The sequence below is a fragment of the Cervus canadensis genome, chromosome 33 (genome assembly GCF_019320065.1).
Source record: "Cervus canadensis isolate Bull #8, Minnesota chromosome 33, ASM1932006v1, whole genome shotgun sequence".
NCBI classification, from domain to species: Eukaryota; Metazoa; Chordata; class Mammalia; order Artiodactyla; family Cervidae; genus Cervus; species Cervus canadensis.
In genome coordinates this window covers 22640244-22712332 of record NC_057418.1, presented here as the reverse complement: position 1 = coordinate 22712332, position 72089 = coordinate 22640244, and the positions used below count along the sequence as shown (strand labels likewise).

The 72089-nt window shown below is 42.9% G+C and overlaps 1 protein-coding gene across 3 annotated transcripts; it reads right to left on the bottom strand.

Moving 5' to 3' along the window:
- Window positions 1-27124: 27124 nt before the first annotated feature.
- Window positions 27125-55590, bottom strand: IYD (iodotyrosine deiodinase). 3 transcript variants are annotated; one of them, XM_043457424.1, is made up of 5 exons: window positions 55330-55589; window positions 40158-40271; window positions 36939-37098; window positions 31478-31634; window positions 27125-29042 (listed from the first exon to the last, which is right to left on the bottom strand). In XM_043457424.1, the coding sequence occupies exons 1-5, from the start codon at window positions 55499-55501 to the stop codon at window positions 28860-28862; spliced, it is 786 nt and encodes a 261-aa protein (XP_043313359.1). In that variant the 5' UTR covers window positions 55502-55589; the 3' UTR covers window positions 27125-28859. The 3 variants fall into 3 exon arrangements, with proteins under 3 accessions (XP_043313359.1, XP_043313358.1, XP_043313360.1); XM_043457423.1 differs by having other exon boundaries at window positions 40080-40271; window positions 55330-55586; XM_043457425.1 differs by lacking the exon at window positions 40158-40271 and having other exon boundaries at window positions 55330-55590.
- Window positions 55591-72089: the final 16499 nt, after the last annotated feature.

Sequence of the window (72089 nt, the reverse complement as noted above, 5' to 3'; positions counted from 1 at the left end):
CTTCCCCTGCGGCTTTGGGCGTGGCCACGTGAACGACTTCAACCAATGAAATGTGAGGAGGCACCACCCACTCAGGCAACTCCCTTCGATGTTCTCGCGAGCTTTGGCTCATCCTCTCGTCGTAGGTCCGCCTTACTCCATCCTGAGGCCGGTTTTTGCCTGGCGCTTATCAATGTGGTCATTGCCGGCCGCCTATCTGTGTTCTCATTACCTGGCTCGGGCGTAGAGATAGATGTGGGAACCTGGAGAGTGAGGAGGAGTGATCAGCCTCTTTGCCCACCTACTACGTCCGCTTAACCCGTGTTCGGGTGCTCCAGGACCCTCCTGCTCTGGCCTTTACTACGGCCTCCTTGGTTTTTCTGTCTCTTGTGAAAGATGTCTCTGCAGGTTCCTCTACTACGTCTAGGGCTGCTACATCCTTTAATCTGATCCCACTTTCGCTTTGGCTCTCAAAACTTGAACGATTTGTGTCAACTGACCCTTTGCCTCATAGCTCAAATCACTAATTGCTTCTCCTACTAACTTGTCAAATAACATCAGTGAGACAGTTTTCCAATAAAGCACTTAAAGAGACCACACTTTTGAGTATAATAGCAGAGGGCAGCGAGCACATTTCTATTAAAGGAGAAAGCAACAAAGGAAATGGGATTTCTAAATTTAAGTGTAGTTTCAAAACTCATTATATCAAAGATTTTTAATTTTTTTTAAATACGAAAGTGACACAGTTCCAAAGTGTGTTAAATCCTGCCAGCCTGGGGACATTTGCAGACACGTGTGTGGTACTCAGGCAGGCCTGGACAGCTCTTCCCCAGCATAAACATCTCACAGGCAAAAGTCCACGTGTGCCAATTCAATATATATGTCAGAGGAAAATTCATTCCTTTGCAGGATTATAGAAAAATTATTCCAGGACGGTTTAATCTTGCTCTATAAGACAAATTATTAGTGAGTGAATTAACTCTCTCGGAGTAAATTAAGACACATTTTGAAAACCGCCTTAAACCCTCACAGGCATGCCGCCTGTTCGGTTACCCTGGGCCTGCACTCCGAAAGAGCCTGCTCCTGCGCTAGGAGTCTTGGAATTCTTAATAATCATCGAACAGAGGCCTGCATTTTTCAGTCTGTACTGGGCCCCACAAATCATGTAACTGACCCTACTTTCAGGTCCCTGTGACAAAGAGAGAGGTTCCAAATAGTCCTTTGGTATTTTTTGTTCCCTTATTGTTTGTTAATCCACGTGTATTCTTGGCATCTACTTTGGTGACTGAAACCCTCTTCCACAGTAGACCGAACTTCTAGAAACCATCTTTCACCTCTTTTAATCGTGGCTGAAAGGGTCATGGGAGTGGGTCTGATGTCACTGGTTTAATGGCCAGTGGAAATATCACATTCCCTCATCAATTCAAAACACACCATTTGCTTTATGTTCACTGTCCCCAAGCCTGCTTTTCTGATGCCTGCCTTCTTCCCAGAAATAAACGGTGAGAATTTGCTCTTTAGGGAAAAGTGGCCAGTTCAGTCATCATAAGTTTGTTTGTGCTTGTGGCAATGGTTTAAAAAGGAAACCGCCCCCCAAAAAGAACATGGTAGGCAGTGCAGCGATTCAAAGGACTGTCAACTTGCAATGTGGGTATGGAGGGAGGACGGGAGGTGGCCACCAGCAGGCGGCTCTGAGGGAGATGAATGTCCCTTAAAGAAGAGGCAGGCAGCCCACCTCCTCCTGGAAGAGTGCCTGCTAAGGATGTGGGATTGTGCATATGAATATTTAATTTGTGCCTTTTAATGGGTTTGTTTTTAGCATCTTTCTTATTTAAAAATAATTCTGACTTCATTTCCCCCCTCCCCCAAAGGTAAATAAAGGCAAAATAACGCTGAGAAAGCATCTCCAATGGTTTCCGAGTCATTTTGCTTGTTTAATGCCCGAGACTCAATGCTCCTCTGGTGTCCTTGAGGTTAAAAAGATTCTCTGAAGCACACCATCTTTTCTTGCCCTCCTCACACAGTTCTTGTCCTTCACCTTTTACAGGAAGATCATCTAAATGACAAATTACCAAAGAGAGATTAGACTAGTCCTGGATCTTTAACCTCCCCCACCCCAAATATTCGGTATAATTATCAAGACAGTTCATCTTGTGGATGATGGTTATGCTGGTTCTTCTCCAATAGAGACAAATGGCAAGAGGTGATTAACCTGTTTGCCAAACTGCTAACTGGTAGACTCGACTACCTCCTGAGGGTCACTCAAAGAGCAACATAAGATGAATGGAGAATAAGCACCTTTAGGCTAAACTGCCAGTTGTGAGAAATATTGAAGGAAAGACAATATTTAACCATCTGAACTGTTCCTCTGTGACCTGGCTCTAATCTAGGCTCAACTGATCAATAGCAGCTGACATTGATGTAGGTTCCTACTGATTATAAAATGCCTTTGGGTATATTATCATATCTTCAAGTCCCTGATCTGAGAATATGCAAAAGGGTAACTTCCCACTGGAGAAACTCATTACAGACTTGGAAAATAAATAATGAAGACAAGCCCTTTATTCATTTCAACTAAGCATCTGACGGCCTTCCCTGGTAGCTCAGCTGGTAAAGAATCCTCCTGCAATGTGGGAGACCCTGGTTTGATTCCTGGGTCAGGAAGATCCCCTGGAGAAGGGATAGCCTACCCACTCCAGTATTCTTGGGCTTCCCTGGTGGCTCAGATGGTAAAGAATCTGCCTGCAATGAGGGAGACTTGGGTTTGATCCCTGGATTGGGAAGATCCCCTGGAGAAGGGAATGGCTGCCCACTCCAGTATTCTGGCCTAGAGAATTCCATGGACTGTATAGTGTGTGGGGTCACAAAGAGACGCTTCTGCTTTCACTTACAAGCATCTGAAGGGGCAGTGATGACTTGACAGTAATGCCTGGGTTATTGAGGTTGCTGTTCTGCAAAACTGCTTAATGGGTGGGTTTCCTTCATCCTTCTTGGCTCCTTTCCCCTGCTTTCTGTACTCTTCTTCCACCTTTAGGCGCCAATCTCAGTCTGTTCCATGACTGACTTGCACCCGTCCCCACCTGGACCTTGGTTCCCATTGCCACATCTTCCTGGTTCCAAAGCTTCCTCCCCATTCCATGCAGGGCACTGTCCAAGTGAAAGCCTTGACCACTCCATGATGTGGCCCTGGCCTCATTTCCTCCTCTCTCTTCCTCACCTCCACGCCCAGATCACACTATCCACAGCGGGCAGCTCTCCATGTACACCATGGATTTTCTCACCTGGAGCCTCTCCCACAGTGTCCCTTCTATCTGGGAAGGAAGTCAGCACTTTCTGCTCAGAAGAAGGTCACTCTCAAGGGCTTGAGAGTAAACATTTGAGGATTTACCTGCCACAGGGTCTCTGTGGGGGCAACACAACATGGAAACAGTCATACACAATACATAATTAAGCATTCTGGGTTCCACCAAAACTTGATTTTGAGACATGAAGATCTGGAATTTCATATCATGTTCACATGTTGTAAGACAGTTTTCTTCTCTTGATTTTTTCCCCCAATCATTTAAAAATGTAAAAATTGCTCTCAGGTCATGGGTTGTATGAAAACCAGGAGCTGTCTGAATTTGGCTCACGGTATGTAGTTTGACAATTCCTTGATCTAAACTAGTATTAGCTCTTCACAGCCATGTCAGGTGGAGTCTTCAGGAAACTTCTCTGAATGTTGGGCACGTTTGGCAAAAAAAAAAAAAAAAAAATTCTTTGTCTGTGCTCCTGTGGGACCAGTTCACATTTTTTCATCTCTTCCCATAGGATTTTCCAGTCAAGTGCCCTGCCATTGAGATGCAGCTCCATGCCCAAAGCATTTGGCAATGACCTGCTTTTGTGCCTGACTTCCTGCTAACAGCTCAGTCTCCCAAAGCAGAGCTGGAGCCTGCCTGCTCCTGAGCTCCAGGCCTGGCCTTGTACTCCCAGCTGGGTCAGGGCCTAGGCTCTGAGTGGCCTAGGTGGAGCTGGGCATTCTGGGGTGGTATCTGAGCCATCTCCCCTGGTTTGCCTGGGCCTTGAAGGGCAATGGGCTACCCAGGTGGCACTAGTGGGGTAAAGAACTCACTGGCCAATGCAGGAGACCTGAGAGATGGGTTTGATTCCTGGGTCGAGAAGACCCCCTGGAGGAGGGCATGGCAACCCACTCCAGTAACCATGCCTGGAGAATCCTGTGGACAGAGGAGCCCGGTAGGCTACAGTCCATGCAGTTGCAAAGAGTTGGACATGACTGAAGTGACTTAGAACACACACATGCAGGGAGACAGACCACTGTAAATAAGAAAGCAGTGTATAGCCTACACTGTGAACCAGACAGTTACTTGATCCAGACAGAAGGAAGCAGTGATTATGGGAAAAAAAGAAGCGCCATGTACTTGGAACATATGAGAGCTCTGGAAAGGAGAGGGACTCTCAAAACATGGGGCCTGTGAAAGGGAGGGCATTTCCCTGCCACTGAACTCTCCTGAGAGCCAACGTTGCCCTTCTGCCTCAGAATCACCAGCCTTATCTCAAGTCTACAGCTCAGAATGGCCAGGGGAGCTTGGGGATCTGCATTTTAGTTAGCTATTGCTACAGAACAAATTGCTCCTAAATTTTAGTGGTTCAAAATAAAAATAACCATTTATCATCTCACTCCATTGCTATAGATCAAGAACTGGAGAGTGGCTTAGCTCATAGTTCAGCTGGTAAAGAATCTGTCTGCAGTGCAAGAGACCCCAATTCAATTCCTAGATTGGGAAGATCCACTGGGGAAGGGATAGGCTACCCATTCCAGTATTCTTGGGCTTCCCTGGTGGCTCAGCTGGTAAAGAATTCACCTTCAATGCGGGAGACCTGGATTCGATCCCTGGGTTGGGAAGATCTCCTGGAGAAGGGAATGGCTACTCACTCCAGTATTCTGGCCTGGAAAATTCTATGGACAGAGGAGCCTGGTAGGCTACAGTCCATGGGGTCATAAAGAGTCAGACACAACTGAGTGACTTTCGCTTTCGCTTCACTTAGCTGAATGGTTCTGTTTGTGGCTCTCGGAAGATGATTGCCAAGAGGTCAACCAAGGCTGTGATCACCTGAAGTCCCAACTGGAGTTGGAGGATTTGATTCAAAACGGTACACCCAGTGGTTCACAAGTTGGTGCTGGTGGTTAGCAGACAACCTCCTTTCCTCCTCAGGTGGATCTCTCCATGTTTTTTTTTTCTTTTCTTTTTACTGCTTCATTTTACCAGTGTTTGTAATATGGTGGGATAGATCTGATTTTGAAGATGTTAGGATTGGTGGCCTCTTTTCATGAGCATCTGAATCCATCATGTTGCTTAGGATCTTTCTTCTTCACAAGGGATTTTTTTTCACCCATTGACCACAAGCACTCAGCTCCATGCCTGGTAGCTTCCTCCACCAGGGCTTCTTGGATGTCCTTAACAACATGGCAGCTGGATTGCTCCAAGAGATAACAAGATGGAAGCTGCAATGGACCTCAGAGTCACATTCTTTCATTTTCACAATGTCTGTGGTTACCCAAGTCAGCCCCATCCCAGCATGGCAGGAAATGGTACCAGGGTGTAACTCGTCAGGAGGCAGGAATCACTGGTGCCATCTTGTAGACAGGATATGGTAACAAAGGACTTAGAGCCTGTTTTCTTAAGGGCTAGATTAAAACAACTTAAAAAAAATTATGTATGATGTTTTATAGAAAAACTTCCTTGATCCAAACTTCATCAAGATTCTTTAATCTAGGCAAATGCTAAAAACAGGAAGCTATTTCCCAAGGCTAGAGTTTGCTTGTGGCTGACTGGGTCTGGTATGAGTGGACTGGGTTTGGGGGAGTGGAACATGACATTTCTCACCCTGAAACAAATAGTTTTAACAATAGTTTTATATCTTATGAAAATCTGTATTGCTGGTGTGTATGTGTAGTAAATGGGCTTCCCTGGTGACTCAGGTGGTAAAGAATCCTCCTGCAATGTGGGAGACCTGAGTTCAACCCTTGGATTGGGAAGATTCCCTGATAAGGGAACAGCTACCCACTTCAGTACTCTTGCCTGGAGAATCCCCTGGACAGAGGAGCCTGATGGGCTACAGTCCATGGGGTCGCAAAGAGTTGGACATGACTGACACAACTTGGCACACACACACGCTTGTGTAGTAAACACTGGACTATTTTACATCCATATCCAAGTTCTCTTCTTCCTGGCAGGATTCCTGAAACTAGTTCTTATTGATGGAAGGTAAGCAGAAGTGGTGTACGTTACGTCCATACTGAGGCAGTTAAATGAAATAGGATTTACTCATCCTCCTCCTCTCCTGGCTGCTGATCAAATGCAAAGCACTGATAGAGGAAACCAAAGCACTAAAAAATGGCAGCCCACCAATTGGAAAAGGCCTGGATCCCTGAATGCCTGGAGCCGGGCTCCCTCCCTTTCTCCTGAGAGACCCATGTTAAGCTGTGAAGAAAGTGAGAAATAAACCTCTGCTTTGTTAAACCACTGAAATTTTCAGGTCTTTGTTAGTGGAGCCAGCACTGCTTGTTATGACTCATGCAAAGTATAAATCTTATGTAAATCTTTGCCATCCTAGAATTGAATTGAATTTTTACAAAACTGAGTCTCTGCCTCCTTTCTTTCATGTTTGTGCTTTCTCATAATATATTTCGTTTTTAAACTAATAACAGCACCAAAGCCCCAGACTGTTCTGGATCTTTATGATGGGTTTGTAACAGCTGTTGAAGGCCTTTAGGGGGAAAAAGTGTTGCCTTCTGGGTTATAGCTTATGAAGTACAAATGTATTCTATAATGTCACAACATATGACATGACATCTGGATCAAAAAAAAGAAAGTAGGGATTAAAAATAAAAGTAAATAGGGGTTATTAAAAATGATATCCTGTATACAAATTGATCCAGTATATTCAAAAATTAAAATAACTCTACTTCTTCATAAATGTCAGAGGACCACAAAGTTCTTTTTATATCCCAAGGACCGAACCAATAAAAGCAAAACAAAACTTTAACCATATACTTCTAGAATTAAAGGTCAGCTCTGAAAACGTTTATAACAGACTTATAAATACTAACAGTTCCTAAAATGTTGTCTGCATAATCACGGACTATTTCTCAATCCTGCCCTATAAAAAACTAGATCACACCCTTGTTTTGAGATTTAGACTATGATTTTCTGTCTTCTCCTCGTGGAAACCGAGCTCCACAAGGGAATTGAGGAAAGCATGGTCAGTGTGTCCCCTGTATTCCATCCATCGTTCACCCTCTTGAGTCTACTGTCCCTTCACACCACCTACTCCAGGGGCCACCAACACCTCAAGGGGCCTCTCCTTCCATTTCTTGGCTCAGCAGCAGGGCCCCAGCTAAGAGGTGGGCCTGCCAGCCCCCAGGCTGTCCAGCTTTCCACTTCAACACAGGTAGCCTCTCTGTGGCCACATTTGTGGCTTCGTGATGTCAGACTAGCTAACTCTCATTTCTCTCTTCCGGCCTCTAAGTCTCTCTGTTAGTTCCCTTTATTGGCTCTGGACTTATTCCACATGATGTCCTACCAAACTTTTCCTCTGGGGGCCTGTGTCTTGCTTTAGAGGGAGTGCTGGCTGGCGCAGGGGTTAGACTAGGAGATGGCAAATCGCAGTGACCACAGGACAGGCTCGTAACATAGCTGGTCTTGCTGGTTCAGCTTCAGACTGAATATTTCCTCTTCTCCCCACTTCCTCTTTTTTCAAAAGGCAAAGGCAAATAAACCTGAATAAAGAGAACAATCATTTGTTTTGTATCTTGGGACATTTCTCTAACATCTTTCCAAAAGCTGAGCCCCTTACATGCAAAATAAAATGAGTGGCATCTTTAAGAGGGTTGGGGAATTGATGTACTATACAAGAAAATTTCCAGAATGTTCAAGAGCATAGTTTTCCTCTCAATCAGTGAGTGTGTGTAAGAAAAGAGACCCAGACCACTGATGTAAGTGGATGAAAAGTAAAATAATGTGTGACAAAGGAATAGTCAGAATACTTGAACTGAAAACAAAGGAGAGTGATCATTTTTACAGCCTCGCCTTAGACATTGAACAGTTGATTTGGGTGACTAACTCTAGCACATCTGTATTTACATGATCTGGAAACGTAAATTACGAACACACAGGAAAATTCAGGGGTTGCCCGGAGAGAGAGAAAAGAGAGTATCTGATTCCATTGGTGAATCTTTGGTCTTATCTTTATGAAATCCTGATCTAGCATGCGTGCGCCATCTGGTGGAGTCACAATATCTACCTTCACTTGGAAATGGATTCAGTTCAGCAAGATGCTTTGAATTTCCCATCAACTGCAATGAAAGGGGATTGAAAAAGTATTTCTGTGGCAACCACATGTAGGGTATTTCCAAATTATGTAAGCCAATGGTAAGTGAAAACTTAGGAACTTCACACAAATGCCTGATTTCATCATCTAAAGGAATCCATTCAATGTCAAAGTGTGTTTTGAGTCTGGACATCAAAGACACCCACCAGCTCTGCAGATGGTTCCTGCCTTCCAAAGCAGACTTCTCCCTTCTGTTTTCAAGGTGCTAAGAGGGAGTGATAGTACTAGAGGCAGCTAATAAAGATAGAAAGAAGAATCCCTAAACTCAGTAGCCATCCTTCAAATAACCCAAGGCTGATGTTTGCCATAAAGCAATAAGCTTGACCTACCGAATCTCTTGCTCTGAAATTGTGATTTTTTTTTTTGCAAATATTTGTTCTTAATGTGAAGCCTTCCCACACCAACTCTGACTCTCTCTTTCTTTAAACCATTTTTTAAATTAAATTTTTATTGGCATATGGTTGCTTTACAATGCTGTGTTACAAAACGATGTTAGTTTCTACTGAACAGCAAAGTGAAACAGCTATATGTGTATATATATCTCTTTTCTGGATTGCCTTCCAATTTAGGTCACCCCAGAGCACTGGATAGCGTTCCCTATGCTGTATGGGAGGTTCTCATTACTTATCTATTTTATACTTTTATACATACTAGCACATACATGTCAATCCCAGTCTCCCAATTCATCCCACCCCCTACATTCTCCCTTGGTGTCCGTATTTTTTTCCTCTATGTCTGTATCTCTACTTCTGCTTTGCAAATAGGATTTCTAGATTCTGCATGTATGTATTAATATGTGGTATGTGTTTTTCTCTTTCTGACTTACTTCATTCTATATCTGATTCGCTGTTTACTTGGGGTCTCCTGCTCTCTCTGACTTGTGTTCTGAATGTCATCAATATCCACCTAAAGTTGTCCCCAGCCCTCAAACTTCCCTACTTCTGCGCAATTCTCTGATCAGCCACTTAAACTCTCTCAACTGTACCACCCACAAGGAAACAGTCAGAAGGAACTCAGGGAAGAAAGAATAGAAAATATCCAGAGTTTTTTTTTGCAAGTTGCTTTGAAATGATTGCACATTTTATATGGAATCTACAAAAGCATAGAAATGTACAGAAAGGTAAAATAGCCGACATGAGAAAGAAGCAAGACTGGGGAAAACATCTCAGCAACTTTTGGAAATATTGGAAAAGTGGAGACGTGCCAAATTTTTAAAACATGGATTTTTAAAACATGAAACTAGAATATTTTAAATAGTTGATGATGTTTGTTGGTTTATTTACTGTTTTGTTGTCGTTGAGACATAATTCATGTAACATAAAATTTACCATTTTAAAGTATATAGTTCAAAGTTTTATTTTTCATTCACAAACTTGTGCAACCATCATATCAAACCAACCTTAGAACATTTCCATTACTCCCCAGAAAAACCCCACACCCCATACCTTACTTCCTGTTCCCTCTTCTCATACCAGCCTCTGGCAACCAGTAATCAATCTACTTTTTATCTCTACAGATTTGCCTATTCTACATACTCTGTGTAAATGGTAGCATATAGTAAGAGGTCTTTGGTATTTAGCTTCTTGGCTTAGCACATTCAAAGTTCATCCATTTTATAGCATTATAGTCCATTGTATGAGTATATAACACATCATTTTTCATACATTCAGTAGTTAATGGACATCTGGGTTATTTCTACTGTTGGCTTTATTGTGAATAATGCTGCTATGAACATTCATATACAAATTTTTATATAAATATACATTTTCAATGCCCTTGAGTGTATATTTATATATATGAGTGGAATTGATGGGTCACATGATAATTGTATGTTTAACTCTTTGAAGAACTACCAAGCTGCTTTTCACTGTGGCTGTACCATTTTACAGTCCCAACAAAAATGTATGAGTGTTCTAATTTCTCTGTATCCTCACTAAGACTAGTAATTTTCTGTTTTAAAATTACCATTATTATTATTGCCATCCTACTGGGTGTGAAGTGATCATTGATTTTTAAGAGTGAGTATTTCAGGTGGTGCAATGGTAAGGAATCTGCCTGCCAATGCAGGAGGTGCAAGAGACACAGTTTCGATCCCCGGATCAGGAAGCTCCCCTAGAAAAGGAAATATATTCTCCAGTATTCTTGCCTGGAGAACTCCAAGGACAGAGGAGCCTGGCAGGCTACAGTCCGTGGGGTTGCAAAGAGTCAGACAAGACTAAGTGACTGAGCGCACACTCAACACACGTTAATGCAAATACAGACTAGAAAACAAAGGAGATGATCTTGGGCATAGAAAAGAACTTTATGTTTCTATATTAAGGTCAACTACATACTTGGCCCTCATCTAACCCAGACGAGAATAATTACCCAGCTTGTTTACCTAAGTATTCTGCTACCAGGGTGTTTATAGAATCACAGAGTCTTGGAGTGAAAACTGCCATAGAGAAGATTCCTCAACTGATGCTACAGTTTCTAAATTGCAGAAATTTCTCTACAATTTACCTGACAGTTAATCATTTCATTTCACTCATGCAATGACAGGGAACTCTTTTCTTCACAAGGCTTCCCATTTTATTTATAATTTCTAGACTAGCTTGCCTTCTTGTAACATCATGTAGATTTTGAGACCATATGAAAAATCTTGAACTACGTTAAACCACCTGTCATATCCTTGTGGGAGAAGGAAATGGCAACCCACTCCAGTATTCTTGCTTGGAGAATTCTGTGGACAGAGGAGTCTGGAGGGCTGCAGTCCATAGGGTCTCACAGAGTCGGACATGACTGAAGTGACTTAGCATGCATGCATGCATTGGAGAAGGAAATGGCAACCCACTCCAGTATTCTTGCCTGGAGAATCCCAGGGACAGAAGAGCCTTGTGGGCTGCCGTCTATGGGGTCCCACAGAGTTGGACACGACTAAAGTGACTTAACAGCAATAGCATGTCCTTGTCCTCAATATTTCTCTGCATCAAGCTAACTATCTTCAGATTGTTACCCGTCCTATAAAGTCATGGATTCCACTCCTTCACCATCTCCAATGTCTTCCTCTAGATATTAAAATGGGTCTATATCCCGCTAAACATGCATCACTGAGGCATGAGCCCAGCACGCTCTGGACAGTGGGGAATATGGTGAGAGCATTATTTGGCTGTGATGCTGTGCTTCCTCTAATGACGTAGTCTGAGACTGCATGCCTTTCTGCAACTGTGTCATATGTTTGCTCAAATTGTGTTTGAACCAATCAGCTAAAACCCCTCAAACTTTTTAGAATGACCTGCTCTCACTGCCCTATTCTTGGGCAGTTGGTTTCCAAAGCATGTAGGACTCTATCCTTTTTAAATCTCATCTTTCAAATTTTAGTCTCTAATTCCAAAGATTGTGACAATCTTTTGGACTCCTGAGTCTGTTTCTACTTCACTACCTCTCTCAGGTTTTGTGCCCATCACAAATTAGAAAGACATTTTTGTTGGTCTTTGATCAATTCATGGTTATGAACCATACATCCAGCCTGCTCTCCTGGATGGCATCTGTTCTCACAGGCAGCACCACTATGCAGTTCAAACACCTGTTCACGTGTCTCCCTATTAGATTGGACTCTCATTGTTCTTTTAAGTACTCATCACTCAGTAAGTTTTGTTGAATCGAGTTGGACTGAATCTCCTTTTCAAATGCCAGCTTAGAGTTTTTTTGATAGGACCACTTGCCAAACACATGAGAACATCTCCTGTCTTGCTAAAATCTCACTAATTAGTTATGTTAAACTATGGTCAAGGGGGAGGAAAAAGCTGTTCATTTATACCTTCTGCTTAGTTAATAACTCATTTTCTAATACATCATCCTTCATCTGCTAAGTTCTTGTAATGATATGTGCTAGGATCTGTGTTTTTCTATGTGCTAGGATCTGTACTAAGTATTTTACATAGGTGAGATGAAATAAATCTCATCCTTAAAGCAAACCTATCAGGTACAATTATCTCCCATCTCCTAGAGATGAGGAAGCTGTGGCACAGGCGTAATTTAAGTAAATCATTCAGGGTCACGTGTCTAATAACTAGCCAAGCAAGCATCGAAACTCAAGTCAAGTCTACTATGGAGCCAGAAAGCCAATCGCTATGCACCTTGTCACCTTTTATGAAGTCATGACTTTCACCCAGAAAAGAGATGAAATGTTATTATAATGTGTTACTGAGAACATCCATTTCCTTATCGGCATCCACAGATTCCTGCTGGTGATTAATACCTTCCATTCAAAGTGACCCACAGAGAATGGTTGCCTCGGAAAAAGGAAGGAAAAACTTGAGACCTTGAGACCATAGAGGGTCTAATGAGATCTTAACATGCATTTCTAATGCTTTGTTTCTTGTATTTTAAAATAAAGAATACAAAATTACACAATGCAAATACTCACTAATATAAAGTGCTGGATTCATGTGTGTTTTTATGTTCTCAATACTTGCCTGCATTTTCCAAATTACCAAAATAACATTTCAAAACAAAAATCTATAGATACATGGAAATTCTGATACATGTGAAACTGCTGATGCCACAGTTCCTTTTGACGTGGCTAAATGAGGTGGGTCACAGATTTTCCTGTTTCATCACAACAAGTTTAATGTACATCAGTGAAAACATAATTTAAAAATCACTTCAGGCTGTTTAGCTGAATGTATATAATTTCTTCTAGAAGAGCAATTCACCTCCCAGCACTAGAGGAGAGAGGGAATACCCAGAATCCTCTTGGCTCTGTGGACTCCTTGCTGGAGTCCCAACAGTTAAGCTTCTGTTTGAAGAGCTAGGCTAGGCCTTTAGAAAATGAACTAATATGCATTCTTAGTGCTGCAAATTTATTGCACGTATTGGCAACTAGGAAGAAATAAAAGGTTCCCAAAGATTATTTCTAAGTCATAAGATCAATGGAAGATTTTTTTTCATATTCTTTATACATGTGCCAATTTTCCACAGGAAAAAATAAAACTTTAATGTTTTGTCCTTCAATGTTTTAATATTCATCTAGAGGTTTATACGCTCTGAAACAGTGATACTGTTAAACACTACTGAAGTTGTAAGCACTTTAGATAATTAACCGTCCCCAGATTGCTAGCAGCTAAGTGCATTGAGGCTTCTGTCTGTCTGTTGCCTCACTGGTAAACGGTCACATCTTTCTTAATGTTGCTTCTTCCATTTTTTGTCACCTTCCAAGTTCCTATTTCGTTCACTGTATCCTAGGGAATTAAACAAATATGCTTTTTAGACCTGTTTGTAGAGTAAATAGACCTGAGTAAAGGTCTGAAGACCTTTGTTGTGGAGGACTGCTCTGGATCTTTAGGGTGGGTTTTTGACAGCTGGTGAAGGCCTTTAGAGGTGGGGAATGTTGCCCTCTGGATTTCAACTTGTGAACCAGAGGGTTGAGATTTTTAATAAATCCAAACATCTGTCAAGTGAGTCATTTCCATACTTGATATAAACTCTATTTTTTTGTTGTTGTTTAGTCGCTAAGTCGTGTCTGACTCTTAGAGACCCATGGACTGTAACCCTCGGGGCTCCTCTGTCAGTTGGATTCTCCAGGCAAGAATACTGGAGTGGGTTGCCATTTCCTTCTCCAGGGGAGCTTCCAACCCAGGGATTGAACCAGAGTCTCTTCCATCAGCAGGCGGATTCTTTACCGCTGAGCCACCAGGAAAGGTGCATAAACTCTATACACATCTCCTTTTTACCTTTAGAGGGTGTGTGGAAGAAGTTATCTGCTTGCTGCTGAAAACAGGGTTTTGAAATCAAAGCAAAGACACATGAGCTTTGTGAAGACATTACAAACTTTTTTCTATTTTAATTTTTTATTAGATGAAGAGTGCCAACCCTCTGATTTTTTTAAAAATCTAGTACACTTTATTTGGAGCAAGTCTACTTAACAATTTATGCCCTGGGATTAAGCTATGAGATTAGACATTATAGACTGATTTTTGAAAAGTACCATTTTAGTATATTATCATTGTAGTTGTTGAGTGTTTAAAATACATTTTATACATTTGTTTATATTTCCCCCAAGAAGCCCATGATTGGATCTATTGTGTTTTGAGACTTCAGATCATTGGGAAAAGTTTTGATTTTCAGAGGTTAGGGAACTGTTTTGACTCCACTGTAAGGTGTTTATTTGACTTGCTGTCTGTCCAAATAGAGACCAATGATAAATGGATCCATTTCAGAGGGATATACTTTGGGTTATTCTTTAGGAGTAAGAATAGTTTGCAATGAATCTCCATCATTTCTGTCTTCACTGTGACTATCGCATCTCGTATGTAGACGATACTTTATAACCTCAAAATATAAATCATCTCAGTTGATTCTAACACCAAACAGTAGGAGTGATTACCCACTCCCCAAAGAGGAAGAGCCCAGAGGTTGTCTCCTGATTCTTGGCATAGGCGGCTTCTGACCGCTCAGGGTAGCAGAGAGTGTCTGCTCCTGAGACGGCTGGTTTTCTGCAGCCTAACTATCCTGGCCGGCCTGTGTTGGCTCAACAGTTTTATCTGTATTTGCTTCTTAATTGTCAGCTATGACAAAAAATCCTCACTGTTAAGTCTTCATCCTATAAATTAATAATTCCAAATGAGAAAGAGTGAATCTCACCCATACGTTTTAGAAGAATGTCAGTGAGCTTCTCAGAATTTCTCCTTCTAACCTTGACTTTGAGAAGGACAGATCTTCTGGTAATTGGCTGGCATGTATTCGAGTTTACTTTTTATGATCAATCATAGAAATATGGCTTAGAAAAAGGAAAATGGCATTTTAAATCATACCTATTTGTTTGTAAGGCTTGGAGTTGGTTTAATACTTCAATGTAATTCATCATTTTGAAGTGAGCCATTTTTCTCAATGACTGTGGTATGTAGCTTCTTCTATGACTAATATGCCATATATCATATTAAAATTGTCAAAGACTTCAGTTTTCTGTGATGAAGAGCAAACACTGAAATATTCTTTAGAAAAGCCTTTCCATACCCAGACTATTGTCAAAAGGTCTTATGTTTAGATAACAATGTAATGTGGTCATTTGACCCTAAGAATGGTGGGAAAAGCAAAATATCGCAGAAATCGCCTTTATTATTGCCTCTATCGCTCCCATTTTCTGTTTGCTTTTTTATTTTTTATTTTTTCATTTATTTTTATTAGTTGGAGGCTAATTACTTTACAATATTGTAGTGGGTTTTGTCATACATTGACATGAATCAGCCATGGATTTACAAGTATTCCCCATCCCGATCCCCCACCTCCCTCTCTACCCGATCCCTCTGGGTCTTCCCAGTGCACCAGGCCCGAGCACTTGTCTCATGCATCCAACCTGGGCTGGTGATCTGTTTCACCATAGATAATATACATGTTTCGATGCTGTTCTCTCGAAACATCCCACCCTCGCCTTCTCCCACAGAGTCCAAAAGTCTGTTCTGTACATCTGTGTCTCTTTTTCTGTTTTGCATATAGGGTTATCATTACCATCTTTCTAAATTCCATATATATGTGTTAGTATGCTGTAATGTTCTTCATCTTTCTGGCTTACTTCACTCTGTATAATAGGCTCCAGTTTCATCCATCTCATTAGAACTGATTCAAATGAATTCTTTTTAATGGCTGAGTAATATTCCATGGTGTATATGTACCACAGCTTCCTTATCCATTCGTCTGCTGATGGGCATCTAGGTTGCTTCCATGTCCTGGCTATTATAAACAGTGCTGCGATGAACACTGGGGTGCACGTGTCTCTTTCAGATTGTTTGCTTTTTTAAAAAAGAAGTCTCAGTAGTGTCAGCTGCCTTCAATCTTTATTGAAAGTAGATATATTAAAAAACAAGGAAGAGAGATTCATGCATTTAACAAATACCCGTGTGTGCATGCCTGCTCAGTTGCTCAGTCATGTCTGACTCTCTGTGAGCTCATGGACTGTAGCCCACCAGGCTCCTCTGCCCATGGAACTTTACAGGCAAGAATACTGGAGTGGGTTGCCATCTCCTACTCCAGGGGATCTCCCTGACCCAGGGGTCAAACCAGTGTCTCCTGCATCTCCCGCAGTGGCAGGTGGATTCTTTAACCACTGAGCCACCTGGGAAGCAATAAGTAAGAGATTCATGCACTTAACAAATAACCACCTGCCTCAAATATGGATGTAGCCTTGAAAACTAGGGTTTGGATACAAAGTCATAAAGAATTAAAGCTACCCTCCATTAGCTTTGATATTCATGCCCGTATTAGTTTTAATTAGTGGACATCTGCCTCTTTTAAGCTTTATTTTCCCCCCAGCTTCTCCCCCCAATTTTTACCTTTATAGGTCACGACTAGAGTTCACGCTGTCTCTGGTTTAGTTTTTGCTTCTAAGCTAGGAAACTCTGAGTTTGACCTTCAACATTAAAAAAAAAATATTCACGCAGTGGATAAAAACTGGCATAAGTTAAATCACTTCACTCCCTTAGACCTTAATTAAGGAAATTGCAGAAGTGTTTATTTAATTACGTTTAAATACCTAATTGAAGATCAGAAGTCCACTAGCTTCTAGGTACACGAGTTTCTGATGAAAGTTTCTCCATTTCAATGTTATGAACTGAATCATTGACGCTCACATGCTTGATATGGTCCTTTTTTGTTTCAATAGTTAATAGGCTGAGCCTAAGACCATAGAGCCTCCTGGGATCACTAGCTCAATATTTATTCTTTCAGAAATGAATACTATAGAGGTAAAGAAAGAAGACCATATATCAATAGTTTTTTATTTTAATTTTAAATATGCTCTTTTCTTTTCTAGATATATTAGTAAGCACCAGAAAAAAAGGGTTCCCTGTTCTAAAAAAAATTAAAAAAAAAAAAAAACAGGGAAGAAAGGAAGAAGGAGGAAGGGAGAAAAGAAGGAAGTCTCAGTCAATGAGAAGCACTGGTGGGAGTTTGGAGCATCAGGGGAAGGGTGGAGTCAGGGTACTTCTCTGTGTGTGTCTCAGACTGTATCCTGAGCTGCATAGCTCTGGGGTCTCTACCTGGCAGGCCATCTATGTTCCCAGCTTCCTCCAGGTGGCCCCTCGGGGGAGACCTTCACCATCACCCCTGTCAACATCTACTTTGGTTTGGCAGTGCTTCCATCAACTTTGCAACCAATTTCTTTTTCTAAATCCTCTTATGTAAATAAATGATCTCCATTTAGGCCGGACCTGACTGATACACTCCATAAGACCTTTCTTGGAAGGCAGCTACATGGGTGGCATCCACCCTCTCCAAGGGCAGAAAATGGGCTTTCACTTCCTTTTTCAGACCAAAACTCTTTATTAAACATGGTGTTTAGTAAGTCCAATGCTCCAGTTTATGACCAGAAATTAAATTATAAACTCAGAGTGCCAAAGAGTGAAGAGACAGCACTTAGTTTAATCCCATCCCACCACCCCCCTCTCCAAATACCTACCTCTACTCTGCCCATAATTACGTGGGGTTTGTGGTAACTGGTTTATCTCACTAGCAAATCTGACAGACCCAGGCCTTCCTTTTTTTACCCCCAAGAATTTCCCACTGAAAATGCAGAAAAGGTTTTGGTGAGGTCTCCCAATCATCGAGTGATAACATCAAATTGCAGGGCTTCCCCACAATGTGAATCAAATCATACAATAATCACCAAGCACCTACCATGGGCCAGGCCACGTGCCAGGTGCCCAGGGGACACCAAGCTTGGTTCCTGCTCGCTAAGAGCTGAAGGTCTAGTAGAGAGCTTGGGTCTAGAAGGAGGGTGGCAAGTGCCCTGGGAAGGGACACCACCGATGCTCGAAGGAGAGGGTCTGACCTTGGTCTTTGCCTCTGGAAGTCTCATTGGAGAATCTGGGGGACTTCTTCAGCAAAGTGGCAGCAAGTTGGGCCTTAAAGGATGGGAGATAAAGCTGTGAGAAGTATACAGAAAGGTTACCTGGGTCTGATCAGGAAGGCCAACCATGGGGAGTTGGGGGGCACAGAAAATGGTCCAATAGGACTAAGCAGGAATCTGAGTGACAGTGGGACGCTGCGAGGCTGGATTCTTGGGCTGGTTCTCTTTCATGTATTCTGGCCAAAGGCTCAGTCTAGTTCACTCTCTCTCTCTCCAGGTATCCCAGTCTGGTGGAGCTGTTCTCAAGGACGAGAAGACCCTGTTACTGCCTCTGTGACTCACATCCCCATCCCCCTCTGCCTGCAGCCCATGATCACTCCCTCTCTCCAATTGCTCCCCTTCACCCCCACTTTGGGGGTTTTACTTTCCATCCCTTTGGTAGCCCTGCTGTCGGCTCATTTGCTAAGTGATGTATACATTCCAGCTTGGATCCAAGACAGTGTGGGATGAAAACCAAATGCAAATCCAAGTAGGAAGAAAGGCCAGAATAAACACAAACTTTAAGACCTCAAATGAACAGCTCCCAAGGCTGAGCCTGGGTCTGAGCCATCCCCCAGGGCTCTGCGGCTCAGCCCAAAGCAGCCCCCATGGCTGCCTTGCGAGGACTTGCAGGGAGCTGAAGGGAAGAACTCTAGGCGTTCCTTCTTCATCTTTTAAAGATTGATGTGATCTCAGGGCTTCCAAAGGCAGCCTCCACTGGGTCAGCATTCCCTCTGCCAGTGTAGTGGCCTGTCCCCCTCCCTTCTCTGTCCCCTTGGCCAAGATCCCCCACATCACCATAGCCCTCATGGTCCCTGGCAGCTCTGTTCCTATACTCTTGGATCAGAGGCTCACCTTCTGAAGAATCTTCAGACCTGTACCTCCCACCTCCAATGGCACGTGTCTTTGGCTTGTACCAGCTCAGCCACGCAGGAGAGCCCTTGAGCTGTCAGTGTGAACTCACTCCAGACTTTTTTTTTTTCTTTTTTTTCCCCCATTTATTTTTATTAGTTGGAGGCTAATTACTTTACAATATTGTAGTGGGTTTTGTCATACATTGACATGAATCAGCCATGGATTTACATGTATTCCCCATCCCGATCCCCCACCTCCCTCTCTACCCGATCCCTCTGGGTCTTCCCAGTGCACCAGGCCCGAGCACTTGTCTCATGCATCCAACCTGGGCTGGTGATCTGTTTCACTATAGATAATATACATGTTTCAATGCTGTTCTCTCGAAACCTCCCACCCTTGCCTTCTCCCACAGAGTCCAAAAGTCTGTTCTGTACATCTGTGTCTCTTTTTCTGTTTTGCATATAGGGTTATCATTACCATCTTTCTAAATCCCATATATATGTGTTAGTATACTGTATTGGTCTTTATCTTTCTGGCTTACTTCACTCTGTATAATGGGCTCCAGTTTCATCCATCTCATTAGAACTGATTCAAATGAATTCTTTTTAATGGCTGAGTAATATTCCATGGTGTATATGTACCACAGCTTCCTTATCCATTCGTCTGCTGATGGGCATCTAGGTTGCTTCCATGTCCTGGCTATTATAAACAGTGCTGCGATGAACATTGGGCTGCACGTGTCTCTTTCAGATCTGGTTTCCTCAGTGTGTATGCCCAGAAGTGGGATTGCTGGGTCATATGGCAGTTCTATTTCCACACTGTTTTCCATAGCGGCTGTACTAGTTTGCATTCCCACCAACAGTGTGAGAGGGTTCCCTTTTCTCCACACCCTCTCCAGCATTTATTGCTTGTAGACTTTTGGATAGCAGCCATCCTGACTGGCGTGTAATGGTACCTCACTGTGGTTTTGATTTGCATTTCTCTGATAAAGTCACTCTAGACTTTCTTCCTGGGGACAGAACTTTGGACCCATAGCCCAAGGGACTGTGTTTACAATAACTGCTTCCTCTCATGTTTCAAGGAGTCAGCAGCCTGGGCTTGAATCCCAGCGCTGTCCTCAAGACAGTCCGTAACCCTGGACAAGTCACTGTACCCCCTTGGGCCATCATATCTTCAGCCATTCAACAAATATTCATGTCACAGCCACTGCTCTGCAGAGACAGGGTGGGGCATGCATGGGGGATCAGATGTCTTAGAAGTCAAGTCTTGTCATGGGAGATGCTCAATAAGTGAGTTTTCAAAATCTGGGGCCGGGGAACCTTGGGAGAACAATTTAGTTGAAATATCTAATTGAAATATGAATGCTCTTTGACCCAGCAATTTTCTGCTGATGTATATACCCTAAAGAAATTCACATTTACACAAGGAGAAAGAATGAACAGAAAAGAATTTAAATGCCGGCTCACAAGAGATTCAGTTCATGGTCTGGTTTAATTCCTGGGTGGGGAAGATCCCCTGGAGATGGGATAGGCTACCCACTCCAGTATTCTTGGGCTTCCCTTGTGGCTCAGCTGGTAAAGAATCCGCCTGCAATGCGGGAGACCTGGATTCAAGTCCTCGGTTGGGAAGATATCTGGAGAAGGGAAAGGCAACCCACTCCAGTATTCTGGCCTGGAGAATTCCACAGTCCATGAGGTCGCAAAGAGTAGGACACAACTGAACAACTTTTACTTTCACAAGATTGAAAATTGTGGGATGTAGTCCTGAATGATTTTGTCATGGATTTCATTGAACCCTGGACCTGTATCCAAACTTATCATTATGAGGAACAGATACACCTCTACTTATTTAAGCCACTGTGGTTGGTTTTGTTTGTTTGTTTGTTACACATAACAAACATAACAGGGGATGGGGAAGGTCCTCTGGAGGAGGGAGAGGCTGCCCACCCCAGGATTCTTGGGCTTCCCTGGTGGCTCAGATGGTAAAGAATCCACCCACAATGCGGGAGACCTGGGTTCGATACTTGGGTTGGGAAGATTCCCTGGAGGAGAGCATGGCAATCTGCTCCAATATTCTTGCCTGGAGAATCCCCACGGACAGAGGCGCCTGACAGACACAGTCCATTGGGGTTGCAAAGAATCAGACACAACTAAGTGACTAAGCACAGCACAGTGCATTTAAATAATTTAAAACTAATTACTTTTGGGAAGAAGGGCTTTGATTAATGCTTGATTAAAACTCAAGTTGAATAAATAAAACTCCCTTAAAGCATCTGTCTCATTTACCAGAATCATTTACTATAATCTCTTAAACATTTTAAACTCCTTCTATAGACTTAATCATAGTTGATTTTCTGTTTTAGCACTTCATGTAATTGACCTGGCAAGTTTATTACCAATTAAGCCAAAATGTTCTCATACACTTAAACAGCTCTTCTAAACCTGATAAGTTAAATTGATAAATATAATGAATCTATTTTAATACTGTTAATGAGCTACACTGTAAACTTTCTTACACCTTTCAACATAAAATTATAAGCCTAAATCAACTTCACATTTTAAATTGGAATCATAAGTTTAAAAAAAATGTAATTGCTTAATAAGAAACATAAGCAAGTTTGGGAATATCAGTATTATGGGATTGATTTATTTCATCATCTCTGTATTGATTCTAAACATTATCAGACTTGGGAAGTCACTTATTCAACAAAGGAACAGATTTTTGACCTCAAGGGAGTCAAAGTTACTTCATCAAGGACTCATGACCACAATATGGTGGAATCTCAGATAATTCAAGGGTGCTGAGGAGCCAAAATCAGAAGGAGAGCCAGCCCCCTGACCCTTTCTGTGGTTACCATGACAACAGGGGACACCTTCAGAGGGGTTTGATTTTAGAAGCTTCATTCCAGTTACCTCTTAGTTATTATTCTTTATTCTTAGAGTAGAAAAAAGTTGTCAACTCCACCTCCACCCGAGTTAGCTGACTTCCTCTATTACATCATTGGCTTCTATGCAGACACTGCTGAGATATTTCCAGATTGCTCTAAGGACATTTTAATGGTCTTGAATTGAATCCTGAACTTTTGGTTCTGCACCATGATTCTAAAGTCATAAGAATAACATGAACCATTCCTCTTCCTTGTGACTTTTCAGGAATTCCCCACATGGGATTATAGCATCTCACTTTTCATCAGAACTACCAGTTAACCCACAGGGTGTCTGACCGGGGGCACTGTTATCCCTGCAGACTGTGCATCCTGGGTGTTATCTGAGTCACCTGAAGAGGGCGCTGATCAGGTCCACCCTCAGATGCATCAGTCCTTCAGTCCACTCCAGCCCAGGGGGTCTGATCTCCTTACCATCCCCACCTCCTGTTCTCTTCATTCATTTATCTCTAAAAGTTAGAGAAGTTCCTCCTTTTTTGAATGTCTGGCCTTTTGTGTGTGTGTGTGTGTGTGTGTGTGTGAAAGTGAGGCCACCACAGCAGAGCTGGGGCCACATTTGTTTTAGACTTATCATTATTTATTGATCCGTGTGGTTTGAAACATTACAATTGTTCCCATTTCATGAAATTCATACTTTGGCCACCTAATGGGAAGAGCTGACTCATTGGGAAAGACCCTGATGCTGGGAAAGATTGGGGGCAGGAGAAGGCGGCAACAGAGGATGAGATGGTTGGATGGTATCACCAACTCAATGGACATGAGTTTGAGCAAACTCCGGGAGACAGTGAAGGACAGAGAAAACTGATGTACTGGAATCCATGGGGTTGCAAAGAGTTGGACACAACTTAGTGACTGAACAGCAACAACATGAAATTCTAAGGTGAGCACTCTGTTGATATCTGGCAAAATAACAGTTATATTCCTCATATCCCTCTAGCAAAATATTCATTGATAAATGTTTTCTTTAGGGTTATAGATACTCTTAAAAATATTTACAAAAAAATTGTTTTATTTTATTATGCTAGTTCAAATACTCTTTAAAACACCAACAGTTAGAGAAATTAACTGGCGGATCATCTTTATAAGGTGAATACTCACTTGTAATTTGTACATTTGGCTTAAAATGGAGTACAACCTGGCTTGGTTTGGACATGTAGAGTAACTCGTTTTTCCCCCAATTTCACTAACCAGAGAAGTCCTTCTTCCTTCATAGGGATGAGCAAGTGACATGAAAATAGGGACTTTCCCTCAGTACTTCTGAGATGTGCTTAGTCACTCTGTCGTGTCCGACTCTTTGTGACCACGTGGACAGCAGCCCACTAGGCTCCTCTGTCCACGGGGATTCTCCTGGCAAGAATACTGGACTGGGTTGCCATGTGCTCCTCCAGGGGATCTTCCTAATCCAGGGATCGAACCCAGATCTCCCGCATTGCAGGCGGATTCTTTACTGTCTGAGCCACCAGTGTAGCCCACTTCTGAGACAAAAGTTTCCATTTTGTGGGCAGAGGGAGGAATGTTTAGGAAGAAGGGAATTTGAGTTTCCTTCTCAATACATTTATATTAATTTTCTTTGCCTAAATTTATGCTGTATTTAAAAGCTGCGTCAGACAAGTATAACCAATTTTAATGTTTACTTTTCAGAAGAGAACCTTTATGCCTTGCACCATCCTAATTCTAATTTTGTCCATTTCTTCAGCCTTCCTTTCTCTCCCCACATGTTTTTTTGTATCCAATTTTATTTCTGAAGTCTTAAGTTACTTGTTTGAGGAGAAAAGACTTCTAATGCTTGCGTAGCCCCATCTCAGTTCCCTCTCCTTCTGGACACAGGAGGGTGACCTTTCCTGGCTTTCTGACGGGGCCACATGACTTAGTTCCAGCCAGTGGGCTGTGGGGGTCAGGAAATCACTCCTGGGCCAAGGTATGTAATCTCTAGGGTGAGCGCTTCCAATTTTCTCTTCCTCCACTGTAATTTTTAATTAAAAATGTTAAAAACGCATGTAAAGAGTAATTACCCAACTGCATATCGAATTGATGACATTAACTACAACAGAGGGGAAAAAAAGCATTTTAGGTTCCCAATGGTGACATCTGCTGGGAAGCTCTCTGATTCGGTGTAGCTGACACCCTGGGCCACCTTCACCTGGCCTGCAGCTGCCACCTGAACCCCAGCCAGGCCTCTTATCTTAGAGGAAGGGGTCCCTCACCCACCCTTCTAATCTTTGCCCACTTGGAACCCAAAGTAGGGCTGCCTGAAGACAGCAGTGATGTCAACCATCACCTACACATTAAGATGCTATCACTTTTAAATGCTGTGTACCAGAGACTATGCCAGACCCCACAAGGTAACTTACGACTCACCCCATTTTACACATCAGATACGAGACTTGATTAAGCAATTAGCCTAAGACTACCAAGGACTTTTCCCTTTAGATGTCTGGCAGAGCAGGGAAATAATAAACCCAGGCTGAGTAACTCTTGTGCTCAACCATTGGACCCGTTGCCACCACGGACTCCTGGACGTGACCTTGATGGTGATATTGACATATGAGGCTGCAGCATCTCCTCCTCTCTCCCCAACTGACTAAGAAAGGTCTCCCCTCGCCTGTCATTGTTAGGCCTTTATTACCAGGATCAGAATAATATATGGGGGAGAGGGAGCAGAGAGGACAGAAGAAACAAGAAAGGCCAGTTGGATTTATAATGGTGAAAAGTGAGAGGAAAAAAATAGTCACAGCCAGCAGAAAAAAGCAAGGAATGCAAGTCTCCATAGGGTGAGTCTGTGACAAAATGTTGAGATGATTAACAAATGTGTTAATTGCTCAGTTGTGTCTGACTCTTTCGACCCCATAGACTGTAGCCTCCCAGGCTCCTCTGCCCATGGGATTCTCCAGGCAAGAGTACTGGAGTGGGTTGCCATTCCCTTCTCCAGGGGAATCGTCTCAACCAGGGATCGAACCTGGGTCTCTCACATTGCAAGCAGATTCTTTAACAAGTGGGGACAATATATAAGTTGGGAACAGCTGTCTACACCACATTTAAATTTGCTTCTTTTTTCTGACACTGATTGTCATTGTGGTATCTTACTATGTGTCTTCATTGTCTCTTCCCTGAAAAAAGTTTTCCAAGGATGCTTTTCCCTACTGTTAAATAGATCTCTGTTGGACGAATTTATGGTTACCGGGGTAGCGGGGGAGGATGTGGGGAAAAGATAGGGAGTTTGGGATCGACATGTACACACTGCTATATTTAAAACAGATAGCCAGCTGGGTCCTACATATAGCACAGGAAACTCTGCTCAAAGTTATGTGGCAGCTGGATGCGTAGGGAGTTTGGGAGAGAATGAATACATGTGTGTCTATGGCTAAGTTGCTTTGCTGTGCACTTGAAACTATCACAACATTGTTAAGTGGGTACATGTCAATATAAAATTAAAAGTTAAACAAACAAAGAAAAAAAGACCTCTGTTTATAGATCTTACTATTAAAGAGATTCCGAAGTCCCATCCGGAGGCTCCCAGAACCCATCAGATATAGTCAAGTCAACCTCCATCCTCAAAACAGGCTCAAGCTGGGACAGCCGACAGCCTTCTTTCACGTTTTAAGATGATTTAATGCATTAAGGACAAGACTCTTGAAGGGTGTCATTTTATGGTTTTAATTTTCATGGTCAAATGTGCATAGCACATAGTATTAATCAGAGCAATAATAACATTCATAATAATATCAAGTTCAGTTCAGTTCAGTCGCTCAGTCGTGTCCAACTCTTTGCAACCCCGTGGACTGCAGCATGCCAGGCTTCCCTGTCCATCACCAACTCCCAGAGTTTACTCAAACTCATGCCCTTTGAGTCAGTGATGCCATCCAACCATCTCATCTTCTGTCGTCCCTTTCTCTTCCCGCCTTCAATCTTTCCCAGCATCAGGGTCTTTTCAAATGAGTCAGCTCTTTGCATCAGATGGCCAATGTATTGGAGTTTCAGCTTCAACATCAATCCTTCCAATGAACACTCAGGACTAATCTCCTTTAGGATGGACTGGTTGGATCTCCTTGCAGTCCAAGGGCCTCTCAAGAGTCTTCTCCAACACCACAGTTCAAAAGCATCAATTCTTCTGCACTCAGCTTTCTTTATAGTCCAACTCTCACATCCATACATGACTACTGGAAAAACCATAGCCTTGACTAGATGACCTTTGTTGGCAAAGTAATGTCTCTGCTTTTTAATGTGCTGTTTAGGTTAGTCATAACTAAATAATACCAAGAAAGAAAGTGAAGTCGCTCAGTTGTGCCCGACTCTTTGCAACCCCATGGACAGTAGCCTGCACCAAGCTCCTCCGTCCATGGGATTTTCTAGTCAAGAGTACTGGAGTGGGTTGCCATTTCCTTCTCCAGGGAATCTTCCTGACCCAGGAATATAACCCAGGTCTCCCGCATTGTAGACAGATGCTTTACCGTCTGAGCCACCAGGGAAGTAATATCAACAGCCCTCAGTCAAAGCTAGCACCAGGTGTCACATAGCCTATGCCAGGGACTATAATGTGAATCATCATACTCGATCAAAATAGTCCTAGGTAAGCACTACACTTCTCCTCATTTTACAGATGAAGAAAATGAGGCTGAGAAAGATCCAGTTCCCCATGGCCACCCAGCTGGGGAGAAGTCGAAGGGGAACTTGATTCCAGGCCTGTCTATGCTGGGCTATCCAGATGAAGAATTACGAATAATCCTATCCCCCAAAGAGAAAGCTAGCTGGAGCAGTTCCCAGAGCTGCACCTCGGCAACTCAATTCAGCATCCATGACAGATCAGGGCTGTGTCTCTGGACGGCGTGGTTAGGAGACAACCAGATCAGCTCTTTGCTCAGGAACTCTAACTCATGTGACTGGACTTCCCCTTTCCTCTCAAGGAACTTTGCACTTGAACAACTGTACCCAGACCCCCATCACTGGCGTGGACTCCTTTTCCACCCCACATCCGGGAGGGAAGTTTCCCCTCTACCCTCACCTCTTCAGCAGGGTGCGTTGAAACCAGCAAAGAACCCCCTGGGTTCAAACAGCTTCAAAACAGAACAAACACAAGCTCATAAATACAACTTCAGTTTCTTTGCACAGTGATACCAAAATGTTTATTGTTCTCCCATTGGAACTCAAGAGTATCTGTCCTTTTAAAAACAACTGGAAGTACTGTGATTAGGTTTAATAAAGCCTCAATGTAGTTAAAACAATGTTCGTTTACAGTGAAGAGTTCAGGACAAACACCTATCAGAGTACTAATAATTGTTTGAAAAAGAATAGAAACAAAATATAGGAAGGGATGCATTTAGTAAAATGTGTAGACTTGGGGAAAAGAACGTCTAGAGAAAAAAAAAGATTTAGATGGAAGATTTTGGACCTTCTAAAAGAGACATCTGGCTACTTCAAAGGTCAAAAGCACAGGTTCTTATAATACCTAATTCTCTCTCTCTCTCTCTCTATATATATATATACATATATTTTTTTAAAGTTTTCTTTCTTTCTTTCTCTTGGCCAAGCCACAAAGCTTGCAGGATCTTAGTTTCCTGACCAGGGAATGAACCCACACCCTCAGCAGTGAAAGCATGGAGCCCTAACCACTGGACTGCCAGGGAATTCCCTCTATATTTTAAATGGGAAAAAAGTCTTCCTTTTCTCTGATACAGATTTGTCGCCAGCCCTGACTCTTATCAGTGACACTAGTGATGATCCTATCAATGCACTGTGTGACTCACACACAAAGTGACACGAGGCAGAAGTCTGAGTACAGTTGCTTGATGAGCAATTATCTGAGCTACTCCTGGGCCAATGTGAGCCGCACCCCTTGAAGGGAGACAGAAGTGACGGGTGAAGGGCTGGAGTTGGCAGTGACCCCCCCACCTGCACCTTGTGGCCCCATGGGTTCCGAACAGTGTGACTGCCATCTGGAGAAAAAGGATAAGTGCGTTTCACGGAGGAGAGTGGAAAAGACGAGGGACACTGTTAGTGTCTGGAAAACATTGCTCTTTAAGAAAAAGAAAGCAAGTCCTGAGTTGTGTGTCTGCCAATTGCCATGGTGTACTCCCACCATCGGCAGTTTCAAGCTACAAATGGTTTAGTAACTGGCATGAAGAATTCATGAATATTTAACCATCAGCTTCCACGAGCTGGTGCGAGCCACCTTCAACACTCACTGGGCTGGACAGTGCGACTAACCATTTATATGCCCGGATGGTGGCCCGTTCAACTCACCTGCACAAGCAGACGCTGTTCTGTTCTGTGCTTGTGAGGTTTTAAATATTTTGAAGGTTACTTACTGAAAACTAGCAGAGTATCCATGAAGCTCAGAAAGATTTCCTCTTAAAAATAATCCTTGCTTAAAAGCCACCAGAAAGCACCAGAAAGATTTGATCAATCTAAATTTAAATTCAGAAATCATCACACAGCTGAACTCTTGGGACTACACTAAATTTTCTGGTAACTCTTTCCTCTATGAATTTTTAAAGAGCAAAGGAAAAAAAAATCCCCTATGATTTTTCTGGAACAATTTAGAAATACTTAAAAACCAGGGCATATTCTTAATAAACATTTAATGCATTTCCAAAGTGGATAAGGAATGGAAGGGAACATACCTGTTCATCCCTTATTCTGTATGTTCAGCTAATCACACTATCGGAACCAGGCCTTCTCAGACTCAAAGTGCTGGAGAAAGTGGAAAGGCTTCTTGACTGACATAGTGGCCACCCCCGCAGGGTGGACTGCCAGGGAGACGGAATGCCCAGGGAAAGAGGAACCGGAGAGGGGAGCAGGGCAGCTTCCAGCGTCTGCCTGCTTGTGTCCTGCCTACACAGTCACCATGATCTGATCCAGAGTTTTCCGGGCGAGGTTGGGCACCGTGGCGTCTTTGCTGGGGTACCCCACAGGGAGCAGCATCAGGAGTTTTTCATTGGTGGGGCGGTTCAGAAGCACTCTCAGACGGGGGCCGCAGTTGAGAGGCGTGGTGGTGACAGTCACCAGTCCGGCATTCTACAACAGGAGAGAAAAAGAAAAAACATTTTAAAGTCGGCAGGCAAAACCCCAGCTCTGCTTGTAGCATGGGCATGTTCTAGTCCCTGTAAGACTGTTTGTCCCATAGTTGGGCAGAAAAGAAGCTACCAACTTGGGCAATGGTGTCTTGAATCTTTCCTACCCTCCTCGGCCTCCCCAGACCCCATCTCTGAACCAAACAGTGTGAAGCTTCTCAGAGAAGAAAGTACCAGTCTTATTTTTCACTGGTGCTTAAAAAAATGGGAATGGTTATTTCACGGAAAGAAATTTGAGCTATCTAATCATACCAAGACAGCATATTATGTGTCAGCATACCTTGACAGCATATTAAAAAGCAGAGACATTATTTTGCCAACAAAGGCCTGTCTAGCCAAAGCTCTGTTTTTTTCAGTACACATATATGGATGTGAGAGTTGGACTGTAAAGAAAGCTGTAAAGAATTGATGTTTTTGAACTGTGGTGTTGGAGAAGACGCTTGAGAGTCCCTTGATCTGCAAGGAGATCCAGCATGTCAATCCTAAAGGAAATCAGTCCTGAATATTCATTGGAAGGACTGATGCTGAAGTTGAAACCAATACTTTGGCCATCTGATGTGAAGAATCGACTCATTGGAAAAGACCCTGATGCTGGGAAAGATTGAAGGCAGGAGGCGAAGGGGACGACAGAGGATGAGATGATGGATGGCATCACTAACTCGCAATAGACATGAGTTTGAGTAAACTCCGGGAGTTGGTGATGGATAGGGAAGGCTGGCGTGCTGCAGTCCGTTGGGTCGCAGACACGACTGAGCGACTGAACTGACTCACACCAAAGAAATGGAATAACAAAAAGCAGTTCCTGTGATTGTACAACCAACCAGTGGAAGCAGAGCATCATCCCAGCTGAGAATACTTGACGTCCAGTGATGGAGGACGCAATGGCCAAGAGGTACATTAAGAGGTAGAGGACATATTCCACCAACCTCTGCCCAGTCCCCTTGAATAATAAACATTCGATAAAAATCACGTGTAGCTTCAAGCCACTTTTCCAGTTGGCTGTCTCTATCCTCCCCCTGATTTTCCCGTTAGATGGTCAACGGGAAGCCTGGGCCAGAAGGAAGTTCTGGAATTGTCTTTGGGAGTCAAGCATATCTACAGTCCGTGAGCAATCTGTCCAGGTGGGCTCCTGGAAGATTCTTTCCTGTCTCACAAAACAACTGATCACAAAACCCACTCTCATTACACTTTACAGAACGCTAGAGGGCAGCAAACTCCACGCTAAAGCGGAGAGATTTGCCTAGCCAAACGCGCAGAAGCCGATGCTTGAAGCCAGCGACAGAAGGCGAAACTGCTTCTTCCGGGACCCTATGTAGGATAGCGGCGGCGCCCGGCGGTCTAACCTTCGTGACGTTTGTACAGCACCTTCTTTACTTATCTGTTTCAGAATCAGGAAGGAGATGGGACGCCAGCTCCTTTGTAACCATTTTTCAAGTCATCTAAAGTCTTTTTTATGTTTTTTTTTTTAATGTTTTATTTTTTATGTTTTTTTCCCCCCTCTTTTATGCCACAGTGACTATTTTGCAGGCTTTCAGCAAGCACGTTTTCCTTTGAGATAATGAGGAAGCACATAGGTTTTTGCCGTCGACTGTCCCTTGATCCCTTGAAAGCTGGCTCATTCGCTCTAATAATACTGTTTGCTTTGTTTATTTCACTTGTTTACCATCTCTCCACCCCTTCCCAGGACCGCAGTCCCCACTAGAGTATACTGTTCACACAGGGGGCAACTATTCCTGGAGCCTTCTGGAATCTGCCACATAGAAGGAGCTCAGAAAATATCTGGTGTATCAATGACTTGAATCTTGTGAAAGGCGGACCTCAATTCCTGCTCAATTTCAACTTAGTGTTACTGTAGCTACTATATAGATGGAATTTTTTTTTTTAAGCACATGGACATTTTTTTTTTTTTTTTTTTGTCATGGACATGTTTCTAATGCAATATATAAACAACTTCTCGGGATAGGAGCTCCATAATAGATGGCTTTTTAATCATCCCGCTGACTCAGACAACAGTGAACACAGCTGAGAAGCCAGGCCCTGCAACTTTCAAGTTCCGAAGCTCCTCATGTGTGTTTACCAAAATCCTTAAAGTTTCTTGTCCTTACAAAAGAAGGCAAACACAATGACCATTCTTTTGACCCTTAACTGATGTTGTAAGTAAACTTCCAGGAAGGATTCCGGATTGTTTGAACCATCATCCTCACCAGTCCAGCTTTCCAGAGGTAGTTTATACATCAGAGTAACTTGCCTTAGGAATTCAACTTTAGATGAAACTGTACTAGTCCCTGAACTAGAAACTCAGCTGAAATTTGCAAATAAAACCACAGTCGGCCCCACATATCACTTCTCTCTCTTGGACAGAGAGGGAGGGCGGCATACCTGGAGGGCAGCCAGGAGTATGCCACAAGCGATGGAAACGCTGATCTCATTGTAGTAGTGAATCTTTTTCTTGCCATTTGCAGCAAATCCGTGGACTTGCTTGAAAATGAGAATCAAAACAGGGGCAGTGTCCAAGTATTCTTTAATCCAATTGGTCCTAAAGGAGAGAAAAAGATTCAGAAGAATATTTTCTGTTAATGGTTCTTTTGTTCCCCTCTTACCACCTTACTGACATGAAAAATAAAAACATTTACTTGTCTTTTACGTTAAAATTGAAAAAGACCAGGATTATTCTTTTGTCATATTTATCTTTTTCTAGCCAAAGTCAATAAACAAATATTCATAAAAAGTCATATGGCAAGACTGAAAAGACACAAAGATGGATCCTATAACCCAGAGGGTAATAAGTCACATTTAGTAAAATAAAACCTTGGTAAGTTTTATGAAAGAAAAATAAGCCAAATGCCTTAGGAGCTCAAAAATGAAATGCTAATTTTAAATAAGAAGATTGTCAGAATGTATCCAAAGTTTCTCTTGAGGAGGGATGCTGAAGGCCAAGTGGAAAAAGGACATTGGGGAGGGCACCCTAGTGAAGAGATGAGCAAAGGGCAGAGGCGGAAGGAGAATCCTTGGCCAGCCAGGGATTTCAGAAGCCTGATAGGCTGGAGGATGGTGTGAGTGGTGGAACATATGTTGGAGGATTGGCAGTTTTCATACAGATTTTGCACAGGGTTTTGTTCAGCGGGGCAGGAAAATTTACCACGTTTCTGAGCAGAAGCATCACATGATCAAATCTGTTTCAGAAACAGCCAGGCTGGTGTGGACCAGCTCTGGGGAGACCAGAGAGGAGATGATGGCCATGGCCCAGGAGAATCTGGGGAGCTGTGAAGGCTGGATCTGACAGATAGGATACAGGAGTGCAAAGGGAGACGGAAAACGTGACAGTGAGGCTGAAGCGAGTCTCCAGATGGTGATGCTCTTAGCCCAGTTATGGAGAGAAGGAAGGAAACCGTTGTGGGAGAGGGACATAACTCATGGGAGGTATAAATGCTGAGTTTCCCTTTTTGTTTTCCAGCTAAGAGCATGTCTTTCATTACCCTGCCCATATATTTTGGCAAATGCTTCATTCTAGCACAGGTATTCAAAGGAAAGACCCTCATTCAATGCTATATATTAGAATTTTCCCTTAGGGTATATAATGTCATCAGTAAACAAGAGACAGTAATCATTGATTTCATTTTTAACCTAGGAAGTATAATACTTCCTTGTTTAAAATACACTAAACTCACATGTATATCATGTATATTTTTCTATGGTTTCTTTTACCCTACTTAACTACTGTAGGTTACTTGTTCAAAGCTACTTCACTGTACTTCAACCAGCTTACTCACGTTTGACTAAGATCAATGCTTTTCCTCTTTAGAAGGAGGGAGAATGTTACTAGTTTTACCAGAACACTCTGGAGTCAACTAGCTTTGCCATGTTAGGTAAGTCTCTCCCTTTCTCACAGCTCATCTTCCTCATGTGTAAAATGTACTCACCTCAAAAGGTTTTGTGATGGTAAAATCGGTGCAAATAAATCAAATGTTTAGAATAGTACCCAGGACATAGTGCCATGCTTGCAATGGCTAGTGTTATTATCACAACTGTATTTTATTTTACAGTGAATAATTCAAAACAATTTTTAAATATAAGGTGAAGAATAAGCAATTTACTAGTTTTGGAGGCAGGGTAGTAATTTTTTACAATTTTCATACTTATCTGCCAGGGCATACATTGATGGCTAGCATTTTGGTTTGTTCAATTTTACAGGGATGTATTATGACATTGTATTAGAATTAATACAGATTGCCACATGCCGACGCCTGTTAAGAAAACACCTTCTGCCTGGGGCGGAGGGCCTCACGCCAGCAGCAGGAGAACAAAGCTTGACAAGTAAGTTGGACCAGATTGTATATTATAGGCTTTAATGACAGCCCTGAGTTTGAGAACTGACCTAAATTGGATATCAGGAGGTGAGTGAGGTGAGTGTTCATTTGCAATTTAGCAAACATTTATTCAGTTACCTACTATACGTTAGCACTATGCTAAGTGATACAAGGCTGGGCCCTAGAGTTTTTATGAACATATCTGTGTGTACATATTATCTGCAGAGAAAGTCCGTAATGCTCATTGGACTCTCATGAGTATCCTGGTGTACAACAGAGGTTTCTAAAATACAGAAATGAAAACGAGAAGAAAAGCAAGCCAGCAATTAAAGTACTGTGTGCTGTGCTTAGTCACTCAGTCATGTCTGACTCTGTGACCCCATGGACTGTAGTCCACCAGGTTCCTCTGCCCATGAGGATTCTCCAGGCAAAAATGCTGGAGTGGGTTACCATGCCCTCCTCCAGGGGATCTTCCCAATCCAGGAATCAAACCAGGGTTTCCTGCATTGCAGGCGGATTCTTTACCAGCTGAGCTACCAGGGAAGCCCAAAATCCTGTGTGGTAATGGCTATTTCAGATGCATGGAAGGTGTGTATAAAGTGCTTTGCGCGTGGAGACAAGAGAGCAGCCGATTCTGCCTTCACTGGGGAGAGACGGGGCTGGCAGTGTGTTGTAGGTACTGCACGCACACAAGAGCAAAACGTCTCTCTAAGAGGGATGGGCTCGACTGGACTTTACCTGTCTGTGTTTTCTCATGAATGTGCCGTAAGATTTATGTATTTATTATTAATACCCTGTACTTATTCCAGAACACAATCTAAGTTACATTGCCAATAGACATCCATTTTGATAGCATTTAAATGTTATCTCAGGAAAAAAAAAAAAAGTCCTCTGGGACCAAAGAAATGAAAGGAACAGGTCTAAGAGGCCAGCCTTCTCATCACCCAGCCTTGTCTACCAGAGGAGAACCCTGCTTCACTCCACAAGATGGTGAGCCCATTGCCTTTCCTCAGGCCTCTGTCACAGTGGGTGTTGGATGGCTGGTGCTGAAAGTGACCACTAAAGGCCCACAGCTGACAGCCTGGGGCATGAGAACTCCTACCTTCTACACGCCAAGGGCTAGAGTTGGCGCCCCACCCCCCCTCATGCTCGACCTGAGAAGACTTCAGAGGGGAACCGAAACGCCTGTGACGAGTGCAGTGTTTGTAAAGAGGACCCTGCGACCAGTGTTCTAAATGACGAGGCTGATGGGGGCTTCCTTTGTGGTTTATCTGGTAAAGAACCTGTCTACAATGCGGGAGACCTGAGTTCAGTCCCTGGGTTGGGAGGATCCCCTGGAGAAGGGAAAGGCTACATAATCCAGTGTTCTGGCCTGGAGAATTCCATGGATTGTATAGTCCATGGAGTTGAAAAGAGTCTGACACAACTGAGCAACTTTCACTTTTTCTGCAATGAGCTAAGCCATGTGCCTCATCTTGAGAAAGCTCATCTGCTGCAACAAAGACCCAGTGCAGCTGAAAAGACAAACAACAAACTAAAGAAACATTTTAATTAAAAAATAAAATAACAAGGCCTAGTCTGAAAAAAATGGAGTGCTTTTAACTTTGAAAATGACTGAGAAATTACTGAATTCATCCTAGATATAATGTAGGATGACTGGTCCTCAACGGGGAAAATGGGTTCAACAAGGCATAGTTAGTTGCAGATTCTAGAAAAAAATGAAACTTCACATGTGTCTGCTCTAATACATTGAAGCTTCATGGTAAAGCCAGTTACACTGAATTCCAATCCTCTTTTCCTGGAGTTAAGAAAGCCTGCAATGTTACTAATGCCTAATGGATATTATACCTGCACTAAATTTGTACTTTTACTGAGCATGTACTAAAACTAAAGCCTGCTCAGCGAGATCATGTGGAAGATGTGATCATTATAGCAAGATGTCATTTATTCATTCAAGATCCTGAGAATTTCACAGTCTTATGTTCCAGATAGTAGAAAAGTACATCCTCAAAGTTTTGTTTGCTAATAATTATTTGGGTCAGAGCCTACTTGTTTACTAGACTTACTATGTGTCATCGCTGTTCTGCATGCTTACAAACACATCCAGATTTCATAATGAAATAGACACTAGACTTATTCCCATTTTGTAGATGAAGAAACTGAGGCACAAAGAGTTTAATAAATAGTAGATCTCATATTTGAACCCAAGCACTCCAGCTTCTAAGGCCCTACTCTTAGCCTGTATCTTATTTAATCCTGATACCAAGTTTTTAACATTATTTCAGGTGAAAAAAATAGAAGCTTAATGTGATGGTTAAGTTAATGTGCCAACTTGACTGGGGCACAAGGAATGCAGATAGTTGGTTAAGCATTATTCTGGGTGTGTCGAATGGATGTTTCTGGATGAGATTAACATGTGAATTGGCAGATTGAGTAAAGCAGATTAACCTTCCCAATGTTGGTGGCCTGATCTAATCTGTTGAAGCCCTGAGTAGAGAAAACACAGGTGGAGTAAGGGATAATTTTCTGCCTGACTGTCTTTGAGTTGGGACATCAGTCTTCTCCTGCCCTTCGACTCAGACTTGGACTGGAACATACACCATCAGTTCCCCTGATTCCCAGGCCTTTGGACTCAGACTGGAATAGCAGCATCAGCTCTGCTGGGCCTCCTGCTTGCTGAGTGCAGGTCTTGGGATTTCTCAGCCTTCATAATCATTTAAGCCAGTTACAATAAGTTGGCTAAAGTAATTATGAGCCAATTATAAATAATAAATGGTCTATTATAATAAATAATGTGCTAAAATGTGCTTAGTCTCTCAGTTGTGTCCAACTCTTTGTGACCTCAGGGACTATAGTCTGCCAGGCTCCTCCATCCATGGGGATTTTCCAGGCAAGAATACTGGAGTGGGTTCCCATGCCCTCCTCCACGGGATCTTCCCAACCCAGGGATCAAATGTAGGTTTCCTGCATTGCAGATGGATGCTTTACCAGCTGAACCACCAGAGAAACCCAAGAATATTGGAGTGGGTAGCCTCTCCCTTCTCCAGGGGAACTTCCCGACCCAGAAATCGAACCAGGGTCTCCTGCATTGCAGATGGATTCTTTACCAGCTGAGCTACCAAGGAAGCTCTATAATAAATAATATTATCTGCTATATGTAATAATATGATAAATCTCTTTCTCTGTGTGTTTCTATTTCTCTCTGTCTTTGTCTCTGTCTCTGCATTGATTCTGTTTCTCTGCAGAATCCAGACTCATGCACTTGGAGACAGCAAGCAGACACCCAAGGTCTTGCACTTGGAAAAACCAGAGCTGAGACATGAACTGAGATGCGATCACAGCCAGCATCTCTAATACCTGCTCAATATGTGTGCTCAAGGCAACACAGAGGTGAGGCCTGACTGCACTTCCATTATTTCTCCCACAGGTAAAATGAAACTTTTTAACCCCTAAAACAAACCAGGAAACTGAATCTTAGTTATCTCATTTTAAGAAGCCAAACCAAACATGCCTGATTCTCCGCACTTTTGTACCTGAATTTCTTCAGGTCTGTGACCCACTGAGGTCCCATCCTCTTCAGGTAGTTTATTTCCTCTTCCTCCTCAATGATCTCCCGAATCTTATGCTTCACGTCTGGGTCCTTCACAACCACAAATGTCCAGGGCTCTGTGTGGGCCCCACTTGGGGCTGTTCCTATCACACATTCAATTAACATCAGAAATTAAAACTGCAGGAAAATGTGACTGTTAGCTAAGAATTCCTATAATTCATATTTGCTCAAGATAACGTTAGATCACCTAATGCACAAAGTGCCCAGGGGTAACCTCTGGGGTCTTGCTGACATCCTGATTTGTTCCGCCTCGCTGTCAGGGTCTTTGAACCAACTAAGGCTGAGATCAAGGCCAGTAGTTCCTGGGCTATGGGAGTTTATCACTGCTTCTCTTATTATGTGGGAGAAGACGTCCTTTGAAAACTATACAGTGACCAGTAAGGAAACTCAGAGGGCAAGCTCTATCAGGCAAAATCCTCCAAAATCCTATTTGTTTTGGTATTCTTGAAAAAAAGTGTTAAGTCGTGAAGGTTATTGGAATTCGAAAAATTTAAATGGTAAAAAGCGTTTAAAAATTTTACATGGTTAAAAGCACTCTTCAGGGCTTCCCTGGTGCCTCAGTGGATAAGAATCCTCCTGCCGTTGCAGAGGACATGGGTTTGATCCCTGGTCCGGGAAGATCCCACATATGAAGAAGCCACTAAACCCATGTGCCACAGCTATTGAGCCTGCGCTCAAGAGCCCAGGGACTGCAACTAGTGAACACATGTATCACAAGAACTGAAGCCCTGCGCCTGGAGCCTGTGCTCCAACGAGAGAAGCCGCCTCAACAAGAAGCCTGCACATCTCAGCCAGAGAAAAGCATACACAGCAATGAAGACCCAGCACAGCCACTAAATAAATTAATAGATTTTTTAAAAGAGCACTCTCTGAAAGGCAACTGAACTATAAATTGTTTAGTGCCTATATCACAGTTCTGAGGGTGGCGCTGTGGGGTTGTGGTCCTCTGTGAATACATGAAACTTCTTGGCCCTGGGCGCTCAGACACGTAACAGTGGTGTCTTTCAACTCTCACAGGCTTTGGGAAACCTCAGACCACACTTGGATCAGTCCCGGTATCCCCGACAAAGCTTCACAGTGCATCGTGGACTCAAGGAGCTTCAGTTCTCTTTACAATTTCAGCTAAGGAGCAAGCCAGGTTCTGGTCTGGATGTTGCCTCTCTGTCCTAGAAATCACTCACTGTTTCTGGAAGCAGACCATGGTGTGGGATATTTCAGAAGCAAGTCTTTTTTTCTTCCTAATGAGTAATTCAATGGCATAAACTCTATAGAGGGGGTCTCAAGCCTGCCAGCCTTCATGAGTTCACCATCCACCAGTCCCCGTGATAGAGAGAGCATCACTGAAATGTTAAATGCAACTCGCATCAAACATAAAGCCCACATTTCTAAATAGAGATTCCAGTTCACTTTGTACATGTTGTCTGTTCACTAAATATTGGTGCCATTGAACACAAGAAATAGGTTGCCCCCTAATGTTTTCAGTTATGCCAAACTTCTCTGAATGTCATGTGCATGCATAGTTAAACACAGATATACACACAGAGGATATTTAGTAACTGTTACTAGTTAGATAAAGGACTCACCAATCTAGTACATTTGTGTTCTTAACTGAAATAAAATTTTTTATTCTTACTTCCTTTTAATTCGGGCAATAGATTTATAATGGTCATGCAATAATTTCTGAAAATTAACTTAAATGTGATTTTGTATAGGAATAAGAACCCAGTCAGAGGAGACTCTCAAATAGGGGACTTTCTCTTATATATCCTTCCCCTTGTCTGTAATTCTCATCTCTTCTTCTAGGGAGATATTTATTACTTTACATTAAAAATGGGTTTATCTTGCTTCAATTTACTTTGTGAATTCACATGAAGTTTGCTAGTTCATTGGAACAGAGCCTCATGGTGTGTAATACAAGAAATTTGGTCCCCAAAAGAGAAATATATAAATGTGAGTATGTGTCTGTGTGAGTGTGTGTCTGGGTGTGTGTGTGCTCATGCACGTTTGCATGTGTTTTAAGGGGAAGGGAAAGTAAGAGGATGTTTTTTCTCTTCCATTGTGTAATATCTTCAGAAATTTTCATTTTTCATAACATTTAATAATGTTGAATAATTTTAGAAGTTTTGAACTGTTGTCACATCTGCTCCCAGAAAGTCTGTAATAGTTAGAAGTTTGTAGAAAATGGAAGTCATTATGTCCCTAGAAGTCAGTCAACATGTGGGTAAGACTGTAACCAAGAAGGACCCTATGGGGCCTTTCTAGGATGGGCTTTTCCCATATCCTCTGCTTTAGCTCCTCTTGAAGTACCTAGATAACAGTATCTGATGCACATTTCCAGAGCTGGTTTTTTTTTTAACACCAGACATCACTTTTTTTTTTTTTCACTTTTTTTTTTTAAGTTTATTTATTTTTTAACTGAAGGATAATTGCTCTACAGAATTTTGTTGTTTTATGTCAAACATTAGCATGAATCAGCCATAGGTGTACACATGTCCCCTCCTTCCCTCTAACCTACCTCCCATCTCCCTCCCCATCCCACCCCTCTAGGTTGATACACAGACCCTGTTTGACTTCCCAGAGACAAACAGCAAATTCCCATTGGCTATGTATTTTACCTATGGCAATGTAAGTTTCCATGTTACTCTCTGAGGTGAAACCCCCCACCAAATGGAAGGTGTTAACTATTTGACCCCATGAGCTCATAGCCCCAGGCCTCCTGGAGCCTAAGGTCTGATGAAGTTAACCCCTATGACACCACCCAGCAGCCAGTCAGAGACTTGTGCCTGAGTGGATCACATACCCTGCGACTTCTCTCCCTCACCTGGTTTTTAAAAATGCTTTGAACTCAGGGGGCTTTTAGGGAATGAACCACCCCTCTCCTCTATAAACCTTTCTCTGCTCCAAACTCCTACATTTTGGTGTGTTTGGCCTCACTGTGCACTAACAAGACTTTACAGGTAAACCTATCACTCCAGGCTTTATCTGCTGTGTTTGAATGTCAACATTGCTCTACTGCTATCTCTTGCAGCGGACATTCTCAAAGACCCACTGCGCATGTACAGACCTGCTGCTTTGATGACATTATCAATGACCTCCACTGGGACCTGCTCGTGACTTATGAATCTAACAGACCGTCTCTTACTGAGAAGTTCATAAAACTCTTGGGATCTCTTAACCATTTCCTTCTCTGGGTATCTGGTGTGGGAGAATGGGATATGTTCCACCTCTTCCTCTGACTCTTGCCATTCATCAGCCTCTGCAAATAGGAACAAGACAGCAAATTAAAAGATCTCTTGGCTTTGAAAGGGGATGCCCCCTCCCCACCCCCATATGCCTCATTAGCATAAGAATTCTTTTGAGTTGACTATTTTTAGGAAACAGAAGACACAGGAGAAACTCTGAAAACCAGAGTAGAAGTCACTCTTTGGTAAGCAGAGGTTTACATTTATAAAGGAATTCTCCATTTGGAAGTATCTTCCTCTCTGCCCCAGGAAGAGAAGGATGATTCTAAATCACAATAAACTCTTGTCAATAGAGAAGGTGTGGCCGTAAATCTCTGTAACAACTTTACCCTTATTTACTCTGCTTTTTCTGATAACCTCCCATAACTGACTCTGCCCAGCGCCCAACACCTTTCTTTTGTCTTTATCTGAAACTGATATTTAAGGTGGTGGCTGGGGCCATTTCCCTGGCAGCTCAGCTGGTAAAGAATCTGCCTGCAATGTAGGAGACCTGTGTTTGATTATTGGCTCGGGAAGATTCCCTGGAGAAGGGAAGGGCAACCCACTCCAGTATTCTTGCCTGGAGAATTCCATGGACAGAGGAGCCTGGCAGGCTACAGTCCATGGGGTCACAAAGAGTTGGACATGACTGAGCGACTTTCACTTTCTTTCTGGAGCCATTTCAGGGGGGTTACTCAGTTTTCCTGGATCTCTCCCATGTATACAAGAAATATACTTATTGTTAAATTTCTGTTTGTTTTTCTCTTGTTAATCCGTATTTATTATGAAGAAGAGATGTCTCAGCAAAAAACCTAGAAGAATAGAGGGGAATGTCTTTTTCTCTTTCAGAGTCACAAGGTGGCCAGTGGGGAAAGAGAAATCAAGTTCTCAAAAATATCTCTAAGGATATGAGCTCAAAAACATCATAAAAAGATGAAAAGGGTCTGAGAATCCTGAACTCTGATCTTGACTGTCCTCCAAACTCGACTGGTTACAAATCAAGAAAAAGAAAATTTTTGCTTTCCCAAAGATGAGAAATATGAATTTCTGTTAATGGTGAACTAGCTTATTGAAGCAATCTCCCACCAGCTGAAAATCACTGAAGTGAAAGTGAAGTCGATCAGCTGTGTCCTACTTTTTGCGACCCCATGGACTGTAGCCTACCAGGCTTCTCCGTCTATGGGATTTTCCAGGCAAGAATACTGGCGTGGGTTGCCATTTATTTCTGGAGATTCCAACCCAGGGATTGAACCCGGGTCTCCCACACTGTAGGCAGACACTTTACCGTTTGAGCCACCAGGGAAGTCCAAAGTGTTAGTCGCTCAGCCGTGTCTGACCCTTTTGTGATCTTATCAACTGTAGCCCTTATCAACAGGCTACTGTTCACGGAATTCTCCAGGCATGAATACTGGAATGAGTAGCCATTTCCTTCTCCAGGGGATTTTCCTGGCCCAGGGATTGAACCCAGGTCTCCTGTATTGCAGGCAGTTTCTTTACCATCTGAGCCACTAGGAATCATTGAACACTAAGATCTTGAAAAAAAAAAAAAAAGTATTACTTTAAAACCTATTGTAAAATCATTAAATTGCTAACAGCATAGTAAGATATACCCAGGCCAAAACTTAAGGGAAATTAGGAACCTGCGAAGGTAAATAAGTGCAAAAGCTGCATTTGCCGTGTTAGTACCTGCCAATCCCTATATATTTACATGTTTATTTTTTTATTTTCAGGGATCAAGAGAGACAGAAATCAAAGCTCAGACCCATATACAATGGGAAGTCTAACAAGCTGGGGTCCCAAGACCACATCCTTAGAAAAAGTAAGAAATGTAAATAAGTCAGCCCCCAAGGGGTTACAGCATTTCTGTGAGTCACGCCTCAAACTTGAACTTGGAACAATGTGGTCCTGCCTGAAAATAGCCCCATCACCCAATAGAAGCAAATGCCAACATAGAGATAATTTTAAGTACAATTGTCAGCAACCCACCAAAGACAACCAGACATACACAAAACCAAAACACCTTGAACAAAATATAGCAGAGCAGATTTTTAAAAATAGAATCAGACACCTGAAGTCTCCAAATATGGAATCGTCAGACTCAAAATGTAGAAAAACTTTGATGGCTAGGTTTAGAGGGAAAAAAAGACAAGCATTTATAAATCTGTAGGGTATAGGAAAAAATGAAAAGTTACATGGAAAATATTTTAAAATAGACATTTTAGAATTGAAAAATAAAATAATAGAACTAAGAACTTGGTGGATGAGTTTAACAGCAGGTTAGACATACCTAAAGAAAGAGTTAATGAACTGTAGATAACTCAGAAGAAAATATCTTGAATAGAGCAAGGAAAGACCAAAAGATGGAAAACATAAAAGAAAGATCAAGAAAAATAAAACAGAATGAGAATGTCTATTTTATGTCTGATGATAGTCACAGCAGGAGATGGGAAAGAGGATGTGGCAGAGGCCATATTTGAAGGAGACTATTTGTTAAAAGGGCTTCCAGGGTGGCTCAGCAGAAAAAAAGCCACCTGCAATGCAGGAGACACAGAGACTCAGGTTCAATCCCTGGGTGTGGAAGATCCTCTGGAGGAGGGCGTGGCAAGCCACTCCAGTGTTCTTGCCTGGAGAATCCCAGGGACAGATACATGCATCTGATTAAAAAAAAAAAAAAAAAAACTGATGAAAAATGCCAGATCTACAGATTCGAGAGGCCCAGTCAATCCCAGGTAGTAAAAGAGAAGGAAATGGCAACCCACTCCAGTGTTCTTGCCTGGAGAATCCCAGGGACAGAGGAGCCTGGTGGGCTGCCGTCTATGGGGTCTCACAGAGTCGGACACGACTGAAGCGACTTAGCAGCAGCAGCAGCAGTAAAAGAGAAAAGCCCACATCTTTTATAATCAAATATAAAATCTCAAAATCAGCCAGAGGGGAAAAAAAAGATTCCTTTAGGAAGAGACCCAGATGGCTTCATAAGGGAGTTAGTTCTACCAAACACTCAAAGAACATGCATGCATGCATGCATACTGAGTCGCTTCGGTCGTGTCAACTCTCCAGGCTCCTCTGTCCATCGGATTCTCTAGGCAAGACTACTGGAGGGGGTTGCCATGCCTTCCTCCAGGGGATCTTTCCAACCCAGGGATTGAACCCTTGTCTCTTATGTCTCCTGCATTGGCAGGCAAGTTTTTTACCACTGGCACCAGCTGGGAAGCCTGAATAATACTGGAGTGGGTTGCCATGCCCTCCTCCAAGGGATCTTCCCGACCTAGGGATCGAACCCTCATTTCTTAGTTTCCTGCATTGGCAAGCAGGTTCTTTATCACAAAAAATAATTATTGCTAAATTTTCTCAAACTCTTACCAAGAATAGAAATAGAGGAAACATCATCCCCAACTCATTTTATGACACACACAGCCTTGTTACCAAGTCTGACTAGGACATTAAAAGAAAGAAAGGCTACAGATTCAACTTCCTCATAAATATAGATGCAAAGAGTCCTGACCAAAATATTAGTAAACAGAATTCAATGATATATAAAAAACAATGCACTTTGACCAAGTTGGGATTATCCCAGGAATGCAAGTTACCAACATTAGCAAAACCATGTTTGTTACATTCACAATTATTACATTCATTGTAATACAGAAAAAGTGTTTGATAAAATTAGGCATTCATCTCTTAGTAAATTGGAAGTATAAAGGAACTTTCTTAACCTGATAAAGTCTAGCTATGGGGAAAAAATGAAAACAAAACACCCCAGAACCAACTGCATAGTTAATGGTGAAACATTTAAACTCTTCCATCAGATATTGAAAATGAATTAATATTGCCTATTCTCACCAGAGTTTTAATTATGAAAGACTAATTTTTGAAGCTTTTAGGAAAGAATGTAGGAGACTATCTTCATGACTGTGTAGAGAAGAAGAATTTTTTAAATAAGATACAAAAATATTAACCATAAGGAAAAAATCTGTTCCACTTACCTACACTAAATTTATCTTTACACCTGCCTGCTTCTACCATGTTCTTCCATATAATATATATATATACATATATATATAATTTATTCTACCATATAACATATCTATATACATATATATAATAATTCTACCATATTATATATATATATTCTACATGTATACATATGCTTAACTTGAGTTAGTCTTGGACTTCTGGTTATTGTTGGGCTTCACCAACTACTAGAATCTTGGAGACAGAAGATGCCAAAAAGAGACCAGTACAGAAAGTGGACTTCTGTACATCAAATCAGAATAAATTGATGTGAGTTGAACTCTTCAGGGAAATTTAAATCAGATAAATAAGGCTTCACCAAGAAGGCTGCCAAGGAAATAGACACTGAAAATATCAGTGGAATCTAATGAGTAGATAGTTCTTTTATACAAAGGCTGAAGTCTTTCCTAAACCTGATCTGATATTTTTCAGCCTGATGGGGATTGGTGCAGAGAAGCCACATAACCAGTAGAAGGCAACTCCTACTTAGATAATAGCAGGTAATCAGAATCCACTATGATTAAATTCCCAAAAATGCTCAGCACTTACTTTCATTAAAGTAATAGATTTAGAGTGTTTTAAACCATAAAATTTATCTGTGTGCATGTGCACGGCTTACCTGAATTATTACTGTACTACCTAAACTGTACCTTTAGAAAACTGAATATAATGCTATCATATATCTTCCTCATTCACAACCCAAAACCCAATGAATATTTGCCTGATAAGACATATTATATCCCATGCCTTCAGCTGTGTGACAGAAAACAGTTAATTGTGATTTTCTTCCTTGAGTAGATACAAATCCATTTTGATGCCATGGATTAACTGATGTTGGGGTTATGATTATATTTTGGTTGTTGTGACATTTACTAAAGGGTTCTCATTTCCAGTAATGGTTATTTACATAATTTAAACCAACTCTGTAAAGTAAAAAAAGCTAAAATGCTTAGTAAAATATAATTTAGAATGTTTTCTTCTACATATTAAGAGCTAATCTGTAATTTCCCTGGTGACTCAATGGCAAAGAATCCACCTGCAATGCAAGAGACTTGGGTTTGATCCCTGGGTTGGGAACATCCCCTGGAGAAAGAAATGGCAACCCACTCCAGTATTCTTGCCTGGGAAATGCCATGGACAGAGGAGCCTGGCAGGCGATGGTCCATGGTGTTGCAAAGGGTGGACACGACTGAGCAACTAAACCACCACTACCAATCTGTGACTATAGGACATCATAGTTAAAAATCTAGGTGAAGGTTAGTACCAGGAGAGGTAGACCAGCAATTCAGTGTCCAGAGAATATTTTCCAGTTGCCAAGAAGCAGCCATGAGGCTGAGTTCAGACAAAGAGATGGTGACAAAAGTCAAAACCCCAGGGCCACCCAGGGCTTGAAGGTTTATATTCCAACAGTAAGACTAAAATGTAAGTAATCCAGTCCTGGTGTCTTAGAGCCTAGGATGATATCCTGTGAGTGATCCAAGGAACCATAAGTCTTGACCTCATATTAAAGTTGTCCCAGTGTGACAAAGCTGCTCAATTTGTAGGCGCAAATGTGACTATTCCCTGGAGTAAGTAACAATATCTTGTTGTTGTTGTTTAGTTGCTAAGTCATGTCTGAGTCTTTTGGGACCCCATGAACTGTAGCCCATCAGGCTCCTCTGTCCATGGGATTTCCCAGGCAAGACTACTGAAGTGGTTGCCATTTCTTTCTCCAGGGGATCTTCCTGATCCAGGATTAGAACCACTGTCTCCTGCTTGGCAGGTGGATTCTTTACCACTGAGGAAAGCCTAACTATATCACCTGGGAAGCCCTAACTATATCTCAGGTCTCAAAAAAATTATGAGTAATTTTCCAAAAGAATAACCAGTGTACAATAAAAAATAACTGTGTTCAAGAAAATAAGAAGTCATAAATAATAACCATAGAAACCACAGGCATCAGAAATAGACCTACAAAGACTTGAGATATTGGAATTATCAGACAGATCATGAAGCAGTTTCAAACTGAAACTAGTGTGTAGGATGTTTACAGAAAGTACCTTTGGGAACTAAACCTGTGGAAAGGTGAGGGAAGAAACATGATTGGACAGAAGACATCATACTTCATTGTAAGCCTTGTATGATGGCTTGGCCAACAATAGGGCATCTTTGGAAGAAAAATAGCCCATCAGAGTTGTCTGCAACTAGGCCCAAATGACTGGGCCTTTATACCCCTAAGCCAACCAGTCATTGCATATAAACCACCCTGGGAAAGGCAGAATCTTGGGCAAAGCAAAGGTAAACTCTGGAATATGCAGACAGTTGAAGGCTATTTGTTTACAATACTCCCAATAGAAGGAGCAACAAGTCTTTCCTTGAAGGGTGATACATTTCCATGCCCATCACATTGTAACTCTGCAATCCCATGCATACCCCAGAGATAGTCATGTGTGTGTATCCTGGAAATAAGTATTAAAATGTTCTTACAGGCATAGTTTATCATAGTCCTGAATTGGAAATAGCCCAGATCTTCCTCAACAGTAAAATAAATAAATTGTGATATACTCATGAAACAGAATACTATACAGCAGCAAAAAGGAATGAACTGTAGTCACATGCCTAACCTGAATGAATTTTACAAATAAACTGTTAAGCAAAGGAACAAAGTGAAAAGAATATAAGCAATAAAATGCTACTGTTAGGAATGCATATTTAGGGGATACATCTATAAAGAAAAACAAAGAAGTAATTCCCATAAAATTAAAAATAATAGTTTTGTCTGTGGGATGAAAGAGGTGTGACTGGGAATACATGGGTTTATGGAGTACTAGAAATTTATACTTCTTGATCTAAGTGATAATTATATGGATTTTTGCTTTCAAATTATTTGTTAAGCCATTCATCTATGTTTTATACACGTTTCCAGCCAGCATATTACATATCCCAGGCTTCTCTGGTGGCTCAGGATAAAGAATCCACCTGCAATGCAGCATATGTGGGTTTGATCCCTGTGTCCATGAGGTTGCAAAGAGCTCAACATGACTTAGTGACTAAACCAATCACTACCTTACACTTCACAATTAAGGGATCTGTGTGTGTGTGTGTGTGTGTTTTGTTTTAATAAGAAAGCCATAGAAATGAATTACGCAAAAAACCCCAAGGGTAGATCAACTGAACACAACTGTTAAGACACTTCACAGTCTCTTAAGTGAGTCAGAAGGATGAGAGATAAATCATCTGGGGAAGGTGGGGCAAAAGTAGGAGATGGAATGAATGAATACAGTTAATTTGTCCTAAACATGCAGTAATCTCTCATGGAGCCAGAACTATAGCTTAGGTTTCTTAACTCTTAAATCAATGTTCCTCCCTTCCTGCCCCCCCGAGAACGGAGGTTTTGCTTTCTGAGGCCGGTTTCAGTTACCCAGGTTCAACTGTGTCCTGAATATATTAAGTGGAAAATTCAAGAAATAAGCAATTTATACCAGTAGTCATGTATGGATATGAGAGTTGAACTACAAAGAAGGCTGAATGCCAAAGAATTTATGCTTTTGAACTGTGGTGTTGAAGACTCTTGAGAGTCCCTTGGACTGCAAGGAGATCCACCCAGTCCATCCTAAAGGAAATCAGTCCTGACTATTCATTGGAAGGACTGATGCTGAAGCTGAAACTCCAATACTTTGGCCACCTGATGCGAAAAGCTGACTCACTGGAAAAGACCCTGATGCTGGGAAAGATTGAAGGCGGGAGGAGAAGGGGATGACAGAGAATGAGATGATTGGATGGCATCACCAACTCGATGGACATGAGTTTGAGTAAGCTCTGGGAGTTGGTGGTGGAGGGAAGCCTGGAGTGCTGCAGTCCATGGGATTGCAAAGAGTCAGACATGACTGAATGACTGAACTGAACTGAAGTTTTAAATTACGCATCATTCTGAGTAAGATGATGAAATCTAATGCCTGTCCTGCCCCATCCCCCCACCCACATGAATCATCCTTTTGTTCACATATCCACCTAATTAGACACTTAGTAGCCTTAGGGCTTACCTGGTGGCTCAGATGGTAAAGAATCTGCCTGCAGTGCTGGAGACCTGAGTTTGATCCCTAGGTTGAGAAGATCCCCTGGAGGAATGCATGGAAACCCACTCCAGTATTCTTGCCTGGAGATTCCCCATGGACAGCAGAGCCTGGTGGGCTACAGTCCATGGGGTCACAGAAAGAGTCGGACACGACCGAGCAACTGAGCACAGCAGAGTTATCAGGTCAACTGCTGGGGTACTGCTTGTTCTCAAGTAGCCCTGATTTTACTTAATAGTGACCTCAAAGCACGTGAGTAATGATGCTGGCAATTCAGATATTCTCTTCAGTTCAGTTCAGTCGCTCAGTCGCGTCCGACTCTTTGCGACCCAATGAACCGCAGCACGCCAGGCCTCCCTGTCCATCACCAACTCCCGGAGTTTACCCAAACTCATGTCCACTGAGTCGGTGATGCCATCCAACAATCTGATCCTCTGTCGTCCCCTTCTCCTCCTGCCCTCAGTCTTTCCCAGCATCAGGGTCTTTTCAAATGAGTCAGCTCTTCGCATCAGGTGGCCAAAGGATTGGAGTTTCAGCTTCAGCATCAGTCCTTCCAATGAACACCCAGGACTGATCTCCTTTTCTTACTGTGTCGAATTTAAACTTTACCATAGGCATGTATGTATAGGGAAAGGTTAGGGTATGTAGGGTTCAGTACTATCTGCAGTTTTAGGTATCCACTTGGGGTCTTGGATGGTTGCCCCTCAGGATTAGGGGGGACTGCAGTCAGTGTCCAGGAGGTAAGATGTTGCTTAGGGATCCCTCAAATAAAGATGAGAATGACAATCAAAACGAGGATCCAGAAGATCCAGAAGAATCCAAGAAGATCCAGGGCCTGGCCCTGAGGGTCTGGGGCATTCCAGGTGGAATTCAGGTAGGAGAGAGTCCTCCGCCCCAGCGAGCACCCACACATTTCACTCCTGGGTATGTGATGATGGGGAAAAGAAGGCAAGAGGGAGAAAAGGGGATTTGGGGGAGATTGAGAACCCAACTACAATACTAGTAGGGATCATGGTAGCTCATTGCTAGCAGTGAGAAACTTCTTACACTTTACTAGCTCGGGGCAGTGGGAGCCCACACTGTACACATTTAATGAGATGGCCCAGTTACTAAATCAGAAGGTACTAGATGTGATGGGGGAGTGGCCACTAACACCTACCAGCTTTCTAACGTTCCACCCTGAACCAAACCCAGATATCATCAGGTCAACTTTATCAAATGCATCAGCAAAGACTTTCGACACCAGTGATACTCCCCCACCATGTGTCCAAAGTCCAGCAAACTCATTTACTCAATGGTAAATGAGCGAATGCATGAAAGGCCTCCTTAACTTCAGGTCCATTTGCAGAAACTAAAGGCAGCGAAGGGGCATGAGTCGGCAGTTTCTGCAGCCACTGAAGTCCAGGGTAGGCGCTCCTACTCGGGCAGAATGAAGGGGCAGCCTCTCAAGCCTTATCAGCGCAGCCTTGTCTCTGAGCTGGCAGATACACGGTCCCAACCACCACTGGGTTGGATTGTCCTGAAGGGCTTTCTGAGCAGAGCACAGTGGGGCTGCTCTTCCTGGAGCCTCTCCCAGGACAGAAAGTCTACACTCGACCTGGGGAAAGGGGTCAGCTGAGCCAGATGGAGAGAAGCTCCGAGGGACTGCAGGGCAGTGAACCAACACAAAAGGCACGGCTCTTTCCTTCCTCTTGAAGTCCTAACCACCACCCCCCACCCCGGCCCCCCCGCCCCCAGGAAATGTGGCCTCACCAAAGGAGAGGGAAGAGCCTCCATTCTGTGGCTTTTCTGCCTCCAGCCCAGACCAGCTAAACCACTCTGGTGGATTCATTCAAGTGGTGGAGCCCACATATTCCAAAATAAATGCACACTGCTGTGGTCTGCTTTTAACAGAAGTCCTGTGCTATCACACATGGAGTTTGCTATTGACACCAAAACCAGCTTGCCTTGTATCGTGGCTTAAATGCCAGGGAACCAAATTGCTCCCTAATTAGGTTTAATGGCCAAGTAATTCTAGGTCATGTTTATCCTTTAATGTTTAACTTGGAGGCATTTTTCTGGCTGCATTTTTCTATGTGAACTGCTTTTGTGTTTTTGCAGTTCCACTTCCAAATCTTGGCAAACGGGCCAAATGTTTTCCGGCTATGAAACCGCTAGGCCAATTTGTGTCGTATCATCCTTGTTCCCTCCCTGCAATTTTGGAGGAGCCTTGAGCAACCATGTTAATAAGGCTCTGGGTGACGCAGCTCTTGCAGTTGACAATGGGAACAGCTCTGGGGCTCAACATTGGCCCAGAGAAGGTCTCCTTCCCACTTCCTCAGCCATCACTTTCCCTTCTGTGTGGGCCTCTCTGCCATTTGTTACAGTGTAAACTGACTCACTAGCAACAACAATGGTGGGCGGGGGTTGGGGCGTCTGGGAGTGTTCAGCTGGAAAGATCTGGATTAGAGCAATGCTATTCCAGGTGAAGTGGACAGAACTTGTTTTCTGAGCCCCTCCACCTCTTCTGGGGTCCCCAGTGTTCTGTGTTGACCTTCACTCTCCCCAGAGGCACTCACCCAGATTTGATCCCAAGGATGACATCTCCATCAAATCCTTTCCTGTCCCTAATCTTCTCTCATCTGAATTCGAATTTACCTCTCATTTATCTTAGGACCATAATGTCTTACAGGAGGCCTGGTAAACCAGCCTTTTAAAATTAGTCATGCAGAAGTATGCATGGGTGTCAAAAGATGATGAAAGGCAAAGATGAAGCTGAATTCCTTGCTTCTCATAGCAGAGGAAAGCTAGGTTGGTCACGAGTGCTGCTCTTACATAGCGTTTTTGTCAGTGGTGTGCTGGTAAACCAGCTCTCTGAGAGTAGGGAGAAAAAGATCACTGAATTATAGCACTGGCCAATTTCCAGTGCTATAATATAGAGTCAGCACTTCCATCATGGCCTGACTTCAAGCTACTAGCAAGTGAACAATGGCCCATAAATTTCCTGAACCTCTAAGATCTCAGGCTAGTTCTTGCATACCACTTGGTTGGAAAACATGGAGTTCAGGCATTGGTTGACTTCCAGGCATGTAAGAGGGTTGATATCGTCTGTAGGAACAGTGTTACTTGGTTGAGACTGCTATTGATTGGTTGGCATGCAGAGGAGCTGGTACTAGAATGAATCCATCTCTAATCAGTTGACTTGTTAAGCTTTTACTGAAATGAGCTGTCATTGATCCAATGAACAGGTTTGAAACAGCTGCATATGGGTACATAAAAATCTATCTGTTCCTAAGTCTGAGGAACATTTTTATTCTCAGGTATTGAGCACATTAGATAAAAATTTTGGCAAAGCCTTTATTAGCAGTGACTGGGACAATAAAAATTCAGTTAGAATACTAGCTTTTGGATGGCTAGCAAAGCCAAGTAAAGAAAATCCCCACTAATGTTAAAATGGACACATCTGAATGTGTTTCCTGTCTTTTCCTCCTACTTCCAGTTCCATGAGTTTTCATGAATCTGGGACTGACTGGAGGGTTTTTGTGTGGTATCTTCAGTTCATTTTGGGGAAGCAATCTGAGGTTTCCTGTTTGAGATTAAATATGGGTCATTTCTCTTCCTCAGGCCTCTGCCACAGATAAAGAGGGAACCGAAAATCACCATCAGGACACCATGTGTGACTGGTCCCCAGACAAAATCTGTGTCTGACATCTAATCAGCATGTCCTCTGTGTGACCCGCCCCTTACCCCACACAGGCTGACTCCCCGATCGATCTGTGAATGTGGAACAGGAATCTGGTGAGTCACAGCTGGCAGAGGTTGGATTGGTGCTCATATTTTCCTTAACTCACACTAGAATGGCCTACAAAACTTATTTTACTGTTTTGTCTCTGTGAATTTTCAAAATGGCTTGCCCCTGGTCTCTAGTCACTGTTATCAAAGCCATCTCGTGTTGCCTTGGCAATGGTAGCCTTCTCCTCTCTTCCACTGGAGCCACGGTACTGGCGGTGTATCCTGTCTTAGACTGTGTCCACCCACCCAGTGGTTAAGAGCAGGGACTTGGGTGGCAGAGGAGACTGAGTTTAAACATTAGCCCTAACTACCACCTGTGTGCCCGTGTGACCTAAGGAAATACCACTTAAGTAGACAGCAAAAATCCCAACAAGAGACTGTGAACTCTACACTCGGGGAAAATTTGCTCATGGCTGCTGAGGGGGCCACTACACATTCACTTCATTCCTCTTTGTAAAGAATAGAGAATGGAAAGGGAATCAACAGGCAGAGAAGCAGAACAGGGCTGCAAAGCTTTGGTGTCTGGTCCCAACCATCAGGAGCAGGTCCCTGGAACCAGGTCCCTGGTTCCCCACCAGCCACATCGATCCTTTTGTATCCCTTCAACCCTTGGGTCTTCAGAGCCAGTGGGCTTTCCTCAATGCACACACTACTTCTGATCTCTCAGGGAATGTTTAACCCTGTGGGCCATCTCCTGCCTGCTCTGTTCTGGGTCATTCTTTGGAAAAGATGTCTAGCTTGTAAGCCTGGAACTCTGCAACCAGCCCCCGCTGGGTCCTGGCTTCACCACTAGCTGCTTGGACAGATGATTTAGATGATCTGAGCTCAGCTTCCTTATCTGTAATATAGGGGAGATAATAGTGCCTGCTCCCTGTATTATGAAAACTAAGTGACTCACCCTGTGTAAAAGTGACCTCGGATATAGAAAGTACCTGGGAGGGCTTGTTATGACTACTAACCTGGCCCTTCTTCCCTACATCTTGTCTTCCAAGTCCATTCCTCCCAAGCAGTTCCTCTCATCTGAATGTGCTCCCCACCAGGTTCTCTCCTCAGCCTTCTCTTTAGCAATAGCCCCTAGTGAATTCATTTGTTTTCCAAGTTCCAAGCATCACTGTAAGCTAGTGACTCTCCAATCAGTGTCTGTGGCCTGGATCTCTCACCTAGAAACCTCCCTATCTTTCTACTTCAATGTGCCACTGTTCTCTCAAGTTCAGCTTGCCCTGCACTACACTCAACAGCTTCCCCTTTAAACCGGGTCCCCCCCCCTCACCCTCATATGACAGCGTTGTTCTAATTCTTCCAGTCTCCAAATCGTTGCCCTCTTCTTCTTCCGACATCTAACTTATTGCCAGAGCCCACTGTTCTTCCTTGACCGTCCCTCTGATCCACCTCTTCTCTTGCATCGCACTGTCCCCACCGCCCTGCCCATTGTTACTGGAGCAGATCCTTACCCAGCTTCAGAGTGGATCTCCCCTCATTCAGGGAAGTGCTTCTCAGCTGGCATAGTTGGCATCCAGGGAGGAGAGTAAGAGGCAGCCCTGCTAGGAGGCTGTCTGGGCTTGGACCCTGTGAGATATATTCAGTGTACCATTTATGGTATAGCCAGTGGTGCATGGCTTCCAGCATGGAGCACCAGCTGTGTACCCCACCCCCAAATCCTAAGGTTAGGACAACTCAGAACACGCACACACACTTACACACACATGCACACATATACTTCCAGGTGGCCTCTTTTGGAGGGAGGGTGGAGCTTTATTTGGGGGAGAGGGGCGGGCTCCAAAATCACCGCAGATGGTGACTGCAGCCATGAAATTAAAAGACACTTGCTCCTTGGAAGAAAAGTTATGACCAACCTAGATAGCATATTAAAAAGCAGAGACATTACTTTGCCAACAAAGTTCCATCTAGTCAAAGCTTTGTTTTTTCCAGTGGTCATGTATGGATGTGAGAGTTGATTATAAAGAAAGCTGTGCACCAAATAATTGATGCTTTTGAACTGTGGTGTTGGAGAAGACTCTTGAGAGTCCCTTGGACAGCAAGGAGATCCAACCAGTCCATCCTAAAGGAAATCAGTCCTGAATATTCATTGGAAGGACTCATGTTGAAGCTAAAACTGCAATCCTTTGGCCACCTGATGCCAAGAACTGCTTCATTTGGAAAGACCCTGATGCTGGGAAAGATTGAAGGCAGGAGGAGAAGGGGACGAGAGAGGATGAGATGATTGGATGGCATCACCGATTCAATGGACACGAGTTTGAGTAAACTCCAGGAGTAGGTGATGGACAGGGAGGCCTGGCGTGCTGCAGTCCATGGGGTTGCAAAGAGTCAGACACGACTGAGCGACTGAAAACTGGAGCCATTACTACTCCAGCTGAGAGTCACTGAGCCTCTTCCGAGTCAAATCCAGCCCACAGAACCACCTCAGACCCTCCCCAAACACAGATCACTCAGAGCTCCCCCAAGCCCCTCCCTTCCTGCCTGCCTCCTTCATCACCTTGTCTCTCTTGGGTCAACCATGCCCCAGCCCATCCTCAACATCCCACTTCATTTTTGCCCCTTCCCTGGTCAGCATAGTCCTTCCGTCTTCTTAGCATCTTTCCTAGCAGTTCTGTATTCAGGCTCCTTCTGTTCCTCTCAACCTCCTCATCCTTTCTATTCATATCCTAGTAATCCACCAGGCCTGGTTCAGTCTTTCTGTAACTGCCTCGCCAAGATCCCGAGCCTTCTCAAAACACCTTATAATCAATCAGTTCCGCCTGTCTCTTTATTATTCTCTTTTAGTTGTCTGTTCATTGCCTTGTCTACTGAATCAGACACTTAACTTTGAGGACCACAGCCACTCTTGTCTCTAACCCATAGGGTTGCTGTAATGAGTAGTAGTGAGCCCCTACACAGCTGCCCCTTCTTTTATTTCAAAGTTCTTGATCAAAACCTGACTATTTAACTCATGGCCACACCAGCCCATGCTGTGCCCCCTGCAGAAAGATTTTAGCAGCCAGTCAGGACAGGAGCTGGGGAAAGCCAGCCCTTCAACAGTTCTTTTACTGACAATCCAGCTTTTTACTTGGTGACAGCAAATGACAAGCTGACACCCAAGAGAAATGATGTCTCTGTCACACACTAATTTGTTTGCACAATAGAAATTGATGATGAAACTGACCTGCCTGCATTTATTTCTCTCCATAAGCCCCGCCACCCACTTGACCTCATCGTAAAAATACAGAAGGTGGAACTGGAGCAGCAGAGCCAGTGTCTTTACCTGCTTCCTCCTGGTGGACATCGGTGCTGCCTGTCAAGTCTTCATCCACCCAGGGACGGGCCTCAGCCCTAGGCTCCCCGTTCCTTCTCTCAGTGCCTCCATCAGCATTTTTAAAGATCCACACCATCAAAATGCAGACGACTGCTACCAAGACTGGAGTCAGAAGAAACATGGTGGTGAGGCTGATCCTGAAGGGTGTCCATGCTTCCCAGGCTGGGGTTTAAACAAACAGGGACAGGTGTGCGGAACGCTGGGAGATGAGTGAAGAGAGGGAGGGGTTTGCCCAGGGAAGGAACAGTGAACCTGCTGACTCCACAAGGACTTTGCCAAGGAGCAAAGATCACAGCTGCGTGCATCAGGGTGTGCTGTGGGTCTGGCAATGCGTGGGTGAGTGCACTTTTTTAAATTGTGTACTCAATCAATATATTCTTAGACAATCATTGCCAGGATTCGAGGATATACTTTGAAGCACTAGATCTTGCCAGCCATGGTGGAAGGTATTTCACCTTTCTCCTGTAGATTTTGCTGAAAGCAATGTGTCTTCGACTGATGTGTCTCCTGGTGCTAGGAGTAGCTAAGTGTTGGCCCTTCTCAACCAACCTCCATGGCCCTTTTGAGCGGTTCCCAAATCTGGGATGTTTTCCTGTGGTTTTAGAGACTAGGCAAAGGATTGGCTATCTCAGGCCTCTTGTGCACATTTTGGCTTATGTGTATCTATATTATTTGAATTCTTTTCAACCAGTGTGTACTATTTTTTTTTTTTTTTACTATTTCTACTTTTTTTATTGTGATAAAATATAATAATATAAAATTTACTATCCTAGCTCTTTTTAAGGCTCCAGTTCAATGACATTAAGTACATTCACAGTGTTGTAAACCCACCTCCACTCTTCCAAAAACTGCTTCATCATCCCAAACAGGAACCCTCTAACCATGAAGCAGTAACTCCCCACTTTCTCTTCCCACAGGCCCTGGTAACCTCAGACCCACTTCCTGCCTCATGATTCTGACTATCCTAGGAGCCTTCTGTAAGTGGACCCATACAGTGTTTGTCTTTTTGTGAATGGCTTGTTTCACTTAGCCGAAAGTCTTCAAAATTCATCCATGTTTTAATATGGATCAGAACGTCATTCTTTTTCATGGTTTAGCAGGTTCTATATATTTTTATGGGGGCTTCCCCAATGTCTCAGTAGGTAACAAATCTGCCTGCAATGCAGATGCAGGTTTGATCCCTGGATCAGGAAGATCCTCTGGAGAAGGAAATGGTAATCCAAGTCAGCATCCTTGCCTGAAAAATCCCATGGACAGCAGAGTCTGGAGGGCTACAGTCTATGGGGTCGCAAAGAGTCAGACACAACTGGCTCGGCACAGCACATGTATTTTTATACCTAAAAAATAGATACTAAATAAATGTGATATTTTAAAAAAGACCATTACAACACAGTGCAATAAGTTCTATAACAGACAAGTATGCCTGGTCCCTTATTTCATCTGAGACAGGACAAGACCCCACGGAGGACATAGCTTCTACTGTCTCATCAAACTCAGTGTGACCTGGGACAGTGCAAATCAGGGAGCCTGCGCCAGAATCTAATCTACACACTCTTCCCTTCCTTGAGAAACTCTTGCTACAAAAAAAAAAAAAAGTCAGCTGACCTAGACAGTGTGTAGTGTAGTGACATGGTTACTTTGCCTGAATTTCCATTCTACTGTGTGCTCATGTCTCGTTTCTTGACTGGTGATCATGAGTGGATGGGTTGGTCAGTCTGCAGACCGCACTGTGAACATCTTTACTCTAGAGAACATATTTTCCCAAGACACACATGTGAGTCTTTACTTCCAGTGCTGGTGGTGAATCTAATTATCCCCGTCCTTGAATCCTTCTGCTTTAGTAACACCCTGCAAGTGTATTTGCAGGGTAAGTGAAATGAGGTGAAAGAGAACTTTCCAGGAAAGAGACTTCCCGGAGCATTGAGTGAGGCAGCACCGTTTCTAATGATTCACACAAACAGCCTGTCATCAAGCATTTCTATCAAGTACTTATTTAACAAGTGTTATATCAAGTATTCACACTGTCGGCTGGGGACTTCCCTGGTGATACACAGGTCATAGCTCTGCACGTTCACTACCAGGGGCATGTTCAAACCCTGGTTGGGAAACTAAGATCCCACACGCCATGTGCCGTGGCCAAAACAGAAACAGACTCACAGATTTAGAGAATGAACTTGCGGATGCCAGGAGGAAGGATGGGGAGAAGGAGTGGGGGAAGGGATAGTTAGGGAGTTTGGAATGGACACGTACACACTGAGTCCCTTTGCTGCCCCACCTGGAATTGTTACAATATTGTTAATCAGCTATGCTCCAACGCAAAATAAAAAGCTGTCTTTTTTTTTTTTTTTTTTTTAAAGAAGAACCTTATGGCTAAAAAAACAAAAATAATAAGATATTCCTATGTCTGCACCAAAATCTTATCTCAGTTCAAGCGTGAAGTTAGGGGAAAAAATTCAGAATGTTTTTAAATCTAACTGGCCTCACCTATACACAGTCCTTACTCACTAATAACTTCAACACCATCAAAGGATATTTAGTTTATATAGATCTAATGACCAGAGGACTGTGTGATGCAGAAGTTTATGTTTCTATGTGTGATCACTATGTTGATTCTTTATCTACATTATCCCATATAATCCACAGGAATCAGGCACTTGATAAGAAACTCCACTGTTCCAGCCATTCCACTACTAGATATATATTAATACATATAAGAATTGAAAGCAGGGTCTCAAAGAGATATTTGCACATTTATATTCACAGTACTATTTCTCACCATAGCCAAGAGATGGGAGCTACCCAAGTGTCCATGAACAGATGAATGGATAAACAATATAGTAGAGACACTAGAATATTATTCAACCTTAAAAAAGAGGGAAATTCTGACCCATGGTGCAGCATCAATGAATTTTGAAGCCATCTGCTAAGTGAAAAAACATCCAGTTACAAAAGGATAAACCTTGTATAAATCACGTGTATGAGATCTAATGTAGCCAAATTCATAAAGACAGAAAATAAACTGTTCACTGTGGCTGGGGGAGGGGAAAAGGAGAGCTATCACCTAATGGGTGCAGAGTTCCAGTTTTGTAAGACAAAAGGAGCTCTGGACGGTGGTGGATAGTGGTGATGGTTACACAACAGTGAGAATGGACTTATACTATTGAACAGTACACTGAAAAAAAGCGAAGATGGTACATTCAGTGTTGTGTGCTGTGCTGTACTTAGTCGCTCAGTCGTGTCTGCCTCTTTGCATGACCCTATGGACTGTAGTTCGCCAGCCTCCTCTGTCCATGGGGATTCTCCAGGCAAGAAGACTGGAGTGGGTTGCCATGCCCTCTTGCAGGGGATCTTCCCAATCCTGGATGGAACCCAGGTCTCCCACATTGTGGGCAGATTCTTTATCATCTGAGCCACCAGGGAAGCCCTTAATGTTGTATATATTGTACCAAAAATATTTTAATTAAAAAAAAATCTCCTCTACCCTGAAGGAAAAATGAAGAGCTTGTACACAGTGGCTAAAGCACCATGAACGAGTGGAAACAAGGTCCTTAATGCGTAGTCCTGGATCCCCATCATCCACATCCCCAGAGGATTTGTTAGAACAGCAAACTCTTGGGCCCTACTCCAGATCCACTGAATCAGAAACTCTGGAGGTGGGCCCAGCACTCTGTTTCAAGAAGCACTCCAGGTGGTGCCGACACTTGCTGAAGTATGAGAACCACTGGACTCAAGAAAGATTCTCTCCTCATATTCCCTTGTTTAGTTGCTCAGTCATGTCTGACTCTTTTGTGACCCCATGCACTGTAGCCCTTCAGGGTCCTGTGTCCATGGAATTCTCCAGGCAAGAATACTAGAGTGGGTCACCATTTCCTTCTCCAGGGGATCTTCTAGACCCAGGGATCGAACCCACATCTCCTGCTTTGGCAGATGGATTCTTTACGGCTGAGCCACCAGAGAAGCCATCAGTTCAGTTCAGTTCAGTTCAGTTCAGCCGCTCAGTCATGTCCAACACTTTGCGACCCCATGGACTGCAGCACGCCAGGCCTCCCTGTCCATCACCAACTCCCGGAGTTTACTCAAACTCATGTTCATTGAGTCGGTGATGCCATTGAGCCATCTCATCCTCTGTCATCCCCTTCTCCTCCTGCCTTCAATCTTTCCCAGCATCAGGGTCTTTTCCAATGAGTCAGCTCTTCCCATCAGATGGCCAAAGTATTGGAGTTTCAGCTTCAGCATCAGTCCTTCCAATGAACACCCAGGACTGATCTCCTTTAGGATGGATTGGTTGGGTCTCCTTACAGTCCAAGGGACTCCCAAGAGTCTTCTCCAACACCACAGTTCAAAAGCATCAATTCTTTGGCACTCAGCTTCCCTTATAGTCCGACTCTCACATCCATACATGACTACTGGAAAAATAGCTTTGACTAGATGCACCTGTGTTGGCAAAGTAATGTCTCTGCTATGGGAAGCCATAGCCCAGGGAACTATAGTCAATATTCTGTAAAAGTGTATATGGAATAAGAATCTTAAAAGGATATGTGTGTGTGTGTCACACACACACATGTATATGAATCACTTTGTTGTACACTTGAAAGTAACACAACATTGTAAATCAACTATAATCGAAAAAGAACCACTGCAGCCATTCAGATGAGAGCTAACTGAGGACCCATTGGGGAAGAAAACTTGGGGAGTAGGAGGAGGAAATGGTGGCATAAAGTTTGGAGATGGTGGAAGTGACCAGGTCCAGATGTGGGGGTATTACAGAGCAGGAATCAAAAATGACATCCCTCCTTCTCCCAGCATATTCCAGTCTGTACTTTGTCTCATTCTCTTGGGAAAAGACTTTGGGATTTCACGGACTTCACGTTATTTAACCCAATGAGCATTTAAGTGGTGAGACTGCTATAAAGAGCTCTCAGGGGAAAAGCTGAAATGACAACACAGCGCTCACAAAGCTGGGGATTGTTCCGGAACGTAATTCATCAAGTGAGACTGGCTCTGCCTCTATCAAAACATGACTTCTGAGACTGGGGGATTTCCCGAGTGCTTCTTTTTCTCACTCAAGCAATATCCAAACAGTACTGCCTGGTCACAGGTTGGGGCCCACAGATGAGAAACGACAGCAATTCCTCAACCTCTGTATTATATTATCTTTTGAAAACAATGCTGTTTTATGAAAGAGCTTAACCACAAATGATGTGGCATCCAATCTAGACAAGAAGACAAAAACTCTGTGGTGATATTAGTCAGAAAAAGTTTTTCACAGAAAGATGTTATGTTCCAGAGCCACATTCCTTAGCATTTATCGATACTGTGTTTGCTTCCAATAAAGATTCATTATTGCTTTTCTGCACAATAAAAAAATTATCATCTGATGATGGAATTATCATCACCATCTTATTTCTCCTCCAAGAAGAAATTACGAGGCAGAATGTTAACAAAGCAAGGTGACTTGTAGGAGAGGCATTGATTGCTTGGCATTTAAGAGAATGTCTGGTGTGTTCCTTCCCTAATGTGTGTGTCACTCAGTCATGTCCAACTCTCTGTAACTCCACTGACTGTAGCCCGCCAGGCTCCTCTGTCTACGGAATTCTTTTGGCAAGAATGCTGGACTGGGTTGCTGTTCCCTTCTCGAGGGGATCGTCCTGATCCAGGGATCGAATCTGTCTCTCCTGCACTGCAGGCAGATGTTTCAGGGTCTGAGCCACCGGGGCAGCCCTTAGGCAGCTGTAAGAAAGCCCCGCAAACTGGGTGACTTGAAAGAACAGAAATGTGCTGTCTCTCAGTGCTGGAGGTCAGAAGTCTGAAATCAAGGGTTCAGCAGGGCGGGGTTCCTACGAAAGGCTCCAGGGGAAAATCTGACCAGGGCTTTCTTTTTATTTCTGGTGGAGGCCAGCAAGTGTTGATACTCCTAAACATCACTCTAGTCCTGCCTGTGGAGTCACATGGCATTCTCCCAGTGTGTTTTCAGTTCCCCTTCCCCTTGTAAATCTGCGTCTGTATGTTTCTCCTTTTCTCACCAGGATACCAGTCATTTTAGACTCGGGCCCACCCTATGACCTCATCCTAACTCGACTACACCTGCAAAGACAGTATGTCCTGGTGGACACGAGCATATCCCTTTGGGGCACCACTCAACCCATAACACCTGGTAAAATGGAAATGAAGATACTTCCTCCTCTTCTGGTGGGAGTAAGTTCACTGTGAAACATTAATCAAATCATGGTGAGTCTCCAAGTTTTTAGCCTATCTGATTGTAAAGTGGGCAGAGCAGGAGAAATTGTACTTATTTCTCTCTAAGCCAAGCACCCCATTCATAATCAATGACTCATCTGCCCAGCTGGGAGGCTGAGATTGCTCAACACAAATGTTGGGAGATCAGAAACCTCTTTTATTCATACGTCTAGACTCTGGAAAGTCTAGAGGTCCAAAGGTTATATCTTTTAATTATCCTTATATTTCAGTTTTTGATTAGATATTAATGTTGATTACTTTAACTCGCAACAGCCGGTCAAGTTTTTCTCCCATTACATTACTCTGACTTCCACCTCTACCCCTCTCTGTCCACTGGGAGAACCAGGGGGAGAGAGGACAGGAGCTCTTCTTCTGATTCCATGGGCTCCATCCTATAATCCAGGATGATCTCCCTATTTTAGTATTTCCTTGAAATATTAGCATAAAAGAATATTTCTGCAGACCAAGAAAGGCATTCAGTGCTTTTCTGCAACATAATGACTTAAAATCTCTTTAATACTGCAGGCTAGGCAATCACTGTTTCTCTATTCCTTAATAGATGAAGTGAGTTACTATACTCTTGTTTTTTGAATGATTCATCTAAACTAAGCCTAAAGCCGAGTGCATAATATTCTAATTGCAAAATATACTCTTTTTTTAAAAAATGGTGGTAAAAGTTTATGCAAAACATAAACTTTACCATTTTAGCCATTTTTAAGTGAACAGTTCGAAGGTGAGAAGGACATTCACGTTGTTGTGCAACCATGCCCACCTCCCACCTGCAGAATGGTTTTTTATCAGCCCAGTCAGGAAGTCTGTTAAACAGTAAACATTACAAATATCCATTAAACATTAAGTCCCTCTGCCCTCCTGCCCTAGTCCCTGGCAACCACCATACTATCTTCTATCTCTACAGAGTTGACTACTCTGAGTACCTCACATAACTGAAATTATATTTGTCCTTTCATGTCTGACTTATTTCATAGCTCAACATTGTGGCTAATGTCAGAATTCCTTTGCTTTTTAAAGCCAGATGATATTTCATGGAGTGTATACACTGCATTTATTCATTTACCTGTTCATGGATCTGTTGGGTTGCTTCTACCTTTTGGGTATTGTGATTAATGCACCTATGAACATTGTGGTACCATGTTATTCTTTTTAACCCGATTGATGATTCAATTGGACAAACTAACTGTAAAATGAGTTGCCCAGAACACATCGGGCTGATTCTTAATGAAGCACTATACGATACAAATTTCTGGAATTTCTTTTTCCCCCTAGTTAGCAATGTGTGTGTGCTCAGTCGTGTCCAACTTTTTGTGGCCCCATGAACTGTACTCTGCCAGGCTCCTCTGCCCATGGAATTTTCCAGGCAAAAATACTGGAGTGGGGTGCCATTTCCCATTCCAGGGGATCTTTTTGACCCAGGGATAGAACCCTCATCTCTTGTGTCTCCTGCATTGGCAGACTGATTCTTTACCCCTAGCACCACCACTACAGTTACCCTTAAATTCTTGTATTTCAATTTTTAAACATTTCTCTAAAAAAATTTATTTATTAAATAAATAATGGCACAGATTCTTTAGAGAAAAAAGGACACAGCATACACTAGCAAATGTAAATAAGAAAAATGCAATTTAACAAAATTAGAACTAAGGTTGTATCTCAAATAGTTACAAAGGGACATTTTAAATTACATCAAACTTCATACAATTCAGTGTGGATACATTTTAAAACTCAATAAAATCAGCAATTTCCAGGGGAAAAACAAGCAAAATTCTCAAACTGACTAAAAAATATCAGTTACTATGATAAAAAATTAAAAACATTGTCAAAGAATGTTATGTTTAAAAAAAGATGTGTCCTACCTCAGATCGTGACCTTTTCAAACACTCAAAGAAAAATATTACCCAGGCTAAATAAAAAACCTCAGAGTATATGTAAATCTTCTCAATTTATTGAGCAAAAATAGGAATAATTCTACTAACAAAGCTCAACAAAGATAGCAGACCAAAAACAAAACAAAAACAATCACACTTATAAATCCCACTTGTAAATTTTACAGAAATAATTAGAAATTTAAATGAATCAATATATTTTAAACATATCTTCACTAAATACATTCAAATAAGATTTATTAAAAAAAAAAGATTTATCCAAGCAACACAGAATAATTAAATATGAGGAAATCTAAATATATTATACTACAAAAATTGGTTAAATTTTAAAATTATGCAATAATCTTCAAAAATTTCCAAAAGCTAGCTGATATTCTTTAATACCCAATCTGACTTTTAGAAAGTTCTTTAGAAGTCCTAAAATTTTCTTTTAACATGATTTTAAAAATTCACCTTAAACTGAATCAATAATATTCTTAATGACAAACACTATAGGCAATATCATTAAAATCAGAAATCAAAATTTAAAAAAAGGAAGGAAAGACAAAGTGAGAGGGGGAAAGATAGGAAAAAAGAGAGCTTACTCTTGAGCATCCTTATTCTGAAAACTCTGGTCAAGATAATAATGAAACTCCTAATAGACCTTCTAGATCGTCACAACATGGGTGCCACATTCTTCAGCTGCATTTTACCAATAATAAAACTGATATTTTTGTTCCCATTTATCTATCACCTGAGTCTCTCTGAACTCCAAGTAGCAGAGAGAGTGGTGATTAATTATTAATTCATTACACTCAAACCCCAACCATAGGCATTTTTTTCCTTCCAGTTTTCAGTTCAGTTCAGTCACTCAGTCGTGTCTGACTCTTTGCGACCCCGTGGACTGCAGCACACCAGGCTTCCCTGTCCATCACCAACTCCCGGAGCTTGCTCAAACTCATGTCCATCGAGTCAGTGATGCCATCCGACCTCTCATCCTCTGTCATCCCCTTCTCCTCCTGCCTTCAATCTTTCCCAATACCAGGGTCTTTTCCAATGAGTCAGTTCTTCTCATCAGCTGGCCAAAGTATTGGAGCTTCAGCTTCAGCATCAGTCCTTCCAATGAATATTCAGGATTGGTTTCCTTTAGGATGGACTAGTTTGATTTCCTTGCTGTCCAAGGGACTCTCAAGAGTCTTCTCCAACACCACAGTTCAAAAGCATCAATTCTTTGGTGCTCAGCTTTCTTTATGGTCCAACTCTCACATCCAGTTTTATTGAGAAATAATTGACATACAGCACTGTGTAGACCATGTAAAGACCAGAGTACCTAGGTTAGCCCCAGAGGTGGAGCACAGCTAAGGGAGTGGCTATCTCTGATGGTTTGGGCTGTGAGGCAACATCGATGTTAGCAGAGACAAAAGGCTCTTGTTTTACTCGATAAAAAGCCTGCCTATTTTATATATAGTAGTGTGTACATGTTACTCCCAAACGTCTAATTTATCACCCTCCTACCTTTCCCCCTTGGTAACCACAGATATGTTATCAACGTTTGTGAGTCTTGTTCTACTTCTATCATAAGTTCATTTGTATCATTTTTTTAAATTCCACGTATAAGTGATACCATTTGATATTTGTGTAGAGACAGGGAACTCTACCCAATACTCTGTAATTACCTATTTGGGAAAAAAAATCTGAAAAAGAATGGATATATGTATATACATAACTGGATCACTTTGCTGTGCATCTGAAACTAAAATAATCTTATAAATCAACTGTATTCCAAGATAAAATAAAAATTAAATTTAAGAAAGAAAGAAAAAAAGCCTTCATGTGGTGGGGGGAAGGCAAAGCTCACCACAAGGTGGCAGGTGTGTGCTTAGAGAGAGTCTCAACGTCAGCTGAGAACAATGCCTGGGTTGGCAGGGCTGGGCCCCCAGTGCGGACTTCTCAAATGCAGGAGAGAAGTCCTGGGCATGCCATGGTCTCCGGGAAATGGAGGAACAATGGTGTCAGAACCTGAAAGGCAAGCGAGCAGTGCTGAGGGTCCTTTTCGGGGTGAGCTGGAGAACTCCACGAGCGAGCCTTCCACAGGGCTGAGGGCATCATTTCGCAAGTCTGTTTCCCAGGTCACGGATTCCACAGTATCCTCTTCAGTCTAGACGTTTTCTGGACACTTAGCGGGGAAATCTTGGATTCTGTATCCTCTCTTGTTATGAGTTAAATTGTATCCCCCCAAAAGGTATGCTTAAGTCCTAACCCCAGTGCCCCAGGATGGGACTTTATTTTGAAATAGAGCCATTGCAGATGTCATGAAGTAAAGTAAGATGAAGTCATACTGGAGGAGTGAAAAGCGAAAGTGAAAGTTGCTCAGTTGAGTCTGAATCTTTGCAACCCCATGGTCTATACAGTCTGTCTAATTCTCCAGGCCAGAATACTGGAGTGGGTAGCCATTCCCTTCTCCGGGGGATCTGCCCAACCCAGGGATTGAACCCAGGTCTCCCGCATTGTAGGCAGATTCTTTACCGTCTGAACCACCAGGAAAGGGTTGGCTTCAAATTCAACATGGCTGGTGTCCTTATTAAAGGAAGGGAGGCATAGAAACAGGTTCACAGGGAGACAGCCATGCGATCATGGAGGCAGAGATTAGAGTGATGTGTCTGCAAGTTAAGGAACACCACAGATTGCTGGCAAACACCAGAAACCAGACTAGAAAGGAGGGACTTTCCCCTCCAGATTGCAGAGGACGTATGACTCTGCCCACCCCTTGATTTCAGATTTCTTGCCTTCTCATTCCTTCTCACTTCTCACTCTCTAGTCTAACAGACTAGAAATCCGTTATTTTAAGCCACCCAATTTGTGGTACTTTGTTACAACAGTCCTAGGAAAGTAGGAAACTGGTCTGTCTCTGGTGACTCAGTGGTAAAGAATCCACCTGCCAATCAGGAGATGCAGGTTTGATCCCTGGGTGGGGAAGATCCCCTGGAGAAGGGAATGGCAACCCACTCCATTATTCTTGCCTGGGAAATTCCATGGACAGTGGAGCCTGGAAAGCTACAGTCCATGGGGTCGCAGGTTGAACACAACTTCGGGAATGAACAACCACCACCTAGAAAACCACTTAAAAGACACTCTTCTAAGAAAAACACATTCTAATCCCAATCTTTATCTTCTATTTAGCCTGGATACTTTATTTGCTGTACCATTTATGTCATTCTACACGCAAGAGTCTGACCAGGAAGGAAAAGGTTAAACGCTCAGATCAAATTTCAGAGAAAACTCCAGAAGGCTCATGGGTTTGCATTCACAGCATCAGACCAAGCTTCCCCACCATTTCAAGGTTCACTTGGCAGTAATGATTTCTTCCCTCCTCCCTGGTTGCCTGCCAGGGAGGCTACCCACCCCCATCTGCCTGTTGGCAGAAAAGACCTCAGCAGAGAAGGCCCTCAGAGGATGCTATTTGTGTTTTCACCTCACACCCTCAATCTGGGTGGCAAGAAGGGCAGGAGAGAGGGCTTGTCTCTTTTCTGGAGAGTGCGTCCATGTGAATGACAACAGAACAAGAACCAGAAACCATAACCCTCAATCCCAGTGGAATAAAATTAAATCAGAGGTTAAAGTGTTTCAACAAGAATGATAGAACTGAACTGTCTTTTAACTAAGATGCTTCCGGCTCATCCCGCCATCTGTTTAATAGATCATCGACATCAATTACCACTGCTCTGCAGTAAAACAAGGAATAACAGAGCGATGCTAAAAGCAGGATGGCCCCAGGAGAGGAGGCGAGCATTGCTGAGCAGAAGTGTGGTACCAGGGGCTCCAGGGAGGGATGGTGGTGGCTGCCTCACCCGAACAGATCCATTTCCTCTCGAGGACTTGAGGTGGAGCTTGTATGATGATAACTTACTTCTTTGTTGGTTTCTTCTTTGGGGTTGGGGGCAGTGTGTGTGGAGGTGTTACCATAGTTACCATAGAAATCAAGACACTATTCAGAAAACTGAATCTCATTACTGACAGGGAAAAGGTGAGTTTTGGGGTCAAAAACACCAGCACGAATGTTACTGAAGGAAATGTGGATATGACTACAGGGAGAAATGCAAAGTCCAAAGTAACCACAACACCCAGAATTCAGACTCTGTTATGCCCTCTCACTGCTCACACTCTAAAATGACAGTCTTCCTAAGACACAATTACAGGTTAAGTTAATAATCGTGGTTCTACAGGATATCACAGCGTTTCCTACCTTATTGTAATTAGACAGGCAGCTTGCCAGCAGCTCATGGCAAAGCCAGAGCTTAATTTTGGATTTAGGCAGCACAAATTGCTTAAGGAGGTTTGGAGCTACTGAGGGATTTTGCTGATTCCCCAGTGAGTTTTCAGCCTCTCTGTACTTAGAGGAAAGAACTGAAATCCCCCTGAAAGTATTATCCTGGGCTCCTCATTCCCACATCTGAGAACGACTTCATGGGGGTCAGTGGGAGGGAAAAGGTGGCTGGCCCCACTTCCCACCAGCCAACATCAAAGAACCACAGGGATTACCCAGCTGACTCCAGCCTCTTGCTTTCCCGTTGACAAGTGACTCACAAGGGTGGCACCATCTAGAAACCTGCAGATCTAAAACATTAATCAGATGTCTTGAATATTCTCCCCACCCAGCCTGGAGTTCTATTCCTGTTCAACCACTGACAGAGTGTTTGACCTTAGGCAAGTCACTCAACTTCTCCAATCCGCTTTATCTTCTCTATAAAATGAGGACCACAAACTCTTTTCTTTCTGCCTCACAGGTGGGTGTGAAACTCAAGTGAAATATGTAAAGAAAGTGCTCCTAATCGGCAGACATGTTTACAAAGGGAAGATATTATAGGACTTCCCCTCTATGGGCGGGACTTCCGTCTGCTGACATGAATGACAGGAGGACAGGTCCTCAAGTCTCTGTCAGGAAGATGCCAACAAAAATACACCACACCCTTGAGATGTGTGTGCGCATGCTAAGTCGTGTCCGACTCTTTGCGACCCCAGGGACTGCAGCCCGCCAGGTCCTCTGTCCTTGGGATTCTCCAGGCAAGATCACCGGAGTAGGTTGCCATTTCCTCCTCCAGGGGATCTTCCTGACCCCGGGATCGACCTTGGGACTTGACAGTTTTTTAAAATACTTAACGTGCAGCTTTTGACATGGGTGAGTTAGGCGTATCGACCGCTGGGACAGCAGACACACCAGAATAAGTTCCAGCAGATTAAAAAGAAATATGGCGCCACTTCCTCTTTCCCACTTCCTTCAAGCTTAGAGGGCTCTTCCTGTTAACCACGACCCCTCATCGGCACCTCTCAAAGAATAAAAGAGAAAGTGCCAGGAGCACATAGGGGCATCTTCCCGCATCATTATTCCCATTGCTTACCCTTTAGCCAGGCTTGCATCTTAATGTAAAATGGAAGAGCAAGGACAGTTCTGTAAGTTACTAACCACCTGCCTTCTAATAAGATCTTCCCTCATAGCTCAGTTGATAAAAAAATCTGCCTGCAATGCAGGAGACCCCTGTTCTATTCCTGGGTCGGGAAGATCCTCTGGAGAAGGAATAGGCTACCCACTCCAGTATTCTTGGGCTTCCCTTGTGGTTCAGCTGGTAAAGAATCTGTCTGCTATGTGGGAGACCTGGGTTCGATCCCTGGGTTGGGAAGATCCCCTGGAGAAGGGAAAGGCTACCCACTCCCATATTCTGGTTGGAGAGTGCCATGGACTATATGGTCGCATGCGGTCCATGTAGTCGCAAAGAATTGGGCATGACTGAGTGACTTTCACTAAATAAATAAAAACAAGCTAAATCAAAATAAATTAAAAGTTCCTTTGAAAATAAGAATTAAAATAAGCTATAAGGATATACTGTACAACATAAAAAGAATAGCCAATATTTTATAATAACTATTAATGGAATAGTTCCAATGGAACTATTAATGGAATATAACTTTTAAAAATTGTGAATTGTGTACTTATACCTTGTATAATATTGCACGCCTACTCTACTTCAATTTTAAAAATTAAGGAGAATCATTACCTGTGAATCACCATCTTTGAGGAGATTTCACCCTCCAGATTCTGGGCTTACTGCTACACAGGTGAGGTCAATAACCCAGTGAGGTGGGTCTTCTTACGGCACCCATTCCACAGATGAGGAAACTGAAGCTTAGAGAAGTCAAAAAGCAGTGCCGGGCCCTGGGGCAGATCCCTGGGGTCACCCGATCCTGGGGTCAGTCACTTCCACGTTCTCACTTCTTCCTCAGCACCAGGCATCTACTGGTCCTTCTGAAAGGCTTGAAGGAAAATAAACACACACCGGATCTGAGCAGCTGCTGGGCGATCCACAGTGCTCAGTGACCTTAGATGGACAAGAGGCAGCTCCCGACTCAGAGTGGATTAGTGACGAATAATGACATTTTCAGCTTCAGCAGAATCACTGATGGGATGAGGACAGAGCAGGAAAATTGACAGGAAAGAACGTGTATTCTTTTGCCCTCTGGAGGCAGGGGGTGGGAGGGAAAGGAAGGGAGGAATACAAACAGGTACTATTTAACTAATTCTTAAAATGCAATTAAGAAAACATTTTTAGGAAATTAGTACAACATTATAAAGCAATTATATCCCAATTATAAAACAATAGAGTACTGAAAAATAAAAAGCAGGCATGGAAAAAGTAAAGAAAGAAAACATTGTTAGGAATGGAGTCAAATCTTCAGTGTGAAATGCACGCTGATAAACCTGGGGGGGGGTGGTGACCCAAACATTGCAAAGAGAAGCCCCTTCATAGGGTAGAACTCAGCCACAGGGAGAAGGCGGTGAGCCCTGCGGCCTCTGCTTGGGGCCCCTGCCAGGCCTCCTCTGACGCAGCCGGCAGTGCCCGGAGTGTGCTGGGCTTCCCGCCCTCGCTATCAGGCGACTTGGGCTTTGCTCAAGAAGATGACAAATGCAATCGAAACCCCAGGAGATAACGCTGTTGGTGGGAATGGTGCAACCACTAAGGAGAAAAGTATGGAGGTTCCTCAAAAAGATTAAAAATGGAGCTACCATTATGATCCAGCAATCCCACTACTGAGTATATATCCAAACAAAACTATAATTCAAAAAGATAGACGCACCCCAATGTTCATAGCAGCACTATTTACAATAGCCAAGATATGGAAACCACATGTAAACAACCCAAATGTCCATCGACAGATGAATGGGTAAAGAAGATGCAGTACATGTATGCAATGAAATATTACTCCACCAGAAAAAAAGAATGAAATCATGCCATTTACAGCACCATGGAAGGACCTGGAGATTATTATACTGAGTGAAACAAGTCAGAAAGAGACAGAAATCTAAATATATGTGTGAAATCTAAAATATGACATAAGTGAACTTATCTATGAAAAAGAAACTGACTCATAGACATAGAAAATAAACTTGCGGTTGCCAACAAGGAGGGCAGGTGAGGGAGGGGTGGGGTGGGAGTTTGGGATTAGCAGATGCACACTATCATATATAAAATGGATAGGCAACAAGATCCTACTGTATAGCACAGGGAACTATATTCAATATCCTGTGAAAAACCATCACTGAAAAAATATGAAAGGAATACATATATACTAATATATTTATATATAAATGAATCACATTTCTGTTCAGCAGAAACTAATGCAACATTGTAAATCAACTAAAACTTAATAACAAATTAAAAATATATAAATAAAATCATTGTTATAAACGGGGATGCTACCTTTAGTAAATAAAAATGCAGAATGGAAACTAAGAAAAAGAGAGAGAAGAAAGCCCAGGAGGTTTGGTAGAGGAATTGTCCATCCCCTCTGGTCACTTCACTGCTGCAGGGTCAGGAAAGGGTGTACAAGTTAAAGAGCTGCCACTTGTCCCAGAGCTCAATTGCCCCTGCTGTCCCAGCAGAAGGGCTCAATTGCCAGCTTTGATTCTTGTGCAAAGGACAGTTTGAAGGAGCTGCTCCCTCAGAGCTCATTCCCTTTTTCCTCCTCAGTTGGTTTGGCCAGGATAACACACACAACCAGCACCAGCCTTCATGTCTGACTGGTTAGACGGCCTGCCCACTTATCCATGCTCACGGCAGGCCCTTCTAGCTGGCCAGAAAGTGGATATCTTTTATCTGTGTGTCTCTGCCTAACCCATGGTAGTGCCAATTGATGGGTGTTTGATATAAGGGATTAGCACTGAAGTCTAGATTGCCTAAGGAGATGGGAGCAAGCCAACTGGTCCCTGCCCGCGGGCTTCTGATGGAGATGAGGCTGCAGGAATCAGAGTGAAAACATCCTCAAGACACAGAAAATGGGAAACATATGGAGAAACGGAAAGGCAAATTCCTTCCACTTCTCAGTTCTGTCCAGAGCAGCTCCTACACAGGAGAGTGTCCCCATAGGAGACTTGACCAGTCCGTCTGGCAGAAGGGCCTGTGTGTTCAATGGCTCGTGTCACTTAGGATTATTCCCTTGGTTCAAAGTAAAAAAGGACAACAAAGGTCCCATTGCCTTCTGTGGCAGCTATATATATATCTTTTTTTTTTTTTTAATTTTTACCTCTACATTATGACATGA

Bases quoted from the DNA above. Each gene is read 5' to 3' on its own strand.
- IYD (XM_043457423.1), bottom strand. From the start codon at position 55,501: ATGTTTCTTCTGACTCCAGTCTTGGTAGCAGTCGTCTGCATTTTGATG. The intron at 37,099-40,079 runs GTCTGTACATGC...AATGTGTGATAG, and splicing joins TAATGTCATCAAAGCAGCAG to GAACAGCCCCAAGTGGGGCC. The intron at 31,635-36,938 runs GTACAAAAGTGC...TCTCTCCTTTAG, and splicing joins ACAGACCTGAAGAAATTCAG to GACCAATTGGATTAAAGAAT.